Source organism: Silurus aristotelis (genome assembly GCF_946808225.1).
Source record: "Silurus aristotelis genome assembly, chromosome: 6".
Taxonomy (NCBI): Eukaryota; Metazoa; Chordata; class Actinopteri; order Siluriformes; family Siluridae; genus Silurus; species Silurus aristotelis.
The window spans coordinates 9,157,140-9,209,494 of NC_139579.1; the positions used below are offsets into that span (position 1 = coordinate 9,157,140).

At 36.7% G+C, this 52,355-nt stretch overlaps 2 protein-coding genes and 1 long non-coding RNA gene across 3 annotated transcripts; 2 read left to right on the top strand and 1 right to left on the bottom strand.

The window, feature by feature from the left end:
- Nucleotides 1-1,081: 1,081 nt before the first annotated feature.
- On the top strand, nt 1,082-17,721 carry LOC310727120 (cell adhesion molecule CEACAM20). Its single transcript, XM_083543317.1, has 9 exons — nt 1,082-1,507; nt 1,727-2,059; nt 2,671-2,949; nt 8,033-8,299; nt 12,381-12,659; nt 13,008-13,265; nt 13,385-13,505; nt 14,740-14,786; nt 15,864-17,721. Exons 1-8 carry the CDS (start codon nt 1,456-1,458, stop codon nt 14,756-14,758), a joined length of 1,608 nt encoding a protein of 535 aa, XP_083399443.1. The 5' UTR covers nt 1,082-1,455; the 3' UTR covers nt 14,759-14,786; nt 15,864-17,721.
- LOC310727200 lies at nt 1,417-8,425 on the bottom strand. Its single transcript, XR_014533967.1, has 2 exons — nt 4,362-8,425; nt 1,417-4,247 (listed from the first exon to the last, which is right to left on the bottom strand). It is a non-coding gene; the product is annotated as an uncharacterized lncRNA (long non-coding RNA).
- Nucleotides 17,722-43,144: 25,423 nt separating the features above from the next.
- gnb3b (guanine nucleotide binding protein (G protein), beta polypeptide 3b) lies at nt 43,145-49,252 on the top strand. The gene is made up of 9 exons (XM_083543367.1): nt 43,145-43,365; nt 44,052-44,166; nt 44,417-44,562; nt 45,943-46,006; nt 47,152-47,308; nt 47,431-47,497; nt 47,642-47,843; nt 48,206-48,422; nt 48,582-49,252. Exons 2-9 carry the CDS (start codon nt 44,110-44,112, stop codon nt 48,686-48,688), a joined length of 1,017 nt encoding a protein of 338 aa, XP_083399493.1. The 5' UTR covers nt 43,145-43,365; nt 44,052-44,109; the 3' UTR covers nt 48,689-49,252.
- Nucleotides 49,253-52,355: the final 3,103 nt, after the last annotated feature.

Here is a 52,355-nt window from a genome sequence, read left to right on the forward strand (position 1 = left end):
TCCACAAACATACAATGCAACTCCTTCTGACCTTCTCTATACTTCTCCATCAACATGCCACCACAAATTACCAAGAAATTAGAAGTGAGATACAAAGGGACCATTACAAGTTCCATTAAAGCCAATACAATTCCCATTATATCTATTTAAACCATTACAGAGTCTATGAAGGTTTTTAATATATCTTTGTGAGAGATATAGCATTATCTGCATATTTCATTTTCAAATTCAGTTCAGTTCAATTCCATTCAAAGCAGCTTTACATAGATAAAGTGGTAATAAGGTTATATAAAATAATGTGTAAGTTCCTTGCATATAAGGTAGTTCCTTATAATTGATGAGAAAGCCAGTGGTGAAAAAAAATACAGCATGAATCACCAGGGGGTGCTGTCTTATAATACTATATTATTATATATTATTGTTAATACTAAATCACCATGGCTGAAAACTATAATTGAAAATTATGTGTATTATCTAAATGTGCTTTTTTTTGTCCTAAAATACATAGGGCAACCAAGAGCATTGGGTGTATTTGTTTGGCTCTGAGAAAGACAAATGTATTTCAATTCCAAATATATAAATAAAATAAAAAAGAAAACGGTAGAGTATCAGTATTACATTCAACAATGTTAATGACAATAACTTTTTTCTTAACAATCAAACAATTTTAACAAACAAATAAATAAACACCGAAATGCTGTATGAAAAATATTTGCTTAATATTTGTATTAAAGTGTTGTATATTTGTGTTGCTTTTTGTTTCTTCTATAAGAGGTCTGTTCTCCATGTAGCTCTATGTTATTTTATATTGTTGTATGTAGGTTCTAGAGAAACGCTCATTTCACTGTGCACTGCCTCAGCTATATACGGTTGAAATGACAATAAAAAATCTTCTAGACTTTTCTTGACTCTCTTGCTTGTACACACACACACACACACACACACACACACACAGTATACCTTTACCTTAACTGAAATGATTTGTATTTATCTTTGAAGTCGTGCGTTCTCATGTCTTAAGTAACAATCTCATAAGAGCAGGTTCTTTTTTAGCTAGGGTGTCATTGGATAAAGGCGAATTTTAGCCGTAGGTGGCTTACAAGGTGCTAAACAATGTGCGTTTTTTTTTACTTATATTACCGTAATGACAAGAAGATCAGTTTCCTGGGGGGTCGGGTGGCGGCTTGTGGTTTTGTATGTGTGTGTGTGTACGTATGTGTGAGTCACACGTACATACACACACATACCCTTCTGGCGACAGTGATATAGTATCCTATATGTAGTATTGTAGTATCTGCTCTTTCAGAGGCTTTGCTACTAGGAAATAGTGGAACAGGCTGTGTGGGATTGAAGCTAGGTGTGCTTTTGGGTGTGCCCTCCTACACCTCATCAAACTGACAGATCATGACCGAACCTGGTTCCTGGCTGTGACTTGAGACGTGCACACGGTTTACAATGGATTTGTCCAATTCTTGGTTGATTTTGTTTTTTCTTTTGGCAGAGACTGGTAAGGTTCCATCGCATGTTACTGTAATACTATATCAAAGGGTTTTTTTTATTTAACAAAGTATATAATTGCTAGCATATGTTTTCATTTTTGTAATCAGTGGATACAAACAAAATGTAAAGACCGAATGATTGATTCATATTTGATTGAAAGAAGCAAGGTTGTAAGGTCTACTGCAGGTGCGTTTGTGGTCAATTCTAACATCTCATGGACACTCAGGTTTCTGCTCTGGGGACCAGCTCGTAATGCCAGCAGAGGTGAGCGGTGTGCGGGGGAAGAGCGTGAATTTTACGGCACAAGGTTTTCCTAATGATGTCAATATGGTGACGTGGACGTTCACCCCAAAAACTGGATCGAGTGTGCCAGTGTACACGGCCACCCCGAGCAACGAGAAGGTCCCAGACGCGTACAAGGGCCGCGTGAAATACAACAGGACCTTGCAAACACTTGAACTCAGCTCTCTGACTCCCACCGACAGCGGAGTTTATATTCTGACTGTAGTCGACAGCAATCTGGATCAGATGGTGGGTCAGACTTCCCTCCGAGTCCTGGGTAAGTTCTTCCAACTTGCCAATCTGTTTGCTTCAGATGACGTAGCATTCTTTAAAAAAATGTTGAAAATTTGTTTCCTGATATCCACATTAATTTTTTTATATTTTATACTGAAGAATATTTTATACTAAGAATATTTACCCTTAGATCTTATATATAACCCACATAAGTCATGTGTTATTCAATCTTATAGCCTGTAATAACTCATTTGAGACACAGTGTGATTTGTGTTACTGTCCATGCATAATCAAAAATTCTTAGTGTTTATTGTCTATTTGGACATAATTGTATGACACTTTTGGATTTTGGATATTTATTTGACTAGTCAAGAAATGTTAAAGCTTAAAGGTTAAAAAACCCAGAACGAAAACTTCGAAGGGTGTGGCCTTTTTGAATGGAAGAAATTAAGTAACACACAACCTCATGGACTCATTTTAAAATCAGTGTGTGAGATTTTTTTGCACTGAAACGGTTTTTATTTTAGATCGGATCGAATTTAGATCAAAGGAGCAGCTACAGGGGTGTTAAATGGGGTCTTAATGTTTTGAATGTTTAAACATCTGCTGTGTGTCCTTCGCTCAATTATTTAACATATAATGCATCTCGGACAGAACCTGTGGCTGATGTGACTATCACCTCCAACATGCCTGAAGCAGTGGAATTCAACAGCACTGTAATCCTCACCTGCGATGCAAAGGGGTCTATCCTGTCATACAGTTGGCTGAACAACTCCAATCCTGTGGTGGTGGATGGGAACCATATAGTGCAGAATGATAGCCAGCTCATCATTAATCAAGTTTTCCGTAACGATCTGCTAGGGCAAATCTCCTGCACAGCCAAGAACCAACTGGAATCTTTAACAAGTGCCACTTTCAACCTCACCGTCAACTGTAAGTCCACACAACAAATCAGGTTTATTCAAAGACATATTAACAGTAACATATTAATCAAAGTTACAGTAATAACCTTTCCAATGTGTTCCTCTTACATTTACCTTATCTATGTGTGTGGGTGTTAACCACAGAACCACTAATTACCTGTACATTAAATCTGAACTTACCACAGGTTATCTATTTATTTTCTTTAAGCTTTACACCAGTGGCTACAATAAAGCTGTAGTGTCTGCTTATTTAGCTCTGAGCTTTTCTTTTGAACAATGCTTTGATCCCGGCCTCTCAGAACTGTCAACATTGTGGCTATAGAACAAAGCCAGTGGAGGATCCATGAGGAACAATTCAGGTATATGGAAGTGTGATTAGACCATGTCACTAATGCACAACAGTGAAATGTGTGTGGTGCAGTGGGATGTGGGCAGCTAAGTCAAAAGCCTTCTCAGCTTGTGCAAAATGGCACAATAAAAAAGACACACACTTACACAGACTGCTGAAATCGCAAAATTTGGCCAATCGCAAAATTGAAAACTACAGAGATTTACGTGGTTTTTTTATGGTCACAAATCACAGCAAGATTTGAACAAATAGATGAAGGGATGTATTGGGGGATACATTTTCCTTTGTGATTTTCTTTGTTTCTAGATTTTCTCCAAACAGTTTAGTGCAAAATGGAGAATGGATATGTTTCTATTTCTAGTAAATGTTCTGAGCAAAGATTTGCTGTTAAAACAACAATTCAAATCTTTTCATATTGCCATTTTGGGCAAATGCTAGATACACTAATAATAAGCCAATTATACAGTATTTCCTTTTACATATAACATTTTTTTTATTTATTTGAAAAAGAAGATTATGTGGCTTATTTATTGTGTAGTGTGGTGGTAAAATGAATACAGCAGTTGTAGTAGGTAAAAAAAATAATTGAATGGAGAGGACAGGCAGCAGAGTAACATGAGACAACATGACAGGACCTCCATCTGACTCTGAAGCAATCGGCTTTAGCTGGAGGCACCTTAAGACAGAAAAAAACAGGAAGTAAGCAAATTTTCCTAATCATATTCACATCAGTTTAAACGGCACCTGCCTGTGTATTATACCATTTCTGGCTGTATGTTAGCAACATGCTGTGGCTCCATAGTCAACTACCAAAGAGAATGCCATTTGATTACCCAGACAGCTTGAAGTGTCAGTACACTCAGGATCTAAAAGGCCTACCATTAAAACAGCCATATTGTTAAAAAATTATAAAAAAAAAAAAAAAAACTGGTTACCAGACATCAATCCCCATGGGGGCTCTAATTAACCTGTGTCTGTAATAAAAGATCACTTAATCTATGCTTTTAATACGACAACTACCCAGATTGTAGAGTTTTATGAAGAGGTAGCAGGTAATGACTGCTTGTAATTACCTGGTAATGAATTGTTTTAGTTTCTGCACAGAGTGTAGGCTAAACTTCCTCTACCATATATATCAGTATGTTGCAGAGAGGAGTTTCAGGTCATTTGCGGTTTTTGTTGTTGTGTGTCGGTTGGTCACCCTTGAATGTGAACCCACTTTTCAGAGTGTTAAATGTACCTCAACAAACAATTTAAACAAACAAAGAAAACTAAATGTAAATGTGGTTCTCACATATTAATACATACTACAGAATTGTGTAAATTGTGTGTGTTGAAATTTAACAAAACTAATTATGATATATATAATGCATAAAAAAAAAAACATTGTTTTTTATTATTGCTATAGATGTTATGGACATTAAAATGCCTATTTGCAATTGTCCTTTAATATTTTTAAGATAATGAATGAAGTCGTAGTGAGTATTTACTGTTCCTTAATATTTTTTTACCATGCTGGGAAATAATGGGAAAATAATGGGGTTAATTCAACACACTTTATTTTTATGTGAACCGTTTCCTTACATGCACACCCTGCTGTATTGCACAACCATGAGCCTAATGTCGTCATGTATGTCATTAACATGATCAAACAAAGACAACAAAGAAGAAAGTGACAATCTAAATAAAATAATAAAAAAAAAGTAAATGTAAAATAGCACTACTAGACTACATCATGCCTCTTCTTCATTGAGCAATTTATTGTACACTTATTGTACACTGTATTTGTATCATACTGTTACGTATGTGCATTTTAAATAGTCCTGTGTACCATAGATTATGTCTTGCATTACAGTTGTGAAGAAATTACATTTCATTCCCATGTTTACAAGCGATTTATAACAATATTATTATTGTAACAATAAAATTCAGTAGTATATTCAAAGTATCCTGTACAGCTTATGTGATGAATATGATACAAACATATATGATGTGGTGACACTTTAAATATCACCTCAGACCTTTTATAAATGCCCTGCCCTTGACAGATTAGTAAGCAGAGGCAGACACTGTTATCTTTATCAGAAGAAAAGAATTGTTGATAAATATGCAGCTCGGTTTCTGGAAAGAATTAGAAAATGTGCATGAGAGGCTGAGAGAAAAACACTCAGATTTTTAGCTAGATAATGTTTTGGTTGGAAGTATTTTATGAATTACTATTTGCATCGGCATTTGCAAATTAGTTAGTGTACAGGAACTGTATGAAAAACCAAATTGTAAAGTATTTATAATTGGTCCTAGAACACCATGATTGCATGGAAATGCAGACCAGTTAATACAGTGCCTTGGATTAGATTCCAGATTTAGTTGAATTGAATTAGACTTTACTGTAATTTTTATCAATTAAAGGGACATTTAACAGTATTTTTGTGAAACAAGGTTTAGCTAAAAAGCTGCATGTTTTCTTGGATATGTCTTGCCATTTTTTGCCCATCTTCTCATACTAATGGCTAAAACTATATCAGAGTGAATAGAGGTGCTAGGAGAATGGCAGTTCTTAAATATGCCCAAAGATTTAGGGTTAGGGCTGGGCTTGACTAAAGCTTTCTAACACATTATGGTCTTTACTCACTTCAGTGTAGCTGCATAAGCAACCACCACACATTTTACATTGTGTAAACAGTGTGATGAGCAGTTTTGTATGCACAAAATCTATAGTGCCAAAACACATACATTTGATAAATTTTTTAAACAGGGGACCTTTTCTGAAAGGCTCTGGGTTACAGATCAAATGGTTTTGGGGTTTGCCTAGTGACTCCTGCCTTCTTGAGCAAGGATCTTATTCCTGTCTGCTCCAGGGCACAGTATCATGGCTGAACCTTAGCTCTGACCCCATGGGTAAAGAATTTTACAGTGTTGTACTGAACGTGAAAAATAAAGTTGTTTCCTTTTATACTAGGTTTCTAAATTAAAAAACAGGGTCAAGGTAACAGCTAAGTCAAATCTGAAATAGTTTAAATTGTCTGTAGTATTTGTTATATAGCTCTCTTTTGGTTTGATATATTTTAAATGTATTTCTGGGAAGCAATTTTGCAAAAAGTGTGAGTGAAGTTGTCCCTCTTGGTATCAGCATCAATGGAGTGAGCTGTGTCTGTTTTGTGTGTATATGAGTCTTTCAGGCCATGTTTAGCTCTGTGTAGTATCGCCTCTTTTTTAACAATATACATCTGGGAACTGAGGTTACCAATTGCTGGAGTTTTGGGAAAGGAATTTTGTTTCCTGTTTGTGTCTAATACAAGATTCTAGTGGCTGGACAGTCCTCTGTCTTTTTTCTCACATTTGTCATTTCATTATATGCCCCATGTTTTAAAAAGGGGAAAATGTCTGGACTGCAGACAGGCCAGTTGAGCACCTGGATTCTTCTACTACAAAGCCATGATTTTGTAATAGATGCTGTATGCTGTTTAACATTGTCTTGCTCAAATATGCAAGGCCTTCCCAAAAAGAAGACGTCATCTGGATGAAAGCATTTGTTGCTTCAAAACCTTAATATACATTTCAGCATTAATTGTGCCTTTCCAGATATGTAAGCTGAGTATTCTAAGGACACTAATGCATCCCATACCATCAGAGCTGCAAGATTTTGAACTGAGTGCTGTAGAAAAGCCAGATGGTCCCTCTCCTCTTTAGTCCAGAAGATGTGGTGTCCATGGTTTCTAAAAATAATTCAAATTTATCTGACCACATAACAGTTTTCCACTTTGCCATTTTCACTCCATTTTAAATTAGTTTTGGCACAGAGAAGATGGGCGAATTTCTTGATTGTATTCATGTATGGCTTCTACTTTGCTTGATAGAACTTTAACCTGCATTTGTGCATGACACCTTCAACTGTGTTGACAGACAATTATTTCTAAAGGATTTCTACATTCATGCAGTGATTGCCATTATAGAATCATGCCTGGTTTTAATGTAGTGCTGCCTGAGGGGCCAATTTCTGAAATTCTTTCACAGTTTGTAGACAGTTTTTTACATTTCGGTGAACCTCTGCCCATCTTTACTTCTGAGAGAATCTGCTTCTATAAGACAATCATTTTCTACCTATTAATGTTTCTTAACTGTTGGTGATTAATCGAATTAGTTGCTAAATGTTTCTGAAAATTCAAATGTACCTTATTTTTCTCTAAAATTTTCTTTCCCTTATTTGAAATATGTTTTCTATATTTTATTGTGAATAAAATAGGAGTTTATGATATTTGCACCATCAAATTCTGTTTTTATTTTACATTTTACCTTTTCTTTACCTTAGTTGTTTTTTTACTTTATTTTGTACTTTATCTTAATTAAGCTTTTTTTGTGCACAGGGTCATTGTTAGACTTTAACTAGTTTTGGTCTTCTAGTTTAGTTGAAGGGAACATTGAATGCTACCCAATCCAATGATGTTCTATACAATTGTGTGCCTCAAAAGTTTACGCAAAATCAATTTGGTGCTAGGATCCCTAAAAAGACTTACTGTTCTGATACAGCAGAACAGCTAGCAAATGATTATTAATGTTGTTTCTAACACTGGCAAAAATGTTCGTATTTATTTAAGATTTTCATGTATCCTTTACCTTTAAAAAACATACAAACCTTTAAAAAATTAACAATTAGTACTTGGATTGACCTAGTACGTTTTTTGTATTTTTTTAAATGTATCCTACTTTGCCAATTTAATCACACAATCCTCTCCTGAATCTTTAGATGGTCCTGAGCTTGTCAAAAAAACACAAGATCCTGTTCTTGAGTTCATGAAGAAGGGATCCAACCTGACGATGTCATGCACAGCTCAGTCCAGCCCTGCTGCTGAATTCATTTGGGTTTTTAATGGAATCATACTTCCCCAAAAGTCGGCTACAATAGTTCTCTCGAACCTGGGAGAGGAGCAGAGTGGCAACTATAGTTGTCTGGCCTACAACAGTAAGACTCAGCGCTATGTCACTTCAGAGGTCACAAAATTTTCTGTACTAGGTAAGTTCTTTAAAGTGAATGTAAACTCATTTTTAATAAATACATCTGATGAAATTATTTGGTTAACATGGGTCTAAAGTAACTTTTTTATGTTAAAACATAAACCTTTTTTAAAAGAAAACAAAATGGTATTAAAAAATTTTATGGAACCAAGAGGTTTTAGCCTGGGTACACATATGCTAAACTAGCTTGTCAGTTTTACTGAAAATAAAAAAATATATATAAGTTGTCCTGGTATATCTTGACAAACTTGGCCAAACTGATGTTTTCGAAATCTCATTTTGGTTTACCTCAACCACAAATCTTTTTTAAAAGCAGTCTACTTTATAGTCAGTGTGGTAGTAGACAGTTAATTAGCAGGCTATGCAAATATTATACAATCAACAATGAAAATGCACATAGTCACAGAAATCATTTATAGTAGCCATAGCCATGTTCAGAAATTATCCACACCTTTTCAACTGTCTGTGTGGTTGGAAACATGTCTTGCACTTTATGGCTGATCAACATATTTGCATAAAGAGAAAGAAAACTTTACAAAACATTTAGAGATTTGTAGAGATCTGTTGTTGATCAGGTGTTTTTGTTTACAATGGGAATAAGCCTTGCTCTTTTTGAATGCAGTTGGCACATTAAATTTTTTTTTTTTTACGTTTTACATTGCGTTTGGTAGACACCCTTATCCAGAGTACATACAATTACCTCTATTGTAAAAGTGAGCAGTTAAGGGTTAAGGGCCTTGTTCACAGGCCCAACAGTGGTAACTTGGTTGCTCATGTGTTAGATGTTGTGGAGCCATCGATAAAAGTAGTGATGTAGGTGAAAGGGGTTGTTGTGAGATGATTTAAACAATACTAAAAAGGATCAATTCAGTGGCCAAGTGTGGCACTGATGACCTAAAGCATCTCTTCTGTTACTAGGTGATAAAAACATTATTTAATGATTGTAAAACAATAAATGGGAGGTGGTTAAGGCGTTGGATCTGAAGGTCACAAGTTCAAATCCCACCACCATCAAGCTGCCACTGCTGGGCCCTTGAGCAAGGCCCTTAACCCTCCCCTGCTCAGTTGTAAGTTGCTTTGGATAAGGGCGTCCCCCAAATTTCATAAATGTAGATGTACATTATGAGAGTATCAGTAATGATCTGGCACATTTCCATGAGACAAGTTGGCAAAATGATTAGCAGACAGACTGAAGAATAGAGGTAGTTATGAAGATTGGTCTGAGGCAGTTAAGTAGTTTTAAAGATGCTTCAATACCAACATGCCATGTGAATGAACTGAGAGCAAACTGTGCTTCATACATAAATAATTATAGAAGGTACTGTGAATTAAAAAGTATTCTTGAGCATGAAGCTGTAATGTGACACGCATGAGACACATCCTCATTTGCCATTTTACTCTCTTATTAAAGATAACCATTAAATGTTTGGCTCCGACCAGTATTTATACTAAACATGTATTTATACTTGGTCAGAAGATATCTTCACTGAAAATGTAATATACCCTTAAAAGATGCTAGTGCAGGGAGACACTAGCAACCTACATGACCCTTGTACTGAAGTAGATAATAATCAGTAGGATACACCTTACCAAAATGTCACAAAAAACCCTGCTGTGATCTTACCTTCGCCAGGACTCCTATTCATAATCATACCAAAAATTCATTTCGCCTTCAACCGATGTAAAACTCTTTTCCTTTTCTTTATTTCACTTATTACTATAATGATTTACAATCCATTCTCTCCAGAATTAGCAAAAAGAGGATATGATTCCAAAAAAAGAGGATTCCATTACAAGGAACCTGTGTTCCACTATATCTTATGCCAACTCAGGAAGTTTTCTTCTTATTGGAGATGAATTTTCTCATTATGGATCCATATTTAATTTTTACTCTATTAAGAAAATGTCTAATAAAATGAAATTGAATATGACTTATAGCTCATAAGTTTGCGGTGTTGAGAAACTTGTTTTAGGAAGTAAACTACTCTGTTTGTCTGTTATGTCTGGGTTTGACTGAAAGAAAATATTTAAACAGCGGTGTAAAAGTCAGCACACAAAAGGTGAAGAACCTAACTAAATGAAACACAGCTAATGGCAGTGGTGTAAACTCCTGTGGGGCTTTTCTTATTCTGCTGTTGGTTAATTGTGCTTTCCGAGTCACATTGTTGTCTGTAACTCTTTAGCCTAGATTAAGTCAGCAAGGAAAGAGGTGTGTGTGTGTGTGTGTGTGTGTGTGTGTGTGTGTGTGTGTGTGTGTGTGTGTGTGTCTGAGAGAGAGAGAGAGAGAGAGCGAGAGAGAGAGAGAGAGAGAGAGAGAGAGTGTGTGTACATGCGCACTGTGTAATTTGTCTGGGCTTGTTTGCTCGGAACAATAGTAGATAGCTTACATATATATATTATTACCATGGTTACTATTTGCCACACAGTGACTTAAAGCTACAGAAACACAGGGTGTAATTGTTTGCAAAACTTTGTTACATTTACAACCAGAACTTGCTGGAAAGACGTAAGATAAAAGGCATTTGGTTAAGTAAATAGAAAATGAGTAAGGTAAAGAGGAAGGGAGGCTTGTGCATTAATATTGCCTGAGAAGCAAAGAGGCATTCGGAGAATGTTGCTCAGTAGGTGTGGTTTAGTGGGAAATGAGGTTGTTTGCTCAGCTTCACCACAATGCATTTTGCTTTTTTAATGAAAAGACCATCTGAGAAAAAAATGAGAACTGGTCATTCTAAAAATTACAGTGTGGCTCTCAATATGCAATTAAACATTAACAAAGGACATTTTAAGCAGTCGTGGATCTGATATACAAAATAAAGCTGTACTGTATTTAGCACACCCCAATGTATTGCATTTAGTGTTGTAGAATGTAAAAGTTGTCCTTTTGATAAAGGGGTCTTTTTTTTATTTTATTATATAACATTTACAATGCATTTATTACATTATATACATGTATTATATAACAATACAATACATGTAAGCTGGATTGTATAATTCCAAAACTTTGTTTTGTGAAAGAGAACAACAGCCAATGATTTTATGGTTAAAAAATATAATCTTTGAGGGTAGTGGGTGCCATTTAATACATTTAAAAATCATTGAATATTTACTTCTATTTTAAATACTTCTATTTATTTACTTCTACACTGCAGGTTTTTTTGTTGGTCTGAGATGACAAAATTGTAGTCTGTAGGTTTGCTGCAGTGTTCAGTCCAATCTGCAGTTGTCCTGTGCAGTTGAGATACTCGTGCAGATAAAATGTTGATTACGTGTAGGTCCAGGATTTCTATAACTTGGAATGAATAATCATAAACATTTAATAAATAGATTTATTTATAAAATAAAATAATTAATTTCTGCAATTCTACCACAAATTCTTCACCAGGCCATTCTCACACATCAGCCAGCTCCACTTCATACCATATAACATCTACCAAAAGGGGAAAACTAAAATTTGGGCTAATCATATTTGATAATTCTTTTATTACTTAGGTGTAATTTATTCACATTGTTGGATTCTGTATTTTATATTATTATATATGCTACATTACAAAGGAATATAGTCTTTTGTTTATTTTTTTTACTATAAACCTGTCATACAAAAAAAAAAATTATTTGTAAGAACATTCATGATTGTTAAAAAAAAATGATTTGAAAGAATTCTGAGGCTTAAATTAAAAAAGCCATTACAACAACCATGTAATAATCTTGGGTATCATAGCTCCAGGGTTTAAATTACACCAGATTACCCCAGAACTGAATGTGTGTGTGTGTGTGTGTGTGTGTGTGTGTGTGTGTGTGTGTGTGTGTGTGTGTGTGTGTGTGTGTGTGTGTGTGTGTGTGTGTGTGTAAATAGATCCCTCCTATATATTGGCATCATATCTAAAAGTAATACCCTTGGCAATATAGTAATAAAGATATGCACTGATTGTGTTGCCATCATCATGACCACTGTTTCATCGTGTATAATGATATAACAAGCCCAGATTTCTGTATTATACTGTACTGTCATATTACTGTCAAAGATTTACTATAAAATGTACTTAACAGTATCAACTGTCTTCTCTCATTGTGTATAATAGAAGCTATTTCAGGCACAAGCATCATTGCCCCTACTTCACCGCTTATTGCTGGTAACAGCACAGTGAATCTTACATGCACATCCAGTATGGGGAAAGCGGACAGCGTGCAATGGAAAAAAGATGGCAATCCTCTGGAAAATAGCAATCGCATCACCTTCAGCCCAGACGGGAAAACTGTCTCCATCCTAACAGTACAGAAGGAGGATTCTGGAGAGTACAGTTGTCAACTGAAGAATAAAATTAGCAGTGACGGTAACAATTACAAGCTAACAATCAACTGTAAGTATACAGAGAAAATAAGAGGGTTTTTTTACTTTGCCAATCTCTTCAATGTCATACTGTGGCTCTTATTCTCACATAGTTTATTTATTATGTAATTCATTCTTCTAAGTGCAATGTCTCATATAGAAACCTGTCTCTAGTTGCCTTTTTCATCAACACTGTATTGTTGCTGTTCCTTAGCCTAATCTTAAATCCTTCTTATTGGCAATAATAATTTTAGTGATTAGGTGTACCCTATAACACAAATATTTTACCTGACTATAAAGAAGAAATGCAGAAAGTAAAAAAAAAAAAGTTTAGTAAAAAATTTATTGTTTATTCATTTTCTCCCCATTCTCCTGCCAGATGGACCTGACAATATGGCAATAAAGGGAGATAAACAGGCCTTGGTGGGCCAGCCTGTGAGGATGGATTGCTCTTTTGCCTCCTTCCCAGCTCCCACATTTGTGTGGAAATTCAATGACACTGTTCTGATTGGCGAGGAGAAAGAATGTTTGACAATCCCAAATTTTGAAAACATCAACAGTGGTATTTATACTTGTGAAGCATTTAATCTCATCACCGGACTCAAAAGGACTGCCACCCACAATCTCCAGGTTAAGGGTAAAAAAAGAAATGTTTGTTTCGTTAATAAACATTAAAATATATGTTATAAAAACAAGCTTGGAATAAATTGTCTTTATTTCTCTATGTGCAAAGTTTTTTTGTTGTTGTATTTGCAGAGGCAGCACAGGAACAAAATGGCCTGTCTAGTGGAGCAATCGCAGGAATTACCATAGCTGTTCTAATAGCTGTGGCAGTCATTATTGGTGTCTGCATCAAAAAGAGGCGAAAAGTTTCAGAGTGAGTAATCTACAAATTTTATACAATGGGCTGTTTGAATAGTGGATTCTGATTAAAGAAAGGTGTGAGTTTAAACTGTCAAACATCCAGTATCCAGTCAGCTTTGCACTGCAAACTTTAAAGCTTTAAATTTTTCAATTAATGATGGTAAGTGAACTTGGCATAAACAGGGTAACCCAGAATGTGCTTTACATCATTCACATCAAGTGGATAATATCAGACTCAAAATGTACTATTGCTTTAAGTCTAATCAACAAAATCCGTTTTACCACTTTGGTGTTCATAATTTATTGAGTTTTATACCTAAACAGCATTTTTTTTGTCCATAATGTCTCATTTGCAACAAAATGGATTTAAAAAAAACGCTTGGATTGCCTGCTCTTAAAGAATGTTTAATTTATTGTGTGGGCACTGAATTTAAAATACCTCTTTATTGTTTTCACACTGAAATTAAGAAAAATGCCTGAATACCAAGTTAGGTATTTAAAATAAATGTCTAAAATAGTCAAGGATACTTCTAAATCCACTTATTTGACTGTGTTTTTTCCCTTTTCACCTCTGTTCATTTCCATTCTACTCATTCACTAATTATTCACTATGCTAACTTCTCAACCTCACATCTGTTTTCTACTGTCTAGTTTAAGTTTTTGTTCTTTTTCTTTCTCTATCTCTGTCTCTCTCTCATTTTTTTTATCCTGTGCTTTTCTAACATTTAGGAGCTAATTGATTGCCAAACTGTACTACTCCTTTCTTCAGCCTGTTCTTCTTTATCTCTGTTTCTCAGCCACCTTCTTTACTTTCAGGGTGTGGTGCCTACAGGCCAACGTAGTGGATTCAGAGTTAATATTACCTTATGTGACCCATATCTGTTCTACTGTATCAACCTGTTCTACAGGTCAATTTATGCGAAAAACAAACTGCGAGAAAAACAAAACCAAAGAAGCGTTGCTTTATAAGTAAATCTCAAATAAGCCTTTTAGATTTGCAGAGAAAAAAGCAGTCAGTGTGAAACCACACTAAAACGTAAACAGTAAGGTGAATGGAATGTGCAGAAGTGAGAGGAGGTGGGGGTAGAGAATGTCAGTCATCATGTCCATACATGTCTCTTACTCTCTCTCTCTCTCTCTCTCTCTCTCTCTCTCACACACACACACACACCTGTATAATTGTATTTTTAAATTTTAATGCAAATCATATTCTACACATTTTTAATGTGCTTTTTTTTTGTGTCCAGGATTCCATCACCATATTAAAGTGAAAACATCTCTAGAAAAACCCTTGGTGAGTCCCACTCCAACCAATTGTGTTGTTTCTGTCTAAAGTCACATTAGCAAGTATATTTTTTTAAGGGTATTCTTTCAGCAACCTGACTGATTTCAGTTTCGTTTGCTTTGTAAAATGCATTCCACGGAATCTACACACAAAAGAGTCTTCACTCACAGCTTTATGTAACTTCTAATTTGTTACAAAATACTAAAATAAAAATAATAACCAAATATAATAAAATACACCAACTTCAGGTTGCAGTTGTCTTTTTTATTTGATATTACATTTTTGTCACATTCTTTTATATGGTTTTGCTTTGAATAAAAGGCTTAAAAACACACATTGGTTGACAACGGTGTTGTTACATCCATTTTAGCACAGTGACAGAAGTATGACTCAAATAATAGTGCACCCTGTGACAGGAAATCACTGTAATTTTTCCTGCATGTGTTGCAATGACATGCTTGAGTATTGATGTTAGTGACGGTAACAAGAAAGCAAAGTCCAGTGCATTTACGTCTGGCATAGTATTGTTTTAAATCATCTGTATGGTATGTATTTTATGCATATGGGTTGTTTTATCTTTGGATAACACATAGTAAAAAGCCTTCCACAGTAGTCATTTAACTCAGCTTTGTTGATTGTTGAGTTTATATGTCATATGTTTATGGGCCTGTTTACAAACTTAAATAAATATAAAAATATATATAAAATTTGTACCCGAATTACAAATAATTACACACTGAATACACTGTTTCAAATAATATTTGCTAATGTTGCTTTATTTCCCTCTGATACGCTCATACTAACATGACACATTCTACATTGCCAGGGTTAATGGTCCACAAAACAATGTTTATGAGAGTGAGCAGTTAATGAATGGACCAAAAAAAATAGTTAAATGCCTCTACTATTTACTCATAGCAGGTGTCCTAATACACTGGCCAAATCGCATAGCTACAATAGAGAAGGATCTACTATATTATTAAGTATATATACACATATATATATATATATATATTGTATAGATATTTAGCTTTTGTTTCAATTGATATTATTAACTGTTTATTCCTGATTTGTTTCACTTTTTAGGATGTGCTACAGCAATTCTTCAGCCATGTTTGTCTTTTTCACCCCACAAGATGATTCCACAGGGGCAGCTGGAGGAACTGCCCTCATTAGTGGAACGCAATTTAGGGCTGGCCCTCTCTCTCTCTAACCCCCACACTTCCATTCATAGAGATTGTCTTTCTTCTCCCCTCCAAATTCCAACTCAGGTTCTCTCTTGTGGGTCAGAAAAACCCCCCACACTAAAATCTGCCCCCTATATTTTTACCGCTCTGAAAATGAGTTTTAATTCCAGACCCCCGTAATGCAACAGACATCAATGGAATACAATTGCTCCCCCAAAATGATTCTTAAGATGTGAAATTTTAATCTGTTCCACTAAAGTATCAAAAGATTCCAGCAACCCAGAGTTATTTTAGTATGATGTATGTTTAGATATGAAGTATAAACAGGGCAGTGTAAAAGATTAAATAGGACTTTTTTTTATTGACTATGGTTTGTATGACTAAATAATGCTACAGTTATTTTAATTTTTTTTTTTTTAATGCTGCAATAATAATGTGCAATAAATGTGCAAAATAATAAATCAATGTATTTGCACATTTAAAGATTCTGAAAATGCACCTTAGTGGAATTATTGGTCGCGATTCCTGAAATTTGAGAACGCAGCAAATTAGGCTCAGACTCAAATTAAACTCACATTATGCAGACTACTTCAAAGTGAAACCAATAAGATTTATGTGATTTATGCTACATCACAAGGCCAAAACTATCTGAATAGGCCAGCCTACCTCAACCATGCAGTAAAAGCGCAGATTTAGCAGTGAGCAAAGCTGAAAATGTTGCTATTCTGAATACCTCTCCACCTCTCCACTGCAGGCACAGCCAAATCAATGTAAAAAATAAATGTTTTCCCAGCATAGTCTGTGTAGTTGACTGTAGAAACGAATTCAGACATACTTAATTTATATCCAGTTGTTTCCAGTATTTGCAGACGGTAGTCAAAGCAATCTCACCTGCTGAAAGTCTAGTATGAGCACCGATTTATTTTTACCTGCTTTACTTCCGTTCACCACCCGAGTCAAAAGCGATAACCGTAGCGACTAGCAAATGTGCTAATGTACTAGTCGGTACACTACACCGCTCTGTATGGCTCCCAAAAAGAGTTGTTTTTAGTTTTTTTTTTTGTAATTAGCACACCAAATAGGATACTGTTAAAAAAAAAAAAAAAAAAAAGGTTTTCAGTGTTACATACACCAGACCGAAAAACTGCACCAACTACCGAATATTTTTTGTTTATTTAATGTTCTTTTTTCAGGTTTGTTTTAAAACTAATGCCAAGGGTAAGAGATTATCCTTGAAAATAAGTTTGATTTGTGGACACTAAATACTACTGTGTGTGTGTGTGTGTGTGTGTGTGTGTGTGTGTGTGTGTGTGTGTGTGTGTGTGTGTGTGTGTGTGTTCATTGTAAATGTGGAGATTGTTTTTTAAAAAATACCTGCATTCTGTTCTGACAATGTGCTCACAAATGTTAATTATTCCATGTTTTTAAATATACATTTTCTTTATTTTTTTTTTAGAAGTGATGTTCTAGAGAAAAGATTTCACTGCACTGTAAAGTACATGTGACAATCAAAAAGCACATCACACCACCACTTTTAATTGCCCACGGCTGGTACATAAACTGACACAACTTCAGATGTTTTTTTTTTTTTTCTTCTTTTTTTTTTTTTTTTTTTTTTTTTTTTTTTTAATTAAATGATTCTGGTTGTAATTATGAATAAATTGTTGTTGACTTTTGACAAAAACTAGAGTGCCATAACGATTCTATGTATTAAAATTGGAATATAAGAAAATAAATTACTAATTTTTTTAACATGGCATATTGCTTTTTGTTTTTTATTCTAGCAGGGACAAGAACTGATTTAGGAAACTTTAAAAAAGCCCTAATTAAATTTGTTTTTATTTTATTAGATAATGCATTGGGCCACATTATGTTCTATATTCTAAATGTATTTATTTGAGAATCATGGTTAAGTGGTAATTAATTTGGTTAATGTATTGATTTTTTTGTATTTTATATTAAATTATACATGTATTTGCATGTTTGAACGAAAAAAAAAACGGCATATGATACTAATCTTATTTAACCTAAACAGTATATAAAGCACTAACTTATACTTTCATGTTTTGTTTATTAGTGTTTAACTGTTTTTTTTTGTGTTTGTTTTTTTTGCTTATTTATTTAAACTTCTCACCCATTGCTTCATTCTTACCTTCCTTCTTTTCTTTCTAAAATAAAACAGGTGATCTTTTACAGCAACAATAACCAGAGCTTGCTTTAAGCATATTTCAGTCTTTCTCTTACCAGTGGGACTAGTTTTCCTGCTTTCTTTGTGTAATGCCACCCATTGACACTTTTTAATGCTCTAAATTAACAAGGTAAAAAGAATACACAAAGAAATTCTAACTGCGACCAACTGATAATTCGTTTTTAGGGCGGTGCTTGTTTATATATATTGTAGCACCTTCTTTCTCTGTCAACCATTTGTTTCAAAATCCAATGCAAACAATCCTCACTGTGTCTGTAATCACTCCCCTATTTTTGCTCACTATTTACTATACACAGATCTATATAGAGCATTATATAGGGCAGTGAGAGACACCTTTATGAGTATACCAGAAACACTTCTGTGGATGCATAAACAGTTCAAAAGTTACACATCTTTCAGAAAAAAAAGACAATTTAAATGTAGAAAAAGTGTTTTTCCTAATTAAATGCAATGCTATGAAGAACCTTTGGCTTTATTGTTCATTAAATAACATTTTTATTTACATTTATGTATTATGATGATGATTCCATGTCAATGCCATGTCCTTATTTCTGTGTAGTATAAAGTAGAAGAATGTGTGGCGTATGAGACTGTTGGAGGAGGGACCCAACTTTTTCCATTCCTCCTGCTTTTCCTTGTTTTAAAGCAATGATTCATAAATGAAAAAAAAAATCTTTTAACTTCAGTTCTGGGGTGATAAAATTACGGTGTGATCAGGTCATTCCTGTTCAAACAGAACTAATTAAACTTGAATAATGTAAATATAAACCAGCAAAATAAACCTTCATTACCTAATTTTTATAGAAGATTTTGTTAAAAAATACACTCACACGAGCAAACACACACACACACACACACACACACACACACACACACACACACACACACACACAGCCATATGTTCAGCTCTGTGTTACAAATCATTGACAAGCCACACACACACACACACGAAAAAAAAACCTTTTTATCCTTGCTGAAACATAGAAGTCTTGTTAAAGAAATCCTGCACAGGTACCCGTCCTTAACCCTATGTTTCATGGCTCCACCCACTACAGAATAGATTGTCTTTGGTAATAGCCAGTCCAGCAGGCTCTTTTGTCTTATGTCAACAGGGCAGATCCTTTAAGACAAGGGTGGCTCAAGCAACTCTGAGCAACGATTGAGTAATTTTGCTACACTTTAATTGCGTTTAATCAGGCATTCTTTAAAAACAATGTTTTATGATCATCTGGTTTATTGTGTTCCACATCATCTGTATTCTGTGATTTGGTTCTATTGCTTCCAATCATAAACCATAATTTTTTCATGGTTTATTTATATATTTATATTTATTTATATCAGATGTGTATTTATGTCAGAGTTTGTGGTTTGTAATGCAGCACTATGGTACAAGTCATATGCAGGCTGAAAAAATTCGAGCACACCTAATATAAAACGCTTTCCCATATGGTGACCTGTAGACATTATTGCACTTTCCAAGTTTGCTTTGTAAAAATCAAGAGTTATATTCTGATTTAAATTAAGTTTGTAATCTGGTGTACCAGTGTAGATTTATTCATTGCTAGAGACTCAAAGCACTTTTGTACATCACTCTGGATAAGGGAGTCTGCTAAATGCCGCAAATGTAAATGTAGTATGTTGTTTAACCAAATTTAAAGGATATACAGATATATCTGCCCCTTACTTATAATCAGAGTTGTGTAATGCACGTGCAGTTTCTGATCCATTCAAGACAATATATGTAAATTAAATGAAATGTATGTTTGTAAAGACATGTTTCCAACACCTAAGCAGACACAGGATAAGTCAACAAAAACTGGTTTGTCTCAGACTTTTTACTCCCACAGATTTCTCAGTGTCAAGTTCAAGTTTTTGCTCCTGAGTATGAGTACAGTTGCATGTTTGTCTTGCATACTCAAAGCAAAGAAAAACCAAGGGGCTTGTTTAACTGTCATGTCACAGGAAACCACAAACATTTTTTCCCAGCCGATAAACTGCCATCATAGACTTCACTACCCAGAACTCACACATACTTCCACTTTCAGTGTCACCCAGTTTCTGAGCATACTACTAGTTTAAAAAGCATATGCTCCAGGGTGTGTGTACATTTGCATGTGTGTCTTCCACACTTAGCAAAAAAAAAGGTCCTGTTTATTTTTCTAACTGTCCTGTCACAGCAAACCACAAAGTCCAATTCCTAGTGGACACAGAGGACTACAAGCATGGTCATTATTTATGGCAGTTGGTAGATCTCCTTATCCAGAGAAACTTACAATTGAGCAGTCATGAGGTTAAGGGCTTTGCTCAGGAGCAGCAGCTTGATGTAGCTGGGATTTGAACTCATGACCTTCAGATCCAAAGTAAAATGCATTAACTACTAAGCTTTTGCCTCCATTTAGGGCATCTCTCTATAGAACACACACATTTTTATGTTGAGCACACTACACGGATTTAACTACACACAATCACAGCCAAGATTTAAAAAGGACTGCTTCTCACTGCAAAGTATGCATATAGTTTATCTCAGTACACTTGGCATTATCAAGTTTTAGAATGCTGTTTGCTGTTTTCCATTTTGAACTATATGAGTATCTTTGTGTTTAACCCTGTTTAGTCTAGTTTAGTCAGTTTGTACAACACATGACATTTGCCTGCCTGATCTCATGGCTTTGTCTTTTTAAATCCCTTAACTTTTACATGCATTCGGATCCTCCTGGATCATTGTCTGACACTAACTAAAGATGTGTGGACATTAAATATATTGTTTGCTTCGTCTATGAGTAAGTAACTTTTGTGTTATGTTTACTAAAATAAACATTTATTTTACTTTAAAAAAATGCATTTCGTTTAGTTCACACTAAATGGAATTACTTGAATCATTGATTTGCTTACATCACAAAAATGCCACTTATGATGAATGATTATTTTGTGCATAGTGGGACACATATCATAAGCAATGAAACAGTGATGTATTTCTTAGTTGTTCTTTCAGGGCAAAGGTTGATGATAGGTTTAATTCACATACAAATAGAAAGCATTATCCACACATACTCTAATATTTCAAAGTGGGTGTAGCTCTACCTGGTGTTGATGAACATAGGTTTGTTTGTTCAGTTACTACTGGATAGACTGATGTTGTAAGCAGTGATACAGAATCAGTGTTAAGAGGTAGTTGCAGTAGTGAGAGCCTTCCAGGATGAATTCACCTAAAAATAATAATTTCTTTTTATTATTGAAACTATTAGATATAAATATATTGAATGTTTAAACTAAGGAAATGTACAATTTAAAAATAAGGTAAAAGGAAATTTGATGGCTAGAGCATGTTTCAAAGCAGTTGGAACAGGTCACATTTAACACTTTGTAGCATCCTCTTTTCATTTAATCAGTCCATGCTGAGAAACTAACAAAAGCAGCTATACAGGAAATCTGGATGGAGGGAAAGGACACCCCTGAGATAACATGCTTATAATTTGCTTATATGGCTTATATAAAACAAGACATTCCTCCAAAAAATATAACAGTTACTGAATTTTGGGAGAGGGGTGTTGTCCCATTGGTGTCTGATACAGGATTAATTTTGTTTTCATTTGTGTTTAGTTCAGCACTCAGACTATTCTATTTCAAAGCCATGCTGTTAAAACATTGCAAACCTGCAACTACTATTGATGATGCTTTTTCCGATGTGCAAGCTGCCTATTTCATAGGCACTAATGCACCCCGTACCCCCGTGCAGGCTTTTATACTAAGCTATGAAAACAAGCTGGAAGGCATGACTTACAAAGTCCATGGTTTTCACAAAGAATTTTAAATGATACTGCATCTCTTCACAGAACAAAGAAACAGTGAGAGGAATCAGACTCACGAGGGAACCCATTTTCATCTGGGTGCCACTGAATGTCTATTTATTACAGCTAAACAATGTTGAGGTGTGCAGTGATAGTGATCAAATGCAAACTGTAGTTCTGAGTAAGTGTAGCAGACTGTTGACATTAGAGTGGCCTCCAATCAAAGAGAACACCATTCAGAGGCAGGCCGGGACGAAGTGGGCAGATCCGAGTGAGCATGTTTAACTTCGACCGAAAGAGAATGAGAGCGAGAGAGAGAGAGAGAGAGAGAGAGAGAGAGAGAGAGAGAGAGAGAGAGAATGGGTGACAAAGAGAGAAAGATATGCTCCAGCACTGCTCGACTGGTACCACCTTCTCTCAGAATAGGAGGTAAGTATACTTCAAGACTCTTCTCTGTTCTGGCACCGACATGGTGGAATGAACTTCCCCTCGATGTCCGTACAGCGGAGTCCCTGACTATCTTCAAGCGACGATTAAAGACCTACCTCTTACTGAAATACTAAAATTAGCACTTTCCATGTTTGTTTTGTAGAATTCAAGAGATATATTTATATTAAGGTTGTAATCTTGCGTACCAGTGTAGATTTATTCATTGCTAGAGACTTAAAGCACTTTAGTACGGCATTGGACTTTGGAATGGAAGGTCACAGGTTCAAATCTCTCCACCCCCAAGATGCCACTGCTGGGCCCTTGAGCAAGGCCCTTAACCCTGCCCTGCTCAGTTGTAAGTTGCTCTGGATAAGGGCGTCTGTCAAATGTCATAAATTGACTTGAACACTGAGACTGTGTATGAGTCCTGATCACTAATTGGAAGGCTGTTCCATAACTGTGGGGCTTTGTATGAAAGCTGCTGTAGTTTTTATTATTTGAGAAACCAACAAATAGTCTGCACCTTTTATTCAAAGTAGGCAAGGGAGATACAAATGGTACAAAAGTTCACTCAGATTCTGCAGCTCAAGACCGTTAAGTGCTTTATACGTCAAAATTATTATTTTATGATCAATGCGAGATTTGAAGGGGAACCAGTGTAGGCTGATTAATACAGGGGTGATGTGGTCATGTTGCTGCTGCATTCTGGACTAACTAAAGCTTATTTATGCACTTACTCGAACTCCCAGACAGTAAAGCATTACAGTAGTCTAATCTAGATGTAACAAAAGCATTAACTAGTTTTTCTACATCCTGTAATGACATCATATTTCTAATTTTAGCAATATTTTTAAGTTGAAAGAAGGCGATCCTGGTAATGTATTCACATGAGCCTCAAAGGAAAAACTAGGGTCAATAATCACTCCAAGGTCTTTGACTGCTGTACACACTGACACAGAAACACGATCCAGACATGCTACGTAATCAGAAAGTTTACTTCTAGCTGTATGTTGTCCTAGTAAAAGTACTTCCTTCTAATCCGAGCTGAGCAGAAGGAAGTTATCAAGCATCCACTGTCTAATATTTATCTTTACACACTCCACAACATTTTTAAGCTGAACTCTCTTAACTGTCTTTGCTGAAACATACAACTGTGTATCATCAGCATAGCAATGGAAGCGAATACCATGTTTATGTCTAATTCCACTCAGGAGCAGCATATATAAAGAGAAAAGCAGTGGGCCTAAGACAGATCATTGCAGAACAACAAACTTTACCTTGAAGAGTGCGACTCACCATTTACATCAACAAACTTATCGCAATCAGTCATATAAGACATAAGCCAGAAGAGAACTGTTCCCTTTATTCCAACAACATTTCTGGTCTAGCTAAAAAATTATTATAATCAATGATGTAAAAAGCTGCACTAAGGTCAAGCAAAATAAAATTACATTTTTATGTTGTGGTGTCTGCCTATCTTATGCAGAATTTTACATTCATATAGGATTAAGGATCTTATATTTCTGCATACAAAGCAAAATGATCTGGTAATAGTGTAAGAATATTTTAAAAGCTTGATCTGTGTAAAAACACAGAAATCAATATTGTGTCATGTCAACTGGATGTCTATCCGGTTGGGTCGATAAGTTTCACTACTCATTTGAGCAGCTTCTTCAGGGAAGTTGGCAGCATTTTACAAATATGCACTGTTTGCTCCAGGGTCCCCTCCCTAGATAGTATTTTTAAGGGACAAGGGGAAGTGATAGTTGGAAGGGAGGTGTCAGGAGTAAGGAGATGTAACTACCACAGAGAAGGAGAGTAAGTGGAAAGTTTATAGAAGTATAGGAGGGTAATAATCCGCAAATGTGAGAGTGGATGGGGGTCCTTATATGTGGATTTTCTGGTGGATGTGTGAAGAATACTTGATCGTCCTTGGAAATGGATGAAAGATCAGCATGAAAAATAGGAGACAGGTTATGCAATAAGACCACCACCTCTGTTGAAAGAAAGATTTTCCACCTGGAGATAGAGAAGGTTTGAAAGAGGAAGGAGACCATCTGTCTTCTCTGTCAAAGATGAGTACCTTTCGTACTCAAAAGTGTATCCATTGTCCTTCAGATGCATGATAGTACAGAACACAGCTGATTCTGAATAGACACATTGCTACAGAAATCAAGTCAAGAAGCTTTTATTGTCCTTTCAGCTGATAGCTAATGCAGTACACAGTGAAATGAGACAATTTCTCCAGAACCCTGGTGATAAATAATACAACATAGAGCTACAGCACACCACAAAAAATAAAGATAAATAACAGAACACAGAGCTAAGAACAGTTATCCAAGTCACATAAAGTGCATTGTGTGCAACCTAGTGCAAACAGACAAAAGACAGTGCAAAAAGACAACACAAGACAGTTTTTTATACACAAAACACAAAATAGTGCCGCCAGTAAACCAACTGTATAATGTTATACAGTACAATGCGCAAAAAGAGAACTGTAAACAAGTGTATTTGTAAATATAAACACAAAATGTTGTGCAAATCAGCAACAGCAGCAATCAATACAACAATTTAAAAAATACATCTGATACATTTGTCCACCTACAGGATATTTTTACTTCACAAGAGGCCATATTTGAAGTGCTTCGGGAAGCGTTAGCTCAGTGGTTAGAAATCTGTATGTGTGACAGAACGGTTGTAGGTTCAAATCCCAGTACCAAAGCTGTCATTTCTAGGCCCTTGAGCAAATCCCTTGTTGCAGTGCTTTAAATGTGGAAATGATTCACAGTGTGTTCTCCACAATATTCTGTGTCAGCTGGATATTGAAATGTACTTTTAAAGTCTCTGTGGTTGTTTAATGCAGAGTTAGGATATTTAGTCTCTATATTCAGCACCTACTTTAACACCAGGCTCTCCACTTCATCCTTTTTTGCATTTATTGGATGCAAATCATGCAATCATGTACCATTAATTTGTCAGAAGCTGTGTCAACTGACAAGTGATGAGACATTATCAAGAGCAATGAGATTAACAGAAAGTAAAACAAGTTGCAGCTGTGAGGATGAACAGGAAGTGGCATTGGCATACCAGACAGTAAAATTAAAAAATTTGAATATATATATATATATATATATATATATATATATATATATATATATATATATATATATATATATATACCACATATATAACACAACAGTGACAAAATGGCTGCTACTAGATTATTATTATCTGATGTAGCAGACATAGCAAAAGTTGAGGTACGTGATTACCACATTGTAATGAGAGTTACGGTTTGCTATACAGGTTAGGATACCAGACTGTTTCCTAATAATCATGAAACATATCAGAAAAATTTCTGGTCCTAGCATAAATGTGAGGTGGCTTGTAAGAACCTGGTAAATGTTGCAATACACTATATTGCTAAAGGTTTGTGAACACCTGGTCATAAGTATGTGCTTTTTGTTCATCCCACTCCACATTTAGTCCCAATTAGCTCTTATAATTCCCTTCACTCTTCTGGTAAGATGTTCCACTCAAATTTGGAGTGTACTTAGGGAGATCTGTGCTCATTCCGACACAAGAGTGCTAGTAAAGTCAAGTACTAATATAGGTGAGGTGAGGAGGTCTGGGGTGCAGTCTCCAATGCATGCAAATCATATCATTATTGAGTTTGCTTTGTGTACAGGGGCATTGTCATGCTGGAATAGGTTTAGGTCTTCTTGTTCAAGTTATGCTACTGTATCCAAAGACACCCTATACAATTCTTTGCCTTCAGCTTTGTGATAACAGTTTGGGAAAGAACCGCATATGGCTGGGAAAGTCAGGTGTCCCAAAGGTTTTGTCCATATAGTGCACATTTCTGTATAACATGCCTATGTAATCCTTCTTCCTCAAACCATTTTTATTTTGAAGTACCCAGTCTCTATTGCAGAAGAAAGAACAACAATGTGCTGCCATCACCATTATTTAAAGCTGGGATGGTGTTTACATTTACATTTGCGGCATTATACTTCATTATGTGTCAGCCCTGATCTCAAACATACTGAACACTTTGGGATGAACTGGAACTGGAACCTCCTCAACATCCAAACATCAGTACTTGATCACAGCAATGCTGTTGCAACTGTTCATGTCACTGGCTGGTATTACTTAGGTAGCTGTCATGTCACCTAACAATAAACATCATGTGTGATTGCATGCTTCGAGTGTGATGCCTTGAGCATGCATGAGTGTAGATGTGTGTAGAATATTGCACCCATGCAAATACATGTCTTTCATTTGCCTGCATTTGCCTGTTTTTGTTAGTACACTGAATAGCTGCTTTGCTCATAGTTTCACCTTAGGCTACAAAATGTGGATAATCAGGTTCTCACCTCCTCCCCAGCCCTGCTTCCACATCTTACCATGTTACTCTTCTTCACTTTTATATATCAACCTTTTCTCTTATCTCTACTGCATATTTATATTTTAGGTTTTCTTTCCAGTGCTTTTAACGATTTCATTTTACTTAACTCTTGGTTCTTAAATAAAAAAAAAATTAACATCTGCTTTTATTGCATGGCATATAAACTTTAATAGAAGATTAATTTCTCAGGACCAAACTTGTTCTTCCTGTCTTCCAACCTTTAAATACTCTATCCTATAATTATGTTTGTCTGTGTGTGTTTGTTTCATTGCAAAGTAGTTCAAAACCTGCTGCTGCAGACCAGGAACATTTGATAACTGTTTTTCCTTGGCTTTTTTTGAATCCACCATTGAGGCCTAGCATGTTGGAGATTTAAGGAGGTCCATAAACTCCTTGTAGAAAAAATAAAATCATTCTGCGTGTATTGTCTGAAACAGACATTAGTATGTAATGCAGGAATACTAGACAGAAATAAAGCCAGAAAGGTCATTTATATAATTACATATAATGAACAATAATTGATTCATTTTGTAAACATAAATGTATAAAATAAAATTATTAATAAAACTGTAGCTCGTCTTCATTTTATTCTTCTTCTTCTTCTTCTTCTTCTTCTTCTTCTTCTTCTGCTTCTTCTTCTTTCAGCTGCTCTGGGTCACAACAGCGGATCTGTCTCCAAAACTGTAGCTGCTGTATATCATATAAAATATTTCATTTCCTTATTACACAATGAGGTCTTTAGCAGGAATTTGTTACCTCGTCAGTTTTGTGTGTGTGTGTGTGTGTGTGTGTGTGTGTGTGTGTGTGTGTGTGTGTGTTTATAATAAAGAATACTGTACAAATACAATAGTTTAAAATAATAATCAAGATAACAGCATTGTACAGCAACATCTGGTATTGATTTATATTGCATATAATATACCTGATATATCTACCAAAAATAGATAACATGTGATGATAAAATCTAACCAGGAAACCTACAGAAGTGTGCTGTATCTGACAACTTTAGATCACATGATACATGAAAAAAAAATGAAACAGGAATTATTGCAGTATTGCAGTCGTACCTAAACTGGATAAAGCCATTCTACATTATGGATGCTGTTCAATGTAGTGCTGGACAACAAAGTACATTTTAGAAGAGCACTTTTTATGGGTACAGAATGTACATCTCTAGATTAGGACGTGTCTGGTCAAGATTTGGCTGAAAAAAATGTAAATGTTTTGGTAAATTAGACCATATTGATCATATGATAATACTTTTATTTGGCATTTAGTCCAACTAATCTACCTAATGAATCCTCAGAAATGATTAGGTCACCGGTGAGTATTTCCTACCCCTGTAAGGCTGTGTGAGTGAGAAGCCTGCAAGCCACGACATGCTACCAGTTGGATACTTGCAGAGGAATTTTGAAATTGACGTTCTCATGCTTTTTATACTAAACACACACACAGACAGTGGAGTGCTGTATGTAGTATGCAGTGTGTACATGTGCATACAAGCCCAGCATCTTCGACTGCCCTACCCTGAGAACTGCATTTCCAAAAACCTCACAATTTATTTGTTATATATTTTGTGTGATTTACTATGGTATATTCAGTCCTTCTAAGTATTAATGATTAAAGTCTCTATTTTAATTATTAATTTAATTTAATTTACTTTGCTTAAAATTCTACAATTTTGTCAGTTATGTTTCCTGCCCTGTATGCCCTGCCCAGTATGCACTGTATAAATGATTTCAGGTTTTGCTTAGAAGATTTGCAAAGAAGGAATTTCATTGTATTGTATAACAGATTGTTTCCTGTATATATTAAAAAACACGCTTAAATCTTTAATTATAAATATGGGTTAGGGTTAGGGTTACCAAATTACAAAAAAATGTATGGGTTGAAAAGATGCATCAAACTACATATTTGGCACATTTGGATTTTCAGACCTAGTAGATTTATTTATGTTATGTGTCATGTTGCGATGGACCCCCTACACTAGTTTTTTTCTCCCCCTCTGCCTACCCCAGGCATATTGTTCTGAATCTGAAAGGAGTTGTGCCATGATTTCATAGCAAAGTCTAAAATGTTGAAATTTGGGTTTCATGCATCTTTTTCGCAATCATTTATAAACTTAACATTTCTTAAACTTATTTAAAAAACCCAGACTTTTTCCAATGCATGAGGAGAATTTCTCACTTGCTCTGTGCTCTGCCTATTCTTTGTGCTTTTTTTTAGCATCTGCATATTTACATTTTTGTTTGAAATTTATTTTAATGTGTTGAAAAGTCAGTTGGTTCTCATGAGTAAAGTAACTCAGTTATGTTTCTGCATTGAAGGAGTGGTTTTTCAATCCCAGAAGGATTATGGATTCTTGGAAAAGGTGTGGTTCACAGTCAGACAGGTACTGCACAGGGGAAACAGGCTATACTGCCATCAGCCGTTTCCAAACACAAACTACACCCTATGACTTGCATTTTACAAATGTCCTGACCTGTCATTTGAAATGTATGGTTGAGTTTATTTTGTATTGTAGTGTTCATTTTCTTCTTCTTCTTCTTCTTCCTCTTCTTCTTCTTCTTCTTCTTCTTCTTCCTCTTCTTCTTCTTCTTCTTTCAGCTTCTCGCATTAGGGGTCGCCACAGTGGATCATCCGTCTCCATAACCCTTTGTCCTCTACATCTGCCTCTTTTAAACCAACTACCTGCATGTCTTCCTTCACCACATTCATTAACCTTCTCCTTGGCCTTCTTTTTTTCCTCCTTCCTGGTGGCTCCATCCTCAGCATTTTTCTACCGATATACGCCATGTCCCTCCTCTGCACATGTCCAAACCGTCTTAATATCGCCTCCCTCACCTTGTCTCTAAAATGTCCTACATGCGCTGTCCCTCTAATAAACTCTTTTCTAATCCTGTCCATCCTCATCACTCCCAACGAAAACCTCAACATCTTCAGCTCTGCTACCTCCAGCTCCACCTCCTGTCTTTTACTCAAAGCCAATGTCTCTAATCCATTCAACGTCGCAGGTCTCACCACAGTCCTATAAACTTTCCCTTTCATTCTTGCAGATACTCTTCTACCACAAATCACTCCTGTCACTCTTCTCCACCCACTCCACCCTGCCTGCACTCTTTTCTTCACTTCTCTAACACAATCTCCATTACTTTGCACTGTAGTGTTCATTTTAATAAATGTAAATATTAACTTAATCTACTTAAATCTACACACAAATATAAATAATGGCAAATCAACAATATGATTTAGATTTTTGTTTGCAAATGTATTAACAAACAAAACAAACAAAACAAAGCTTTTTTTGTCAGACTGTGCTTTGGTGGAGGTACTTGTGCATCTGGTTTGCTTTGATGTCGTAAGAATTTTAGACTTTGACTAAAGTCTGTCTGTGCAAAATTCCATTGCGTAGACATGATTAGAAATAGATTAACTCCTGTGTATGAGGTCTGTAAACCTTTGTGTTCATGAGCATCAAAAAATTTTGAAAGATTTGAATGCTTCCTGGAGCACAGTGGTGTAAAAAAGAAGAAGTTTGGGCTGTCTGTCAAGAGTGGGAACTCAGCAACTGAGCAACAAGAGCTTTGTTTTGAAAGGTGGCCAAGAATCTAATGGCCACTCTAGGCTCAAGAGGCTTCTTCAGAGATGGGAGAATCTGCTGGAATAACAAACATCCTTATAGTAAGTTTCTAGTTGGAAACCAGTAACCTGAAGAATTTAGCCAAAACAATACTAGAACGGATTCAGGACAAGTCTCTGAAATTCCCTGAGTGACCCAGGCGAAACCCAGACTGGAAGCCCATAGGACTGTGAACTATGAAGAGACATAAATGTGGCAATCTGAGAGATTATTTCTGGAACAATGGAAGAACCTGGTCAAATGCATGAAAAAGGGTAGCATGTTATTTGTGTAGATTGTTGGCATGAAGTCAATTAAATCAACTTGAATTAAAGTCTATAACACTGCCTGTAGCCCATCCTTTTTTTTACAAACCTTTTCATTTCTTGTCAGTCCATGTCCATGTCTTTGCTGCACAAGCACCTGAAGTTGAGATGTAGATGAGCGCTAACTTTTCTGCCACTTCTATATCCTTGAAGTTGCCTGCAGCACCATATGAGCACTGAAAAATATATAGAGAATGAGTACTAAGTAATCTGTGGGAATTAGTGTGAATTGCATTTTAAGTTATTTGAGCTGTCTCAATGACAGTTGGTCATGCCAACTCAGGCTGCAATGCCTTAGTTAACATGCTGTGATCTGTGCTTTTAAAACAGGTGTCAACCGCTAAGCTAAGGCATGATTGGTTGTACATTCCTAACCTTGTCTAAGTGCTAAGATAATCTGCTTCAGCATCACATAAATACACCATTGCAAAACCTTTATATTAATATGAATACTTAATAGTTGGAGTTGTGATGCAACATTAGAGCAAATATCTAGAACTTCTGTTTAGTGCTATGTTTAATAACCAGGTAAATCAAGAAACATAAGAAGGTTGATGCTCCATGTGCTGGAGCATACTTCTTACATTTTTTTATTAAATACGTGGAGCATACATTTAAGATAATTACGAGACAAAAAACAAAAAAAAAATCCAGTTAATTTTAACACACATAAACACTATTGATTGTCATTTACACATTCCTCAATGTTATGTCTCAATGCTGAAACATAATTCTTCAATTCCTCAATACTGATATCTCTCATCTGGTGCTCTCATTGTCAGGTAAGGGATCTAGTACAAAAGTTGATGATTTTGCAGAAACAAGTCAGAAATTATTATGCTGTCTTTAGTGGGAGAAATTGAAGTAATCTGGCTTTAAATTAATGGTGTGGATTTTTTGCCAGTTATATTTATATGTAGGGTATGTATATGTATATTTTATTTTATGCTTCACAGTAGTGATTGTGTTCTTGGGATGGTACTCATCATTCTTCTTCCTCCAAACACGTTTAGTGGAATTATGACCCAAAAGTTCTATTTTGGTCTCATCTGACCACATGACTTTCTCCCATGACTCCTCTGGATCATCTAAATGGTCATTGGCAAACTTAAGATGTGCCTGGACATGTGCTGGTTTAAGCAGGGGAACCTTCCGTGCCATGCATGATTTCAAACCATGACGTCTTAGTGTATTACCAACAGTAACCTTGGAAACGGTGGTCCCAGCTCTTTTCAGGTCATTGACCATCTCCTCCCGTGTAGTTCTGGGCTGATTTCTCTCCTTCCTTAGGATCATTGAGACCCCACGAGGTGAGATCTTGCATGGAGCCCCAGTCCGAGGGAGATTGACAGTCATGTTTAGCTTCTTCCATTTTCTAATGATTGCTCCAACAGTGGACCTTTTTTCACCGAGCTGCTTGGCAATTTCCCCGTAGCCCTTTCCAGCCTTGTGGAGGTGTACAATTTTGTCTCTAGTGTCTTTGGACAGCTCTTTGGTCTTGGCCATGTTAGTAGTTGGATCCTGACTGATTGTATGGGGTGGACAGGTGTCTTTATGCAGCTAACGACCTCAAACAGGTCCATCTAATTTAGGATAATAAATGTAGTGGAGGTGGACATTTTAAAGGCAGACTAACAGGTCTTTGAGGGTCAGAATTCTAGCTGATAGACAGGTGTTCAAATACTTATTTGCAGCTGTATCATACAAATAAACAGTTTAAAAATCATATATTGTGATTTCTGGATTTTTTTTTAAGATTATGTCTCTCACAGTGGACATGCACCTACGATGACAATTTCAGATTTCTAAGTGGGAGAACTTGCAAAATAGCAGCGTGTTCAAATACTTATTTTCCTCACTGTATATATATATATATATATATATATATATATATATATATATATATATATATATATATATATATATATATATATAAAACCCAGCCATTAGGGGAGCACAAGCCAGTGTACTCTTAGTGCCGGTCCCAAGCCCGGGTAAATAGGGAGGGTTGCGTTAGGAAGGGCATCCAGCGTAAAACATGTGCCAAATCAAATATGCGGATCACAAATGAGAATTTCATACCGGATCGGTCGAGGCCCGGGTTAACAACGACCGCCACAGGTATCGTTAGCCGACAGGGTACCGGTGGAAATTGGGCTACTGTTGGCCGAAGGAGGAGAAGGAGAGGAGGAAGGCGTCTACAGAGACGGCAGGAAAAGGAGCAGTGTAGGAGAGTAGAGGTTCAGGTTGGTACTTTAAATGTTGGTACTATGACGGGTAAAGGGAGAGAGGTAGCTTATATGATGGAGAGGAGAAAGGTAGATGTGTTGTGTGTTCAGGAGACCAAGTGGAAAGGGAGTAAGGCCAGGAACATTGGAGGTGGGTTTAAACTGTTTTATCATGGTGTGGATGGGAAGAGAAATGGTGTAGGGGTGATTATGAAGGAAGCGTACAGTAAGAGTGTAGTGGAGGTGAAGAGAGTTTCTGATAGGGTGATGATCGTGAAGGTGGAAGTTGAAGGGATGATGATAAATGTCATCAGTGCCTATGCTCCACAAGTTGGCTGTGAGATGGAGGTGAAAGAAAGATTCTGGAGTGAATTAGATGAAGTGGTAGATGGTGTACCTAGGAAAGAACGATTGGTGATTGGGGCAGACTTTAATGGGCATGTAGGTGAAGGGAACAGAGGTGATGAGGAGGTGATGGGTAGGTATGGTTTTAAGGAGAGGAATGTGGAAGGGCAGATGGTGGTAGATTTTGCTAAAAGGATGGAAATGGCAGTGGTGAACACGTATTTTAAGAAGAAGGAGGATCATAGGGTGACGTATAAGAGTGGAGGAAGGTGCACACAGGTGGATTATCTTCTGTGTAGGAGATGCAACCTGAAGGAGATTGGAGACTGTAAGGTGTTGGCCGGGGACAGTGTAGCTAGACAGCATCGGATGGTGGTCTGTAGGATGGTTTTGGAGGCGAAGAAGAAGAGGAGGAAAGTAAGGTTTGAAAGAAGAATAAGATGGTGGAAACTGAAGGAGGAAGAGTGTAGTGTGAGGTTCAGGGAAGAGGTGAGACAGGGGCTTGGTGGTGGTGAAGAGGTGCCGGATGATTGGGCAACTACTGCAGGAGTGATGAGGGAGGCAGCTAGAAAAGTACTTGGTGTGACATCTGGAAATAGAAAGCAAGACAAGGAGACGTGGTGGTGGAATGAGGAAGTGCAGGAGAGCATTAGGGGAAAGAGGTTGGCAAAACAGAAGTGGGATCGACAGAGTGATGAGAAAAGTAGGCAGGAGTACAAGGAGATGCGGCAGCAGGTTAAAAGGGATGTGGCGAAAGCCAAGGAAAAGGCATATGAGGAACTGTATAAGAGGTTGGACACTAAGGAAGGAGAAAAGGATTTATACCGATTGGCCAAGCAGAGGGACCGAGCTGGGAAGGATGTACTGCAAGTTAGAGCAATAAAGGATGGAGAGGGAAATGTGTTGACTAGTGAGGAGAGTGTGTTGAGAAGATGGAGGGAGTATTTTGAGCAGCTGATGAATGAGGAAAATCAGAGAGAGAGAAGGTTGAAGGATGTGGAGTTGGTGAAGCAGGATGTAGATAGGATTAGTAAGGAGGAAGTGAGAGCAGCGATTAAGAGGATGAAGAATGGAAAGTCGGTTGGACCAGATGACATACCGGTAGAAGCGTGGAGATGTTTAGGAGAGATGGCAGTGGAGTTTTTAACCAGATTGTTTAACAGAATTCTGGAAGGGGAGAGGATGCCTGAGGAATGGAGAAGGAGTGTGCTGGTACCGATCTTTAAGCATAAGGGAGATGTGCAGACCTGCAGTAACTACAGGGGAATTAAGTTGATAAGTCACACCATGAAGTTATGGGAAAGAGTAGTGGAAGCCAGACTGAGAGAAGAGGTGACCATCTGTGAGCAACAGTATGGTTTCATGCCGAGGAAGAGCACCACAGATGCCTTATTTGCTTTGAGGATGTTGATGGAGAAGTATAGAGAAGGACAGAAGGAGCTGCATTGTGTATTTGTGGATTTAGAGAAAGCGTACGACAGGGTGCCGAGAGAGGAGTTGTGGTATTGTATGAGGAAGTCAGGTGTGTCAGAGAAGTATGTGAGGGTGGTGCGGGACATGTAAGAGGACAGTGTGACAGCAGTAAAGTGTGCAGTAGGTACGACAGACTGGTTCAGGGTGAAGGTTGGACTGCATCAAGGATTGGCCCTGAGCCCTTTCCTGTTTGCAGTGGTGATGGACAGGTTGACGGACGAGGTCAGACAGGAGTCTCCCTGGACTATGATGTTTGCATATTGTGATTTGTGGTGAAAGTAGAGAGCAGGTTGAGAAGAGCCTGGAGAGGTGGAGATATGCGCTGGAGAGAAGGGGAATGAAAGTCAGTAGGAGTAAGACAGAGTACATGTGTGTGAATGAGAGGGAGGGCAGTGGAGTGATGCGGTTGCAGGGAGAAGAGGTGGAGAAGGTGGAGGAGTTCAGGTACCTGGGGTCAACAGTGCAAAGTAATGGAGAGTGTGTTAGGGAAGTAAAGAAAAGAGTGCAGGCAGGGTGGAGTGAGTGGAGAAGAGTGACAGGAGTGATTTGTGATAGAAGAGTATCTGCAAGAATGAAAGGGAAAGTTTATAGGACTGTGGTGAGACCTGCGATGTTGTATGGATTAGAGACAGTGGCATTGAGTAAAAGACAGGAGGTGGAGCTGGAGGTAGCAGAGCTGAAGATGTTGAGGTTTTCGTTGGGAGTGACGAGGATGGACAAGATTAGAAATGAGTTTATTAGAGGGACAGCACATGTAGGATGTTTTGGTGACAAGGTGAGGGAGGCGAGATTGAGATGGTTTGGACATGTGCAGAGAAGGGACATGAATTATATTGGTAGAAAAATGCTGAAGATGGAGCCACCAGGTAGGAGGAAAAGAGGAAGGCCAAGGAGGAGGTTCATGGATGTGGTGAGGGAAGACATGCAGGTAGTTGGTGTAAAAGAGGCAGATATAGAGGACAGGGTGGTATGGAGACGGATGATCCGCTGTGGCGACCCCTAATGGGAGCAGCCGAAAGAAGAAGAAGAAGAAGAAGAAGAAGATATATATATATATATATATATATATATATATATATATATATATATATATATATATATATATATATATATATATATATATATATATATATATACTATAAAGTAGTTCAAGTACTAAAAGTAGTTCAAGGGGTTAATACACTGGCCTGGGCACCACCACTGCTAGCTCCTTAGCCACAGCGGGTCAAAGAAACTCCAGTCCTATTGCCCCGAGCTATCTATAAACCATCTGCAGTGGTGGTGCCCCGGCCAGTGCCTTATAGTCTGCGGCCTATTCCCCGCAGACCCCAAGCAACACCTAGACAGAGTGGCACACAACGTTCTCATAGACAAGAAGAGGAGACGCAGCTTCAAGTAGTTGCCTATTTTCCGTCTCCAGATCTTGAAGCTCAAACTTGTGCAGCCTCTGATGTGAGTGCAGCCTCATCCTCTTGCAGCAAAAATTGGGTGCTTCCCCTTCTTTTTCCAGACCAACCTGATCCATTTTGATATCCTACTTCTGGATGGTGTTCTCTAAATTGGTTGGAAATCACTCACTGCTGCTGAGGATGGTTCCACATGAACAGCCTGAAGATTCATCAGATTACTTTAAAAAGTAAAACTCGAACTCTAAGATTTGGCCTGTATTTAATATACTGTAGTTTAGAACTACATTTGCCAGGAAAAGTTTTACACTTGAGCGTCCATGAGTGAACAGCTGATAACCTCAACCTTTCTGTGTCACCCAGATGCAGATGGTTTCCTGTTTGAGTCTGGTTTCTCTCAAAGTTCTTCCTTATATCATCTTTGACATTGTCAACCCATGGGTTACTCATTAGGGACAAATATATATAAGGAAAGATTTATGTTTTTATGTATTTTTGTACTCAAAAAATTTTCAGGCTGCTTTGGGAAAATGTCAGTTGTTTGAATTATATACAAAATTGAATTGAATTGAATTGAATTGAATTAAAATACCCAACTCAGTCCATCTGGAACAACAACCCTGCCACAGCATTCTTTTTCTATTCTGATGTTTGCTGCAAGAATTAAATGAAAGTGTGATCAATGCCTACATTTTATACATTGCATGGCCTCATCGTAAGCTAATTAGATGTTTGCATGACTGAATAGATGTACAGTGAACCCAATTAAAGTGGCCAGTACATGCAAATCACAGTATAGGGTGTATTGGGTGGCCTGGGATGTGAGACTCCATGCCTGAACTTGTGAACTTTTATATATTACCAAATATGTATCTACAGTAATCCCCCGCTTCACTGCGGTTCGAATCTTGTGCCCCTGGTTTATCGGGGAATTGCATTTGCCACATAACTAATTTGTTTGGCTTATTTTCCAGCACAATAGACCTAAAAACTTATAGGGAATTGTTTTTATGAAGTTCAATTAATTGCTTAATTTATAATTAAGCACTGCATTACCTAACTTAAACATACATGTGTTTTTTCCATTGGTTATACAAGAACATGCATTCATTTTCATGTTTTTATGGTGGGGTTGTATTTACGCAAGTCCAGAGAATTTTATCTACATCACATTATGTATTTTTACAATACATTTGTAATATTATCCTCCACTGGATTCTTTGAGTCTCATGTTTAATTTAAAATATCTCCACCTACCTATAGTCCCCTTACAAGACTTCCTCTCTCGTTCATTACTTCTGTTTGAACAAGAGAGGAAGCAGAAATCACAAACTTTTGCTTCCCTTCTGTTCATGACTTCTTACATTTTCTTTCTCTTTCCACCACACCGCAACTGAAAATCATTAAAGTTGAAAAAAATATGCATATAAATTGATGATAAGATCTAATATGAAAACACTAAAGTAAATAATGCATGTAATTTTTTAATCGTATGAAAGGAACAAAAACTTGAAAACAAAAATTTTCAAAAGATTAGGTTTGAGGTATTTAGATGGCTGTGTTATTTTGAAAGCAGTTATCAAAATTTGGAGAAAGGTTTTAAATCAGTAAGAAAAAAGAAATCCATATTTTGCCATGCAATGTTACTCTGCCTTTCACCAGCTTAGTCCACCCTTTTCATAGACCCCTGTTTCTGATTTCAGACTAATGGTCAGTGCATCACAAGATGGAAAACTCCTTATTTGGGATACCCACTCAGGAAACAAGGTGAGACAAAGATGTCCTAATAGCCACTATTACATCCAGCCAAAACTTATACTACAATACTACCATATAATAATAAAGATTTCACTAAATTTATCAATGGATTAGACTTTTCAATGTATTACACACTTTATATTAAATCTAGAGTCATTTTTAATATGATTAGTCTTTTTAAAACAAAATATAAATTAGAATTTAAATAATTTACAGATAATCACTTCAGTTCCAATCCTGTCTGCCATTAGTGTTAAACATGTTGAATAGCTTTAGCCATTTATTTGACTTTATCTAACTATATTAAATAAAAGAATAGAACCCTCCATTCAATGGCCTGGTCAGTATGATCGGTAGAGTTTTAACAATGAACATTAATCCTTGCACCATAAACATTCATTAGGCCCCCAGCACTGTCTGGAAATATATAAATGCATAAGACTTTCATACAATTATCCAATCCAATCAGTCACTTATTAGGTATACATTTATGCCGATACTGGTCTTCAAGATCTTTAATTAATGCTTCCATCAAACAGCAGAATAGGGAATAGGGAATAGGTAATAGGGGAAGTGATCTGAGAGAATTGACTGCTGTTTCCATGCAGTCTGGTTTGAGTTTTTAAGATATTACTTTATCTCCAAAGTTTGTGAAAAGAAAATCCAGCGAATGGCAGTTTTGTTGATATAAAAGCCTTGTTTAAAAAGGAAATCAGTGCCCAATGGCCAGACTAGTTTGGGCTGATAAAAAGACTATGGTAAACACTTAGAAATCATGGAGGGGTCTGAAATTGTCATCGTATGTGCATGTCCACTGTGAGAGACATAATTTAAAAAAAAAAAAATCCAGAAATCACAATATATGATTTTTAAACTATTTATTTGTATGATACAGCTGCAAATAATAATTTGAACACCTGTCTATCAGCTAGAATTCTGACCCTCAAAGACCTGTTAGTCTGCCTTTAAAATGTCTACCTCCACTATATTTATTATCCTAAATTAGATGCACCTGTCTGAGGTCATTAGCTGCATAAAGACACCTGTCCACCCCATACAATCAGTAAGAATCCAACTACTAACATGGCCAAGACCAAAGAGCTGTCCAAAGACACTAGAGACAAAATTGTACACCTCCACAAGGCTGGAAAGGGCTACAGGGAAATTGCCAAGCAGCTTGGTGAAAAAAGGTCCACTGTTGGAGCAATCATTAGAAAATGGAAGAAGCTAAACATGACTGTCAATCTCCCTCGGACTGGGCCTCCATGCACGATCTCACATCGTGGTGTCTCAATGATCCTAATGAAGGTGAGAAATCAGCCCAGAACTACACGGGAGGAGCTGGTCAATGACCTGAAAAGAGCTGGGACCACCGTTTCCAAGGTTACTGTTGGTAATACACTAAGACGTCATGGTTTGAAATCATGCATGGCACGGAAGGTTCCCCTGCTTAAACCAGGCACGTCTTAAGTTTGCCAATGACCATTTGGATGATCCAGAGGAGTCATGGGAGAAAGTCATGTGGTCAGATGAGACCAAAATAGAACTTTTGGGTCATAATTCCACTAAACGTGTTTGGAGAAAGAAGAATGATGAGTACCATCCCAAGAACACCATCCCTACTGTGAAGCATGGGGGGGTAGAACTGAATTGAATTGAATTAAGGAAAGGATGACCGTGGCCATGTATTGCGAGATTTTGGGGAACAACCTCCTTCCCTCAGTTACAGCATTGAAGATGGGTCGAGGCTGGGTCTTCCAACATGACAATGACCCGAAGCACACAGCCAGGATAACCAAGGAGAGGCTCTGTAAGAAGCATATCAAGGTTCTGGCGTGGCCTAGCCAGTCTCCAGACCTAAACCCAATAAAGAATCTTTGAAAGGGAGCTCAAACTCCGTGTTTCTCAGCGACAGGCCAGAAACCTGACTGATCTAGAGAAGATCTGTGTGGAGGAGTGGGCCAAAATCCCTCCTGCAGTGTGTGCAAACCTGGTGAAAAACTACAGGAAACATTTGACCTCTCTAATTGCAAACAAAGGCTACTGTACCAAATATTAACATTGACTTTCTCAGGTGTTCAAATACTTATTTGCAGCTGTATCATACAAATAAATAGTTTAAAAATCATATATTGTGATTTCTGTTTTTTTTTTTTTTTTAGATTATGTCTCTCACAGTAGACATGCACCTATGATGATAATTTCAGACCCCTCCATGATTTCTAAGTGGGAGAATTGGCAAAATAGCAGGGTGTTCAAATACTTATTTTCCTCACTGTATATGTCACATATATTTAAAAATATTTTAAAAATGGGCATTTTTATATATGTAACATATTTTTCCAAATGCACATTCATATAACACATATATGCATATAGAATACATGTTCATATATGGGTGAAGAGTAAAAAATGTTTGTCCTTGTATTTATGTTTACACACACACACTTTATATAAACTGTATATTTGCAGTGCACATATACACACACACACACACACACACACACACACCCGCACGCACGCACGCACGCACACACACACACACACACACACACACACACACACACACACACACATATATATATATATACATACATACTATATGCAAAAGTAGTTCAAGGGGTTAATACACTGGCCTGGGCACCACCACTGCTAGCTCCTTAGCCACAGCGGGTCAAAGAAACTCCAGTCCTATTGCCCCGAGCTATCTATAAACCATCTGCAGTGGTGGTGCCCTGGCCAGTGCCTTATAGTCTGCGGCCTATTCCCCGCAGACCCCAAGCAACACCTAGACAGAGTGGCACACAACGTTCTCATAGACAAGAAGAGGAGACGCAGCTTCAAGTAGTTGCCTATTTTCCGTCTCCAGATCTTGAAGCTCAAACTTGTGCAGCCTCTGATGTGAGTGCAGCCTCATCCTCTTGCAGCAAAAATTGGGTGCTTCCCCTTCTTTTTCCAGACCAACCTGATCCATTTTGATATCCTACTTCTGGATGGTGTTCTCTAAATTGGTTGGAAATCACTCACTGCTGCTGAGGATGGTTCCACATGAACAGCCTGAAGATTCATCAGATTACTTTAAAAAGTAAAACTCGAACTCTAAGATTTGGCCTGTATTTAATATACTGTAGTTTAGAACTACATTTGCCAGGAAAAGTTTTACACTTGAGCGTCCATGAGTGAACAGCTGATAACCTCAACCTTTCTGTGTCACCCAGATGCAGATGGTTTCCTGTTTGAGTCTGGTTTCTCTCAAAGTTCTTCCTAATATCATCTTTGACATTGTCAACCCATGGGTTACTCATTAGGGACAAATTTATATAAGGAAAGATTTATGTTTTTATGTATTTTTGTACTCAAAAAATTTTCAGGCTGCTTTGGGAAAATGTCAGTTGTTTGAATTATATACAAAATTGAATTGAATTGAATTGAATTGAATTGAATTGAATTGAAATACCCAACTCAGTCCATCTGGAACAACAACCCTGCCACAGCATTCTTTTTCTATTCTGATGTTTGCTGCAAGAATTAAATGAAAGTGTGATCAATGCCTACATTTTATACATTGCATGGCCTCATCGTAAGCTAATTAGATGTTTGCATGACTGAATAGATGTACAGTGATACCTATTAAAGTGGCCAGTACATGCAAATCACAGTATAGGGTGTATTGGGTGGCCTGGGATGTGAGACTCCATGCCTGAACTTGTGAACTTTTATATATTACCTAATATGTATCTACAGTAATCCCCCGCTTCACTGCGGTTCGAATCTTGTGCCCCTGGTTTATCGGGGAATTGCATTTGCCACATAACTAATTTGTTTGGCTTATTTTCCAGCACAATAGACCTAAAAACTTATAGGGAATTGTTTTTATGAAGTTTTATGTTAAAATAATTAAATGTATTAATAAAAAAATAATTATTGATTATAAAATAAAGTAAAATGTTAATACAATACAGGACTGTCTCCATAAAATAGCATTTTTGGGGTGGCGTCCGTTTATCGAGGTTTTGGAATGTAACCACCGCGATAAACGGGATTACTGTATTTATCAGAGGACTAATGTGATCTAAACAGATACCAACAGGCCTCATGCTCTGCATTGTTTTTGTTTTTCTTAAAGCTTGCACAAGTAGGAGCTGGTTCCCCAGGATCAGATCTTCCTAGAACATTATGAATATGAAATGTGGTTAAATTGTTACATTTTACTAAAACCACTACTGTATTCCAACCAACTGAAACTAAAACAAATATAAAATAATATATAAAATATTAAATATTATGAGCAGAACATATTAAGATATGCTACTTGGTTGATAAGGAGATTCAGCAGTTGAACAGGCAATGTTGCCTTTTCCTTGAGACTGTACCACACCATCACATAGATGTCTGAGATAACGTGATTATCCCACCTCTTCAGACCAGTCTTTATCTATATGACATTGCAGAGATTCTTGGATCTGCAAGTGTAATAAAATCCATTAGAGAGCCTCTTCACATGTAATGTTCACACCCAGGATCGCTATAAAACCAACAGGTTAATTCAATGTTATTCTGCGGTAGATATATTAACATGATTGTAAACAATTTTCTTTCTTTCTTAACTATCTCTTACTCTATTTTAGTGGTGACGCATGCTTGGATTCACCTGTTCTAATTCCTTAATAGGATTGCTGATTCCCCAGAAATCCTACTAGATCCTGATTAAGTAAGATCAACCCATTAGGTCTGGCAAAATAATGCAGTCAAATTACAATGCCACAATACCAGTCCCATCTAAACCCATATTTGTTAATATCTCACCATTATAACGTCAACTTGTCTCACATAGTTCTACTTATTCACAATCTAATTTTACTAATATTAGTTATTATTTAACTGATACTTCATCCTTTCTTTTTCAAGCTTCATTTATTGATCTTTTAACAACATGTTTAGGAAATTAGAAGGCCAAATCTCAATGCCCATATTAGAAACATCTCTCCACACTATAGTTTACGTGCATTTTAATGTTTTACGACCCTTTGACGTAATATTTCCAGCCTTCAGACTTTACTATGTATGTTCATCCCACACTGAGTTTACCTTCGTTCCCTCTCCCACCCCTCAGTCACCCCTCTTCAATCAGTACACTTCCTTTTGCTTGTCTTCTCACTCTGTTTCCATCTTAAGGCTTATCCCTTCATCCCTGATCTCCTTCATCCGATCCAATCCTCATCTGTTACTCTGTAGAGGAAGGAAGAGGAAAATAAGTGTGTTTTTCACAAGCAACTTGCCACCAGTGTCTTAGGGGAACACACGGAAGGAAGCCTTCGAAAGAGCAGTCTATTGGACTGAGAACGAGTTGAGAAGAGAAACACAATTTCTTGAGGAATATCAGAGAACAGGCACTTTGTATTGGAAAAAAAGGTGAGTTTTGGACTGATCAACTTTTTTGGAAACAAATCACAATAATTCTGTAGACGTTTAATAGCACACACCTAATCAACATCATCATGACGCCCAATTTATGTATTCAGGCCAATATAATCTTATAATACTTTGTTCTTTACTTTTTATATCTAGACATGTTTGAATATTTAGTTATGTGCTGAATGTTTAAATGTTTGCGAAATGTTTTGTGTTATCATACAGCAGGTGAAAGATGCTCAAAGTCAAAAAATTGAATTTTCTATAAATCATAACTATGATATATAATACATAACCATCTCATATAATACATTTGACTGATGATGGAAAGTATCAGATGATCAGAAAACAACACTGTTGTGAAAAATAGGTTATTGTGATGCTATGTGTGTTATCCATAGAGATTTATTATTAAAGTGTTCTGAATCTATGAATCCTTACCAAACCGATTTCTAACCTCATACCCCACCCAGCATCTATCCATTCTATAAGTAATAGAATTCTTTAATATTAAATATATATTTGTAATATTAAAAATTACAACTTATTATATGGACTATATCTGTAGTATTTCTATCAATAAACAATTTAAACAGTATTGAAAAAATACAAAAGTGCCTCCAGATAATAGATTTAGTGTTTATGCTTGCATTAATTAATACTGCCCTGCATTTATTATATTTCAGCCCAGGTCACATTGTATCGATTCATTCCTTCCAGTAATAACAACCTCCAACTGTAAACATGGGTGAAATGGAGAAGATGAAAAAGGAAGTTGAAACCCTAAAGACACAGATAGAGGTTGTATTTCTACATTGCCAATCAAAATCTAGTATTTATTACAATGACTTATAACACTTTTGCATGCAGAGTTGAATCTGGAATCAGTTTTCACATACACTTACATACACTATGTAAACAATAAACAATAATCAAAGAAAGCAAGTGATTTTCCATCAGATTCCCATGATATATCTAATGTTTAATGCTTTGGTTCTCATACATCTACAACACTTTGTGACTCAAGTGTAATTCATATCTCATCCGATAGGCAGCACGCAAAGCAGCGCATGACACAGACATGGCTTCTGCTGCCTCTGGAGTGGCAGCTACACCCACCATACAGCTGAAGACCAGGAAGACGCTTAAAGGCCACTTGGCTAAAATCTATGCCCTGCACTGGGCCACAGATAGTAGGTAAGAGTGATTTGAATGTGATCACAAACTCAAAATTATATAATAAGAAAATTAAGAATTTACAATCACCAGTAGGTAAATATAGTCACAATAAAAAGGTTGAAAGACAAGAGGACACCATTGTTTTTAAAGTGTATAATCTAGGTTGCACTTGTTTTAGTTCCCTTAGTTCCCTAGTTTGTGTTTTAAGGCAACCAAATTTGAAATCTGTTCGACATCTTACAGACTGCTTCCTTTGCAGCTTAGACATAATCTACCTAGCCTACTCAGGATTTTCCTCACAGAACTCTTTCAACATCTTGTGAACATGATGAATCCACTTTAATGCTTAGTTAGATCAATTATCACACTCTGGCCTGAAATAGCCTCAGACTTGTGGACTAATGGAATCCATTAAAAACAAGATAACTTTTTGAGGGACATATAATAGCAATCCAAGTATTACAGTTGTTCTTACAGTATTTCTCTAAAACTCCCTCATAAAAATTTACACAGTAAACTGAGTACAGTCTTTTTTTTTTTTTTTTTTTGTCAGATTCTTTTACATAAGGTCCCCTGGTGGTCTAGTGGTTAGGATGCGGCGCTCTCATCGCTGCGGCTAGGGTTCAGTCAGGGAACCAATCCCAGCCACTCTTACTGCCAGTCCCAAGCCCGGATTAATGGGGAGGGTTGCATCAGGAAGGGCATCCAGCATAAAAACATGTGCCAAATCAAACATGCGGATGATCCGCTGTGGCGACCCCTAATGGGAGAAGTCGAAAGAAAGTTTAGTCAAATTCTTTTACATAATTAAGCACTGCATTACCTAACTTAAACATACATGTGTTTTTTCCATTGGTTATACAAGAACATGCATTAATTTTCATGTTTTTATGGCGGGGTTGTATTTACGCAAGTCCAGAGAATTTTATCTACATCACATTATGTATTTTTACAATACATTTGTAATATTATCCTCCACTGGATTCTTTGAGTCTCATGTTTAATTTAAAATATCTCCACCTACCTATAGTCCCCTTACAAGACTTCCTCTCTCGTTCATTACTTCTGTTTGAACAAGAGAGGAAGCAGAAATCACAAACTTTTGCTTCCCTTCTGTTCATGACTTCTTACATTTTCTTTCTCTTTCCACCACACCGCAACTGAAAATCATTAAAGTTGAAAAAAATATGCATATAAATTGATGATAAGATCTAATATGAAAACACTAAAGTAAATAATGCATGTAATTTTTTATTCGTATGAAAGGAACAAAAACTTTTACATTTTTTTTTTCAAAAGATTAGGTTTGAGGTATTTAGATGGCTGTGTTATTTTGAAAGCAGTTATCCAAATTTGGAGAAAGGTTTTAAATCAGTTAAGAAAAATTTCTGATTTCAGACTAATGGTCAGTGCATCACAAGATGGAAAACTCCTTATTTGGGATACCCACTCAGGAAACAAGGTGAGACAAAGATGTCCTAATAGCCACTATTACATCCAGCCAAAACTTATACTACAATACTACCATATAATAATGAGGATTTCACTAAATTTATCAATGGATTAGATTTTCCATGTATTACACACTTTATATTAAATCTAGAGTCATTTTTAATATAATTAGTCTTTTTGAAACAAAATATAAATTAGAATTTAAATAATTTACAGATAATCACTTCAGTTCCAATCCTGTCTGCCATTAGTGTTAAACATGTTGAATAGCTTTAGCCATTTATTTGACTTTATCTAACTATATTAAATAAAAGAATAGAACCCTCCATTCAATGGCCTGGTCAGTATGATTGGTAGAGTTTTAACAATGAACATTAATCCTTGCACCATAAACATTCATTAGGCCCCCAGCACTGTCTGGAAATATATAAATGCATAAGACTTTCATACAATTATCCAATCCAATCAGTCACTTATTAGGTATACATTTATGCCGATACTGGTCTTCAAGATCTTTAATTAATGCTTCCATCAAACAGCAGAATAGGGAATAGGGAATAGGGAATAGGGGAAGTGATCTGAGAGAATTGACTGCTGTTTCCATGCAGTCTGGTTTAAGTTTTTAAGATATTACTTTATCTCCAAAGTTTGTGAAAAGAAAATCCAGCGAATGGCAGTTTTGTTGATGTAAATGCCTTGTTTAAAAAGGAAATCAAGTGCCCAATGGCCAGACTAGTTTGGGCTGAATAAAAGACTATGGTAATCATTCTTTTATAAAGAGTGACAAACAGAAAAACATGACAAGCCTTGAGGTTGTTGGACTTAAACATTATAACACATTGGCTTTCAGTCTTTTCAGCCAAGAACAGCAAAGTTTTTAAAATCTTTAACTGACAATCCTCTTTAACCTGTTTAGTGTATAACTGCATAGATGTGTAGAGGTACATGTGTTCCTATTGAAGTGGACTGTGAGACTGTGTATAGCTATGTGGGAGACTTCCTCACAGAGTAACTTTATCATTTGTTTCTAAAGGCATCTGAAGTAGGAATGAATCAGGAAGCATAAATCTCTCACTATACTATATATGAATATTGATTTTGTTTCATGAACCTAAACAAACAAAAAAAAAAAAAACATTATTATTTCCAAACCAGATGAATGCGGTTCCTCTGAAATCCTCGTGGGTGATGACCTGTGGATATTCACCCTCTGGAAACTTTGTGGCCAGTGGTGGTCTGGACAACATGTGCACAATATACAACTTAAAGACGCCTGTGGTTAAGATCGTGAAAGAATTAGATGCTCACACAGGTATCACTTGGGAGAAACTGGACGATTTATTAGCTGTGGCTTTGACATTTTCATGTATCAGTGGACATTTATTACTTCTTTAAGACTATTTTTCTTATACACTGATTTCTTTTTAAACACAGGTTACCTCTCCTGTGCCCGCTTTCTTAGTGACAGTGAAATCCTCACTTCCTCTGGTGACACCACCTGGTAAATAATGTTACTGCATTTAAACTATAGCATGGTTATTAGCTCTGCAGGGATTTCCTCAAGATGTTCTTCTCCCCAAATCATTGTCATAAAAAAACTCATTGGAATAATCCCTTTTTTTTTTAACTGATTGCTTTCTTTTAGTGCACTGTGGGATATAGAGTCTGGCAAGCAGAAGACTGTCTACCTTAACCACGTTGGTGATTGCATGTGTCTGGCTCTGTCCCCTGATATAAACCTGTTCATTTCTGGAGCATGTGACGCGTTGGCCAAACTGTGGGATATGAGGGATGGAAAATGCAAACAGACATTTCAGGGCCACACCAGTGATGTCAATGCCATTGCTGTGAGTGCAAGTCAACTGAATTATATAGTAATATACAGTACACCTAACCATGTCAATGTTACACTCTAATATTAGATCAATTATTCAAACCTGATTTTGGTATATAGTTTGAATGTTCATTAATATTCATTTAATGTAAGACAGAAGGATTTACTTCTTATAGAAAGGATTGCTGGTGATGCATAAGATCTATGAGATTAGTTTCAAAATTACTTTTGAACCCAATGTAAAGAACCACATCTTGAGGTTAGGAACGGAAAACTACCTCACAGGCATAGTCTTATGCAGAGAGTATACATCATCATCATCATCATTCCTTTTGTTTCAGCTACAATGAATTACAATTTAATCTTTCCTTCTAGTTCTTGAACAACGGAAACACTTTTGTGACCGGCTCAGATGACTGCACCCTTAAAATGTTTGACATCCGCTCTGATCAGGAAGTGATGTCCTACGAGGACAGCCAAATGAACAGCGCCGTGACATCCTTGGCTCTGTCGATGTCAGGCCGCCTTATATTCGCTGGATATGACAACTTTAACTGCAACATCTGGGACTTGCTAAAGGGCGAGAAAGTTGGTGAGTGACAAAGACAGCACAGCAGAGCACAGCTTAACAGGTAGCATTGTAGGTTTAGACAGGTAGACTGCTTGTACAAAACTGGATTGATGTAAGGAAGTGGGGTCTAAAATAAGAGTCTTACGTTCAACTTTTTCATCTTTTCATCCCTCTTTCCAGGAGTGTTGTCTGGACATGACAACAGAGTGAGCTGCACTGGAGTACCACTGGATGGCATGTGTGTGTGCACCGGATCATGGGACAGCTTTCTAAAGGTCTGGAACTGATCTGGTTCAAAAACTCCAAAGAAAAATGCAAGGAGAAAGAGGAGGAGGGGAAGCAAATGAAAGAGAAAAAAAATAGAGTTGGTAGGGAGAAGTAGAGAGAATTAGAAAAGAAGAAAGGCATGTCAAAGATCCTGGGACATTAACAGCACAAAACTCTCTCTTACCGTCTCTCTTTTTCTAGCACATATGGAAACTGGGAAATAAAAGGAATGTTCTAGCGTATTAACACGAAAGGTGAAATGCATGATCAGCCTATGACCAAGATCCAAAATAGAATAAGATTCATCTCATGTGGAGATATATAAAGATTTAATTGTATTTGGTAATTAAAAAAAAATCCATGACAGAAATAAAATTAGAACTCTCAACTTTTGACTTTATTACACGCAGTTAGAAAGGTTTATATAAATATATGTATATAAAATTCCTTTACACCCTCACAATGATTGTGCATATCTGCCTAGAGCATGGATTTGTCTAGAATTTTGTTGTGTTGAAAAGAAATGCAACTTGTCTTGGCCTTTATTTAGATGAAACCGTAATAAAACTTTACTCGGTCCAAAACTTTCTTTCATGTACTTTGACCTCCTACATCCTGTTTGTTGTCTGAATAAGTTTTTGTTACATCCAATTGCCAGAGATGGCAAAAGTATACACATCCTACACTCAAGTAAAAGTACAGATACTCATGTTTTATAGACTCTGGTAAAAGCTGAAGTTCTGACTACACTTTTTCACTCAAGCTTAAGTAAAGAAGTTTGGGCTCGGACATGTACTTCAGTAAAAAGTAGCCATAACTACTACCTGTTGTAAGGTCACGCTGATAAATGGACCTTACGTCATATTAATTCAAAAGAATTTCAAATATTTTATCTAATGAATGTATCCAGACTGAACAACCACCATCTACAAACCCAATTCCAAAAAACTTGGGACACTGTACAAATTGTAAATCTCATAAACTTATATTTTATTCACAACATATCAAATGTTGAAAGTGAGACATTTTGAAATATCATGCCAAATAGTGGCTCAGTTTGGATTTCATGAGAGCTACACATTCCAAAAAAGTTGGGACAGGTATCAATAAGAGGCCGGAAAAGTTAAATGTACATATAAGGAACAGCTGGTGGACCAATTTGCAACTTATTGGGTATAAATTGAGCTTCTAAGTGTGGCAGTGTCTCTCAGAAGTCAAGATGGCAGAGGATCACCAACTCCCCCAATGCAGCGGCAAAAAATAGTGGAGCAATATCAGAAAGGAGTTTCTCAGAGAAAAATTGCAAAGAGATTGAAGTTATCATCATCTACAGTGCATAATATCATCCAAAGATTCAGAGAATCTGGAACAATCTCTGTGTGTAAGGGTCAAGGCCGGAAAACCATACTGGATGCCCGTGATTTTCGGGCCTTTAGACGGCACTGCATCACATACAGGAATGCTACTCTAATGGAAATCACAACATGGGCTCAGGAATACATCCAGAAAACATTGTCGGTAAACACAATACACTGTGCCATTCGCTGTTGCCGGCTAAAACTCTACAGGTCAAAAAAGAAGCCATATGATCCAGAACATGAACATGATCCAGAAGCGCAGGCTGACTGTTCTGTGGTCAGACGAATCAAAATTTTAAGTGCTTTTCTAAAACCTGGGACGCCATGTCATCTCAGTTCAGAAGCCTGCATCCCTGGTGGTATAGGGTTGCATGAGTGCATGTGGCGTGGGCAGCTTACACATCTGGAAAGGCACCATCAATGCTAAAAGGTATATCCAAGTTCTAGAACAACATATGCTCCCATCCAGACGTTTCAGGGAAGAGCTTGCATTTTCCAACATGACAATGCCAGACCACATACTGCATCTATTACAACAACATCATGGCTGAGTAGAAGAAGGATCCGGGTACTGAAATGGCCAGCCTGCAGACCAGATCTTTCACCCATAGAAAACATTTACTACAACATAAAGAGAAAAATGCGACAAAGAAGACCTTAGACAGTTGAGCAACTAGAAGCCTGTATTAGACAAGAATGTGACAACATTCCTATTCCTAAACTTGAGTAACTTGTCTCCTCAGTCCCCAGACATTTGCAGACTGTTATAAAATGAAGAGGGGATGCCACACAGTGGTTGTGTGTGAGAGCCAGAAAATGATACACCAATGGTAGGTTGAAAAAGCAACACAATAACAAGAAACAGGTTGATGGTCTTAAAACAGCACGGTAAAAAGAAAAAATATTAATCGTCACCAAATAGATTTAAACGGAAATAATGAGCCTGTTTTTAAAATGTTAGAAGTAGAAAATAGATATTTTTGTGAAAAAAATAATAATAATGAGTAAAAGTACTGATACCAGAAAAATTACATTAAGTACAGTTAACAAAGTATTTGTACTTTGTTACTTCCCTTCCCATTCCAACTGCTTCATTTAATTTCACACCTACATAATTATGATGTTTCCTTACATTGTCACATGGCCTCCTAAAAAAATAACCGACATGGTTGCTGTTGGGAAAGTTGGAGTGGAAGATCTAGTAATTGTTTCAGGTTCACAGTGGATCCGGAGTCCGGATACTAACACAGGGCACATGGCAGACAAGTGAAAATTCCCAGCAGGAGATTTTTAGTATCTGTAATGCTCAAACCAGCACATCTGGTACCAACAACAATGCCACCTTTAAAGTCACAGAGTTAGAAATGTATCTTTACCCTGAAGTGAACAATAACTTTTGTTGTTTTTAAACCATGATTTAATATTTTGTGCGGCTGCCTCATGAATACCTGATCTTATATTTGCATGACTCAGAAGTGACCGTTCTAATAAAGTCGTCAGACTGGTTTTGGCACACACTAGCGATGTAAACAAAAACAAATGTGTACATTATTTGTAATAATCAGATTGTGTGTCAAATTAATACTAAAAGAAACACAACAGGAGAACATTGTGTGTGTGTGTGTGTGTGTGTGTGTATATTATATATATATATATATATATATATATATATATATATATATATATATATATATATATATATATATATATATATATGTATATACACACATACATACATACATACACACACACACACACACACACACACACACACACACACACAGTATATATACACAGTGAGGAAAATAAGTATTTGAACACCCTGCTATTTTGCAAGTTCTCCCACTTAGAAATCATGGAGGGGTCTGAAAATGTCATCGTAGGTGCATGTCCACTGTGAGAGACAATCTAAAAAAAAAAAAAAAAATTCAGAAATCACAATATATGATTTTTAAACTATTTATTTGTATGATACAGCTGCAAATAAGTATTTGAACACCTGTCTATCAGCTAAAATTCTGACCCTCAAAGACCTGTTAGTCTGCCTTTAAAATGTCCACCTCCACTACACTTATTATCCTAAATTAGATGGACCTGTCTGAGGTCATTAGCTGCATTAGACACCTGTCCACCCCATACAATCAGTAAGAATCCAACTACTAACATGGCCAAGACCAAAGAGCTGTCCAAAGACACTAGAGACAAAATTGTACACCTCCACAAGGCTGGAAAGGGCTACGGGAAAATTGCCAAGCAGCTTGGTAAAAAAAGGTCCACTGTTGGAGCAATCATTAGAAAATGGAAGAAGCTAAACATGACTGTCAATCTC

Bases quoted from the DNA above. Each gene is read 5' to 3' on its own strand.
- gnb3b (XM_083543367.1), top strand. From the start codon at position 44,110: ATGGGTGAAATGGAGAAGATGAAAAAGGAAGTTGAAACCCTAAAGACA. The intron at 47,844-48,205 runs GTGAGTGCAAGT...CTTTCCTTCTAG, and splicing joins GTGATGTCAATGCCATTGCT to TTCTTGAACAACGGAAACAC. The intron at 48,423-48,581 runs GTGAGTGACAAA...CCCTCTTTCCAG, and splicing joins GCTAAAGGGCGAGAAAGTTG to GAGTGTTGTCTGGACATGAC.
- LOC310727120 (XM_083543317.1), top strand. From the start codon at position 1,456: ATGGATTTGTCCAATTCTTGGTTGATTTTGTTTTTTCTTTTGGCAGAG. The intron at 2,950-8,032 runs GTAAGTCCACAC...CTGAATCTTTAG, and splicing joins TTTCAACCTCACCGTCAACT to ATGGTCCTGAGCTTGTCAAA. The intron at 8,300-12,380 runs GTAAGTTCTTTA...TGTGTATAATAG, and splicing joins CACAAAATTTTCTGTACTAG to AAGCTATTTCAGGCACAAGC.